Source organism: Cottoperca gobio, chromosome 11, assembly GCF_900634415.1.
Source record: "Cottoperca gobio chromosome 11, fCotGob3.1, whole genome shotgun sequence".
NCBI lineage: Eukaryota > Metazoa > Chordata > Actinopteri > Perciformes > Bovichtidae > Cottoperca > Cottoperca gobio.
The window spans coordinates 10543425-10615513 of record NC_041365.1 but is presented as its reverse complement, the minus strand read 5'-3'; the positions used below and the strand labels follow the sequence as shown (position 1 = coordinate 10615513).

General features: G+C 39.7%; 2 protein-coding genes across 2 annotated transcripts; one reads left to right on the top strand and one right to left on the bottom strand.

The window, feature by feature from the left end:
• Positions 1 to 18275: 18275 nt before the first annotated feature.
• Positions 18276 to 26011, top strand: LOC115016127 (homocysteine-responsive endoplasmic reticulum-resident ubiquitin-like domain member 2 protein). Its single transcript, XM_029443796.1, has 9 exons — positions 18276 to 18418; positions 18884 to 19227; positions 20482 to 20559; positions 21425 to 21538; positions 21707 to 21837; positions 22723 to 22836; positions 22932 to 23219; positions 23439 to 23550; positions 24827 to 26011. The coding sequence occupies exons 2-9, from the start codon at positions 19081 to 19083 to the stop codon at positions 24992 to 24994; spliced, it is 1152 nt and encodes a 383-aa protein (XP_029299656.1). The 5' UTR covers positions 18276 to 18418; positions 18884 to 19080; the 3' UTR covers positions 24995 to 26011.
• Positions 26012 to 28145: 2134 nt separating this feature from the next.
• On the bottom strand, positions 28146 to 67346 carry LOC115016103 (sodium bicarbonate cotransporter 3-like). The gene is given in 26 exon segments (XM_029443771.1): positions 28146 to 29397; positions 32044 to 32144; positions 33723 to 33861; positions 34154 to 34327; positions 34510 to 34578; positions 34803 to 35054; positions 35673 to 35834; positions 35919 to 36032; positions 36523 to 36684; positions 36953 to 37058; positions 37720 to 37965; positions 38680 to 38813; positions 39744 to 39918; positions 41611 to 41669; positions 41671 to 41718; positions 41983 to 42129; positions 42278 to 42365; positions 44422 to 44579; positions 45347 to 45462; positions 48929 to 49300; positions 50338 to 50526; positions 50691 to 50851; positions 51116 to 51254; positions 53127 to 53276; positions 54884 to 54965; positions 67172 to 67346. Coding segments are annotated over 25 exon segments (3540 nt in total). The 5' UTR covers positions 67214 to 67346; the 3' UTR covers positions 28146 to 29397; positions 32044 to 32088.
• Between the last annotated feature and the right edge of the window lie 4743 nt (positions 67347 to 72089).

The window sequence follows — 72089 nt, the reverse complement described above, 5'->3', positions numbered from 1 at the left end:
TTGACTGTGAATCACTACCTTCTTCAGTGGGTTTGCAATTATTAGCTCCGGCTTTCAAGGAGAAGCGGATTATTGTCATTATCAGTTGAATCAAGTTCAATGGCCTACTCATATTTATCCCATGAATACAAGAAATACACTTTTTCCTCTAGCCTGAATCACTTTTCCCAAACCAACTTTTTTAAACTGACGTCATAATGTGACACAGAAAGGGGACTATAGCAGACATAAATATACCCCCTAATTAAAGGACGTGGTTGAAGATATCATTGTTATTAGCTCACTAGGCCTACTCATGCAGAAGTGGTTTCACAATATCACAGGACATAATAACATACTCCATGCGTGTAATCAGTGTGATCAGTGTCCCTCGGGATAAATAAAGTATCTATCATTTAAGTCCTTTTAATCGTCATTAGGAAAAAGGCTTCCAGCTTGTGACACATTTAGTATTGCTTTAGTTATATACGTATATACGTATATACGTGACGTGCGAGTGCTTCCAGCATTGCTGCAGAGGTTGCAGAAGTGGGATGTCAGCCTGTCAGTGCCCAGACCATACGCCGCACACTGCATCAAATCGGTTTGTATGGCCGTCGCCCCAGACAGAAGCCCCTTCTGAAACCGATGCATAAGAAAGCCCGCAAACAGTTTGCTGAAGACAATGAATCCAAGAACATGAGTTACTGGAACCATGTCCTGTGGTCTGATGAGACCAAAATAAACCTGTTTGGGTCAGATGGTGTCCGGCGTGTGTGGCGGCACCCTGGTGAGGAGTACCAAGACAAATGTGTTTTGCCTACAGTCAAGCATGGTGGTGGCAGCATCATGGTCTGGGGCTGCATGAGTGCTGCCGGCACTGGGGAGCTGCATTTCATTGAGGGACACATGAATTCCAATATATACTGTGACATCCTGCAGCAGAGCATGATCCCCTCTCTTAGGAAACTGGGCCGTAGGGCAGTTTTCCAACATGATAATGACCCTATACGTATATATACGTATATACGTACACTGTGGCACAGTTTTCAAGTGACGTGCATTTGTATTTATAGATACACATTCTTAAGACCAAAAAAGTTATGATTGTAGGCGATTTCCTCCATTGTGTTTGCTTGTTGTTGAGTGTTTGTGTTTTGGACATAAAATCTTACTTCAATTGTACATCATTGAGTTTGTCAATGTATTCTACTTATTTTGTGTTTGTTGTAAATAAAGTTGCTAAAAAAGAAAACGCCGGCCATCGTTTAAGAACAGTTGGATTCTCTTAGTACCATGGTTGTCTTTTAGTAAGTCCTTATGAATTCTCCTTCACATCTTTCCTTGACCTCATGAAGTCTTCCATCGAGGTAAAGGAAAAGTGGTTAGGAAAAGACAGGATGTAATGTTTTGGACTATCAGACCACAGCCTGAGGTCCTGAGTGCTACCTGTATCAGCTCTTGACAAGACAATAGTCTCCAGGTGTGAGGCTGCCAATGAGGGAGGCAAATGGCAGAGCTTACATGGAGAGGAGAAGCTGAGATGGTGTCATTACCAGGCTAAAACTCTACCTACCACATTTGTAAAATCAAAAGAAAACTGTACAAAAGAAAAGAAAAGAAAATGACTGACTGACATAGCTATCCTTACAGCCATGATAGTCATAACCATATCATGCATGAATCATAAACTTGACACAAATATCCTTATAACTAGTCTAGCTAGAGGAAGCAGGAGAACGTAGTGGAATTGTCCATCATGGAGAGAAGTGTTTATTTTCTCTTTTTATCTAATGTATTATGAAGCATTTAGTGATCCATTACAGCTCAACTATATTTATTTATTCACTGTGAATACATATATCATCACAGCTTCTCCAGCACTGCAGGATTTTACTGATTTTGTTTCAAACTTTGTACCTGATATGTAATTTATCCATCATCTGAGTCTGATGTTGCACACAATGACAGTAATTATTATTCAGCAAATTAGTCTGTTTGATTAAAATGCACCTTTGAGGGACCGTCTAATTAAATTGGCATTAAATGAAAGTACTCTCCTGTGAACCTTTGAACCTACATGTTAAAAGCACTTCCACAACTACTGAAGTCATTATTTCAAGCCGATAAAAGCCCTTTTTAAATTTGCTTTTACTAACGTGCTCAACCCTGTTTTCATTGGACACTAATAAGACTTCAAATATATTCTATAGGGATGAGAGGTTGTATTTGTGCTCTCCGCAATACTGTGTGAACACTGGGAATTATATTTGTTTGCATTAAAGTACCTGACCGCTAATATGTAGAACTGGATGTCAGGCAGGCACTGTACCTCGATTCAAGTCAACCTTAATTAATAACTGGCAGCAACCTTCATTAAAGGAAGTCCACTGACATTTCTTGTGTTTGCGGAGTGAGTGTTAATCGACTATGGTAAACCAGATAACCCTGAAGTCAGCGGATGAGTTTCTAGGAAGACCGCAGAAATCATAACCTTACATCCTATCCAATTGCACAAGCACTCAGAGCGATTGTGAATAGTATGTAAAGATAAATTAATAATAACTTATCTATTTGAATTTTATTGAGGTTGTCTTTCTTTTTCTTTCTTCACTATGTACCTTGGTTATATATCAGAAATGGTGCCTCAAAATGTGAAAGTTAAAGTTATTAAAAAAGTAATAATAAAAGAAAGAAAGAAAGAAAAGGAAAGTAGGTTGAATGTCCCTACATGAACTTGTCCTAGCTACTTCCCCGGGTTACTGATGTCTGCACTCTTAACTCCTTACCACAAATTAATTTAGATTAACATTTCAATAGCAGTCCATTAATGCTCTTACGTATACAAATTGGTCAGTATTGTCTGATGTGCCTGTGTGTGTGTGCATTTGTGTGATTGTGTGTGTAGGTAGCTATTGTAGTGCCATGTGTCAGTGATCTAAACTGTACACAACAGATGGTTGCAACCTCACAAGTCTTCGATCTAATGATGAAGCTAATGACGCACAGGCCTTTCTCAACACGATCTCCTCCATATTCATTATGGGTGATGCATTGTCAAAGTTTTAATTACCACACGTAAGGAGATGGGGAGATTCATATTTATATGCTAATATGAAGCGATCAGGCACAATATAAAATTATTTTTCGGTTCCCCTGAGAAATTCAGGAGCAAGAATTGTTGAATGACAGCTTAGTGTTGTTGCCTTAAATGAAAATGAAATAATATCCTGCCCCATCTACAGCCAGGCTTCTCTTCCACTAACTTGCATACAGGGTTTCTTTAATTGAACAGGTAATTGTTGATGGTGCTGTTCATAATTCAAGCCAAGTATAGCCATATGAATCGTGTGCATATACAATATCATTTATTTATTTATTTCTTCTTATTTTTCAGGGCTTCTGTGTACTTGTTTCTATTTCACAGGAAGTGAGAGGGGAGGTGGCAGCTGGCGGTGACAGATATCAGTCTACTTAAACACAAATGAAAAACCCAATAAGGTTGTTGACGTCAATGCCCAAGTTCAGAAGGCACATGTTGATTGAATCAGCGAGGTTGTTGTAAAATGAACCAACATAGTATATCTGTTTGGCTCTGCACTGTTTGTTGTGATAATGACTGGCTGCAGGCTGAAACACTGACAGAGTTATTGGGATGAGAATTTGAATGAGCCAAGCTGAGTGGGGAGAATAACTGTTGGGGAGGACAACAGGTTTTTTAGGGACCTGCCGGCATTTATTACTGGCCAGTTATTTGCAAGGAAATAACAATATAATCTGTTTTTAAGCTCAACTAAATGAAAAAATGAGCTTTATTGCATCATGAATAATTTCCAAATGTCATAATATAATGACTTTATATTGGGGCATTAAGGTGTCTTAGTATTCGTCTAATTAGTTTTTCTTGACTTTCTTTCATTAGACGTTAGACAACACAGTGTGTAGCCTGACAGCAACATTTACTGGAAGTTAAACCAGCTGTTCTGTTTATTTACATTTTCGTGGTTTGAGAGTAGAATTTTAGAAAATGATAAAAGTGTCGAGGATTTCCACTTCTGCAACTATTGCTAGTTATAAAGGTTTGATGCTAACTACGACACACTATAGTTACCTGTCATGTGATTTGTACTTGATGTTTTACTATGTCCATTACTTGAGCTTGACATTCTTGACCTTGGAAACAGCAGTTACACTCCAACTTCAGTTTATTTAACGTGCACATTACACAGAGAGTCTCTGTACACTTCACAAATCAGTAAAAAAACTAAACAAAAAAAGAGAAGAAACAAAACACACAATATTACACTTGTACGACCACATTAATATTTTTGGCGACACCTGGATGCTGTTTGTGTTCGGGTAAGGGTTAAAGTTTATGTTCACATTATTATTTTTGTCATATGTATTGTCTATGTTGTAATTTGATCATGTTGTCTGTTCACATGACATCTATTGCACGTCTGTCCGTGCTGGCAGACGGATCTCTCCTCAGTCGCTCTCCCCGAGGTTTCTTCCATTTTTTCTTTTTGGGAGTTGTTCCTTGTCGGCTGCACGGGTCTTACAGAGGGACTTGTATGCTGTACAGATTGTAAAGGGCCCTTAATATGACAACAGGGTTGAGGTTAATAATTTGACAAGTTGACAAAACTTGTAAAAACAACAATGTCTCTGTGAGTCATATAAAGGCGTCGAAGAACCAGACACCTCCACCAAAAACATATAACTAAAAGCACAAGATTTCAGATTGATTAAATATTAAATCTTTACAGTGGGAGATATTTGCTCAGGGCCATACTGTCGACACAAACTGGCAGGTGAATGTCTGCAGCTTGCTTCAGTGACCCGTCAATTTTCTGAACAGACTACCTTGACCTCCTGCCACCTGCCTGTGCGTCTGATGCTGTGTTGTTGAACTACTCCTATGACTGAGCAGCTCTTTTGAGCCTCTAATGGTCACTTCCGCTGTGGAAAACCATGCATTCACGCGTTCTCACTCCTCTCCCCCCCAGATAATTAACTTGCCATCTTAAATCTATTCAAATGGGTTCCTTTAAAGGCTGAGACCTTAAGGTGAGTACATAAGGTAATAAAATATCTCATTCTGGCTTTTGTGTTTGCACTGAGGTACAGGTGTTCAGTGAAATACAGAAGAAATCGAGGAGTTTATATGCAGCTTTTATTTCCAACAGCTTTTCAGCAAATAGTTCTGAACCGGAAACAGTGAACAATAACGTTTAGATGATACATTCAACTCAACAAATAATGATGCGCTTACATACAGTTTTTGTGGTATAGTGATGTACGGTACTTTGCAGGAAAAGCCCCACTACTAGATCATGTAATCACTTTCCTTTGTTTGTATTAGTGCTGTCATAAAATAATTCAGGATAACAGAACTATCGCGATATAGTATAGGAGAAAAGAAAAACAAATAATGCTATCAGTCAAATTAATTAAAAAAGAATTCTGTGTTTTGCTCTTTTTGGAAAATTGAGTGTAAGGAGGTGGAGAAAGAGTCTGTAACCTTAACTGTACAAAAAGAAAATGTTCAATAATGGATACATGGAACATTAAATCCACAGTTATTGTCAATAGTGGTAAATGGTGACACCCCTAGTTCATAAATGATTTCCTTTCAAAACCAAAGGGAGCCCTTCTGAAGTGACATGATGACCTGACGTGTGGAAAGGTGAGCTCTATAATAAAAAATGTGTCACAGGGTGGTACAAGGGAGAATTGCAGAACGCCAGACAAGAGTTTAACAAAAGAGAGATTTATTATAACAAAAGCTACACGGGGTAGACACGGGGTAAACACGGGGTAAACACGGGGTAGACACGGGGTAGACACGGGGTAGACACGGGGTAGACACGGGGTAACATGAATGACGATCCGACAAGGCACACTGGGACAGACAGGGATATATACACAGATACTAAACGAGGGAACAAGACACAGCTGGGGGAGAAAGGCAAAGACACAAGGGCAGAGTGAATGGACACAGGAGGAACAAATTAACAATCAGAAAGGGAGGGAAAACACACAGACAGGAAGTACAACTAGACATGACACGAGGGGAGTGAACGTTACAAAATAAAACAGGAAACAGAGTATAACCAGATCGTGACAAAATGAGCAGCAGTGTTTCCAAACTCAGCAGTGAAACAGCAATATGGAGAGAGCAAATAGGTAGCAGTGGATTAACATCTCACTTACTCTTGCTAAGTTATAACTCCTAAGACGAAATCAAACCAGTGTTTTTTCAGCAATAGTCATTCAGTGTATGTATATTCAGCAATTATCTCTAGTTATATTAGTTTTCAATGTTAGTGGTGGAGTTCATCATTCCCGCTCTGGATTTAAACAAGTGATTCATCAATTTCAGCTTCACTGTTTCCTGTTCCCTCTCCTGCAGAGCAAAGAGCTGCATTAAGTTGCATTGGATATACAATATACAGATGAATTTACTAATAATAGGCATGCACAAACATGCTTATTTCAAATAGTTTAGTTTGAAATCTTATGCAACAAGTTAGGGGCTTGTTCCGGAAACAGAGAAGCTGGTGAAATGCTTTCTGTGTGTGACAAAGATGAATGTCTGCAGGGTACTATCTAGCACACAGGAAATCCTCTGTCACCAAAGGTGTTGATGTCAGGAGAAGCCTTCTGTAAATTGAAGCGAATGAAAATAATGTTTTTTTCTGAAGGTCTCATCTAAGTACTCAACACTTCCAAATGTGTTGTTTCAAGTAAGTGTTTTCTGTAGGAGTAATTTTCTATAGTTTCTGCCTCCCTTAAAATGTCATTGACGTCATTGGATAAAATGTTTTAATAAAAAAAACGGCGAGCTTTAACAATTTCTCTTAGACCCTTTTCATTCCTAGTCAGACACAAATGAACTGTGCACAAATACACAATCACACATATTTACAGCACACAGAGAGAGAAAGCAAAGCAAGTGGGCTGATTGCAGTAATTGGACACAATGAAAATGTGAATGCTGCTCTTGAACAGAAGCAGACGTCATTGAACACTGATGGTGAAAAGAGATGGAGATAGTGAAAGACAAAGAAAGTGAAATGAAAGGAAATATTTTATTTAATTCTCAAATGCAGGGGGAATTCAAACACTACAATATGAAATGTACACCGAGAGGTGAAAAAAGAGACTTAATCAATAATCTGCAGGAAGTGTGGATGAAGAGTTTTTTGTTTTTGTACACCGTTGGTCTACCTCTGTGATTTGGTTTGGTTCAATCTATAATATCCAAATTATCACAATAAGCATTCCTTTTACTATCTATGTGAACGGCTCTCTGCACAATAAATGTAACACAAACCGAAAGCTTTCTCAAGGAGTACAATACATAATATTTGAACACTTTTTTGCAAAGCCATTTCCTCTCTGAAAGGACTCCGTGCTGCTGTTTCATCTGATAATACATCCTTTATGAAATTGCACCAACTATTCTTTCATTTGTTTACTGACTGAGAGCTGAGAAAACATTCAGATAAATGATGGAGAAAGACTCCAGGGGAAAACAATTTGAATTTCAATGTTCAGGTAATGGCATGGTACTTCTGCAGAGGGCAACAACTGTGAGAATCACAAAACCTTATCATTTTTGTCAAATCATTGTCATCACTGCTATTGGCTCAGTCATAGAGTTTACGGTGGGATCCTTTTCCCACAGGAAAAGTTGAAACATTGACATTTTGAAGCTTCGATGTATTTCAGCTATCGTTTGCAATAAAACAGTAAATGGTGACCAAAAGCTGTAAAGTAAAGTTTAGTTCTAATAATATCAGAAATGGCCCTTATTTAATTTCATGAAGAAAATATGTACCTAAATGATTTAATTGGATTTAAGGCATCGGATTAAATTCACTGGACCAAATCCTTGGACTCATTTTTATTGGAGTTTCTTGATATTAGATGCAGATTATAAAAATCTTCTACAATTAAAAGGTCAGGATTTCTATTTTTAGTTTTCTATGAACTGACATTGCCCTCTCCCTAACTGCAGCCATGAGGAGGTTAGGGTCTCACTTCCTTGTTCCTTATTCACTGAGGTTTTTTAGAGAGCGTGACCTGTGTCGATAAGCTGTTATAGATAGATTGGGCTATGCACTGCTTATTTTCACCAGCTAGTCGCTACCGGGCAGATTGCACAGTGCTTTTATCAGAACCTTTTTCGCTAACAACAGCTACATGCTGCGGCAGTGAGAGTGAACCAAAACAGTAAAGTTGCAGTCCGTCAAACCAAAACAATGAGCAGAAGGATGCTAAAACTCTACGTGGAGCTGAGGGACTGTGCAGAGTCAGAGACAATTATCTGTGCCAGTTCGTACTTATTCATGTGTTGTGAGTGTCGGCTAGTGATCAGGTCAGTTGAGCTTTTTCCATGTCCTCCGAGAGAGGAAGTACTTGTGTTATTCATTGTTCTCCTCCTTATGAGTGATTGTTTATTTTGATACTTTGTTTGTTTGTATTCCTCCTTATGAGCGCTATTGTTTTGTACTTTGTTTGCTGTAAAGCATTTTATTTTGTTACTTTACATCCGTCTCGGAGTCGTGCATTTGAGTTCACCAACACTTACACCGTAGGAATGTTTGAGCAATGCAGTAAGTGGTTGTTTCTATTGGATTTGCAATGCACTGTAAGTGATTGCACAATCTAAACATGCCACACAAATGCTCCTCACAACATAAAACAATCTGGTTTTGCTTTTTGTTTTTTGCAGTTGCCTCCAGCTGTTAATGAGACTATTGTTCTCCTTCACTTTCATTACATTATCATGTCAGTCTGTGTTTTTAATTCACATTGAGTTGCATAAGCAAATTACTTCACCAGTAGAACCTGGTGACTACCCCTGATAGAGGCAAGGTTGTTACAGCAGAGAGATTTGCCTCACACAGGTCTGATGACGCACATAACCCTGAGGAAAAAAAGGTTTGCTTGGTGAGGCAGAAAAGCAGGAACATGAAATCCATGCGCTGCTGGATTAGTTTATCATGGTCTGCATGCAAAATAATGTAAGTGTAATAATTTGAACGTTTCTGCGGGAACAGATTTAGATACTGTTGTACATGGATTCTGTGCACTTAGTCAATGTGTGAAACAGCAAGTTTAGAAAGAACGGCAACAAAATAAAGCTTGTTTGTCTGTTAATCAACTCAAAAGTGCTCCAACTGCCCTTGGCCAGGTCAGGGAGAAACGCAGGCTGCATCAGATCTTCTGCGTCACTGAGTTTGCACCAACAACTCTGATATTTTAAATGACTGCCCACGCCTCTGCACTCTGCACACTGCACTCTTTCACAGGCACATGCACGTGCCTCCACACACACTCTGCATGCATGCTCTGTTTGACACAGAGCACTGCAGATTCACTTAAACAGCACATTCACAATAATGTTTTTCATACAAAACATAATGACGTTTTTGCAATTTTATAATGAGTATTCTTCTGGGAGTTCTCTGTGCTGGAACTTCACCTTCAAACATGTTGTCACGGTAACTGAGTACGACATATGGAGGAACCCTGAGCTTGTGAAAGCCCTGTTGCTGTGGTGATGTCTTTACTGAGAATACATTAAAGGATTTTGAAAAGAGTGAGCTTTGAAGGCAGCAGGGTATCCAAATAAATGACAACGTAACATATATTACAATGCACAAACACAGAATGTCACAGAAATACAGAAATAAAAGGAACTGATCATTTAGATTTTATATGATTTCATATTGCAGATGGTACAGTTGTGTCCTGCTGCACACACCATGTCAGTTTACAAACTCGCATTCAGTCCAACTCCATGGATGACTGCAATTTTGTAAACATACATTTTCATCATTTTGTATGTGAATCCTGCATTTAAAGAAATAATGGCTAAAGAGGGAAATAGAAAATAGGACTCATGTACCAATTAACTGATAGGACACAGTGAATAAATCCATAAGTAAGTCCAAATGGAAGCTGCTTTGGTTTGAGAAACTCAAACAAAGAGTACAGAGGGTCTCTGTGGTATTGTAATTACAATGGCTTGCACTGGCCATCGGTGTCTAGTGGAGCCTCAGCTTCCGGCAGCGGCTCAATTCAGAATACTAATGCTGCAATTAGTGTATCCCAGCAACAGGAAGTAGGCTGTCCTTGAGGGGAGAGGAGAGCACAGAGCTGAATACATTGCTCTGATACTGACGAGCTCTAGTGGCTGCTGTCAGGTCCCTGCTTAGACCTGTGAGGAAGCCTGGAACAGTGGGGGCACTGACTCTGACTCCAATGGCTGCGAGGAGGGGGAAGTTAAAGCGGCATGTCAAGGTCAAATGCTGCATCATTACAGGTTATCCCTGTGGCAAATCAAGAGAAAAGCCACTTCCGAATGTTCCCACATCTTTTGAAATGCTGTCCTAGCAGGTTCTGACCCAGCCTTTTCATTCAGAATGATGTAATCTAACAAGAAAAGTTTCCCAACTAGGCGGAGTAGTCTTCTTCTGCAGATGGAGGCAATGTAACTAGGGGTCAAATAAATACAGTATATAGTTTTTGTGAACAAATACTTTACTTGCAAATGCAGGACAAAATGACCGCGTCCTACCTGAATGTAATAGCGTCCCCTTTTAAGAACACATGGAGCTTATTCTTTATTTGCACTGCTGCATGTATCCAAATCTCCAAAGTAGAGATGTTTGCCCAATTAACGTAAACAATATTTTGTTTGTTGTATTTTGCCTCAGAACTAAGAGATATGTGAACAACATATTGGAATATTGAAATTGCATGCCTTCATTGTTCTTATTGGCTGGCACCTTTTCTTTCCCAAGTAGTCATATAATCAGCTGAGTCACTGAAACAATTAGAGGTGCGTGCAGCAATTCAGAGGTCTGAAACCAGGCAAGTCTCCAAGTATTACCTCCAGGTTAGTCAGTTATACAGCTTGTAGTTAACTTTCAGATAGAAAGAAGTCATGCAGTGGTCTTCTGTGGCCAAAAGAGGACTAACTATCCTGACAACAGCCTGAAGTTATTCGGATGGACGCCTGCTGCTAATTGAACTTAATGGCACCATTTGTGACTCTGCAGAGTGCATCAATTCAACTTGCCTGTCCCCTCGCTTACATCTCAAGTGGAGTAAAATTGCACATGCCCCGCATTCTGATGAGCATGTAGCTATGGAAACTTGTTCTCAAGTGGCAACTTGTTCAATATAACACACTTTGAGTATTGCACAGCACTTTCACTTAAGTGCATCTTTCCGCTTGACTCCCTTATTGCGGAAGCCTTGCACCCATTATTCTAATGTTGACATACGATAAAGACAATTGTTCTATTTTTTCCTTTCAGTGGGATGACAGTAAACACGATTATTAGCATACAAGTATTAATTGAATCAAACTTTAGGAGGAGGATAAAAGGGTTGTTATGTGATGCAGAATGTGGTTATACTGGTTAAAACTGCAGCTCATGACTTCCCTCGGACAATCTTCCTTTTTTCTTTCTTTTTTTTTAAAACATATAACTTTACATATTTAATCACCGGTTACCTGGTGTTTCACTTAAAAGTTTTAAATTGGATAATAATAAAATAAAAGGGATTTCCTTTGCTTCCTATATGGTATTTTACTGGATGATACATTATGTTGCTACTCAGTGTGCCTATCTGAGCTGCCAGGTCCACCGCTGCTGCCTGAGGAATTGTCGAAGTGTTTGCTTCCTGCTGAGGACTAATGAAGGGTCAAAAGAAAAAGCTCATTTTCTATGCCAGGGACCATGATTACAGTCGCAGACCTTGATTTGCCAAAATTGCAGCATTAGACCACTACTTCAGACAAATTAACACTCAACAAAGTCATGTTCAGAAAAATAAGTATGCATATCAAGTGATAAGGAAGTCACCTGCAAAATAAGCTGTAGCACTCATTTGCCACTGCTTTCTGTGCAAAACTAACCATATAGTCACCATATAGGTGTCCATTAAGAAGCTGAGATGTGCAGTATAGACTGATAGCATATTCAAATTGGCAGGAAAGTTATTTTAAGTTTAGTTGCTCTATGATTAGCCTGTTGATTGTGTTCTGAAGTGGGTGGTAATTGAACAAAAGTTGCCACTTATCAGTGAGAATAGAACATCTATTGTATTTTAGTGGGTTGAGCTGTGAAATCTCCGTCCAGTCAACATCCTTTAAAGTATCCTTTTAAACATCACTGACAATTCTGCCAATATCTAAAGAAATAAAACTTTCATTAAAACTCAGTAGTTACAAGCTAAATGTGTTAAAGAATAAGAACAAATGCCCTTGAGAATAAGGTCTTGAGATGAAATGTATATAATTGAACAGGGTTTGCTGAACCAGAGAGGCTGTTCCATAACCTGCGAGCCGGGACAGCAAAAGCTTGGTCACCACGAGTCTTGAACTTTAAGCGGGACACAAACTCTGGGATCTCTCGAGGATATTGTTTCATTTGTTTCATTTGGTTCTAATGTAAGCTTAAGATGGAAAACCTTTCAATGACCTCTCTTTGCATTAGATTATATAAAAAGACAGTCATCTTTGTTTTCTTTGTAGTTCTTTAATAAATTGTTTGTTTAAAAAAAGTACTATTTCCAGCTATAGTAAGTGCCATTTAAGATCACATGTGTTTATTTCCTATAAATACATACAAATGAGCCACTGATTGCGCATAACCAGTAATCAAAGAACTATATATACCCGCGTCGGGAGCCTCTGCCTGAATGGTGCACGCCCAGTTTCTTCTTAGTAGACTATTCATGGTTTGTATGGGACCATTAGGAGCTTGCCAGAAATAAAACTAATGCAACCTAACGATACAACCCAAGATGATAGAGGAGATGAATTCTATTTCTGTGTCTTCGTGGGCAATTTACCTTCCAAATTAGGGAATAAGAAAAATAATAGAGAGGGAATTCTTTAGCCAAATAGCATGCAATTTATCTTACTTAATTCATAACTTTTTCCTTCCTGCAAGCGGAGACCACTTAAGACATAAGACAGGGCTGAGTCATTCTTCTTGTTTGATGGCTCATGCTGAAGCACTAGGAAAACGTAAGGCTAATGATGTGAGCACTAACAGAAAATACCTCAGATGTGTCAGGTTTGCAGGTGAACCATAATTAATCAATCAATCACATTTTTATATAACCCAATATCACAAATGTGCGTCAGGGGGCTTTACAATATGTACAGCATACGACACCCTCTGTCCTTAAACACTTGCAGCGGACGAGGAAAAACTCCCCAAAAACAAACAACTAACAGGGGAACTTTACGATACACAGCCAGGGGAAACCAGAACACATGACATGCAGAACTCTCACTATATGTGCAGATACTACACTGTCTGCGTATAGATGGTTAGGCATGGGTGTTATAAGTCTCAAGTTTTGGGTATTGTCTCTCTCTCTCTTTCTCCCTCCCTCTCCCACTTCTCTATCAGGAAATCTCTATATGGTGCTCCTGCAGATCGGAAACCTGTTTCCATGGGGACTGCTGTCTTTTAAACTGGCTAGACGTGTGTGCGTAAGCAGATATGCAGCTCCAAAATAAATGTGTTTTCCCGGCTTTGGACAGCAGACGAATTGCTGAGGGTAATCTAAATCTCAAATCAATGGCCTATAACAGCGTAATAGCATCGCTTGAGAGTTTAAACTGCAAGGGGGATCAAAGTGTACAAGTTTAAGCCAGCTGTTACAAGACATACAGTAAATGCATTCATTCTCATGCTAAGTTAGGGTGTGTGCATGCATGTGTATATGAAAGCAATACTGCACTTTGTATACAGCTTTTCAATGTTGTTGCATCTTTGAAAGTGCAAAAGGATGAGTTGATCACATTGGAGGTTTAGGTGCAGGAAATATAGGAATGCTGCTCGCCTCTTGGCTTTAGTGTAAAAATGAATGCATACTGCCCCCCAGTGTAAGCAACAGGTTTGTGTAAAGGTGTGCGTGTATGCCTCATGAGTAGCTGTGCTTTTACACTGATACTTTTACATCATTATGAATTAGATTGCATTTTATTACATTGTTGTGATGTTGACAGTGTGCTGTTAATCACATTGCTGTATGTTTACACTATTGCGACACAAAATACATGTTAAGACAATGTAAAAGGATATTAGCCATTCAGGGGGCAGGATATTCTGTTAATGGCAAATAGTAAAGGAGGTCTTCTTATCATTATAGCATAATTAAGGGTTTGAACAAACTTGACAAGTTAAAACCAAAGTTCAGGCCTCTTCTTTCCCCGGTTCGAGACTTTTTCCACATCAGTGACTCACTAATTGCAGACAACCATCATCAATTACATCGACTGAGGGGGCAGAATCTATTCAGTACAATACAAATGGAAACACAAACTGACAGCATTGACCAACTGCTTCCTTTTATTTGTAGTGACAAATGATATTTCAAAAGGACAAATGTCAAGACAACAATAAAGCTACGACATTTGAAAAAAAACATTCCAGATGTCCTCAAAGGATTTATCGTAATGCCACCCATTCACAAAATGTACAAATACATTTAAGCTTCGATGACTAGCACTAGACATCTTGGCACATACGGTAGCATCCTTCTATAATGACATCAAAGCTCTCTGTGTGCAGCTTTTTTAATACCTACGCAGAGGTGAGCTGTATACAGGGAGCCCTGAACAGACAGACATTGGTCAAAAGTGACGAACAAGCTAGTTACCCTGAGCGTATCATTTACGAAACAGTCAATATAGATCTCTGTCATACAGTACATCATCTGTCAAAGGATGACTGAGATATTTGACTTTGCATTGAAGGTAGAAACTTTAACCAATGCTTATGCGTAAGGAAACCTTACTAAATATTGTATGACATGAGCTGACTGCGCTGGTATCATAGTGAGGTAGAATAGGCTACCTGAAGTGTAGAAAGTGGAAAGGCTTTAAAACAATTGGCAAAAAGAGGACCTCATTTTAATCAGGTTGAAGTTTTAATCACTTCCATGTGTCTTATTGTAATTTACCGTCCATATAGCCGAGAATAGGAAAGGGGCGAGAGAGGGGGCGACATGCAGTGAAGGGCCGCAGGTCGGAATCAATGGATGGATGGAATGAGTGAATTTAACACGAATCAAATCTAATTGTACTCTGACCTAAGAAACAAAACAAACAAAAAACAAGTTTTAAGTTAAAAAAATTGAAATGTGACAGGAGAGGTCAAGAAGTCACAGGCTTTTATGAAAGAGCTCCCATTTACTTAAAGACAAAAACAAACAATAAAAAAAAAGAGGCAGACAGAATGAGCAGAACAACTAACCAATCAGTCCAGCAGTCCAATAAAAATAAAGAAATACTTGGAAAACAACTTGGGAAAAAAGAAGAAGAAAAACTGATTGTTGTTGCTGCTTAATTCAAACCTCCTCCAGTCAGTGACCTTGTCACACTCATGACTCACTAATGTGGAAACTCATCAGGAGGCACAAGGGAAGGACAACCCACAAGACAACCTACAGCCCTGTTGAATAAATAACTTTTTACTTGCTTTGATTATTGAAATGTAAAAGGAAAAAATGTTACAATGTATTTTATTTTATAAGACTAATTCCTTGTATTGCACAAAGAAAAGATTATTATACTATTTATTGACACTTGTACGCCTCGTAAGTGCTTCACCAGCTGTAAAAGGCTCTTTATTTTCATATTTTCTGTTTATTTCCTGTTATTCAATTTTGCCCAGCCTGCTTGTGTAATTGTGAAAAGCTTGCATGTCTTGCATGCTCAAAATTCAGCTTTATTTTGAAAGGGAAATATATATCTCCTCTTTTCCTTTTGAAGCCTAATGCAGTCAAACATAAATGGCACCCTCAATTTTAACCTCCTGCTCAGAAGCTTTCCAGTGACTCTGACTTATTTTTCTTATATATTGCATTTTATCTCTGCAGAGGATGGAGTGACAAATGGGGTAACCATCATAAAGTGGCATCCTACTCTGGTCACAGGAAGCTCTCTGAGGGTTCTGAAAAAAGGCTGACATTTTACAGGATGAGAAAAATGGAAGAAAGCATTGTTCTGCTCAATGGATCAAGAAAATATGCAAAGACTCTCCACTCTGTTTAGTATGACAAAAGTGATGAATATCTATCATCCAAAATCAAAAGGTGGATGCTGGATGCTTTGTTAACTCAACAAAAACACTTAGGAAACTGTCACACTATAGCACACTATTCATTCGTAAGCAGATATAAGGACACAAAAATACGGAAGTGACCCATATTGCATTATCACCCGCTGCTAAATTGAAGCAGGGTGTGAACACAGTCCTTTGTGAAGGAGGGTAATGGACAGGGAAATGAAAGAAATTGGATGTCTCTACAGCACTGCCATTAAAGGAGGTACCACTGCTGTACATCACCTTGTTACCATGTTGCACTCTCAGAGGAAGGGCGATCAGCCGGAGGTGTTAACATGGTGAAATAAACATCTTGGACATCACAAGGAAATTGCTTTACTCTCCTGGAGTTTTTCTTTAATTGCAGGAAGTCTTTGTATGGTTGTGTAGCTCATGAAGAATGAGAAAACAACCATATAGTAGGATACCATTCACTGTGTTTATTTGCAGTGAGTTTTAAGAGAATGCACATCAAAGATCAAAGAAATGCTAAAAGACGTTGGAAAAAAGGTATGCCCTTATAAGGAAGAGCATTTAGGAGCAAAAGATGAGGGCTGAACCGATCACAGCGCACACTGGACGAGAGACACATATACAGATGGCTGTGAATTTTCCAATTAACCTCACCTGCACATGTTTGTATTGTGTGAGGAAACGAGAGCATGGGGAGGAAATCTGGGCCAGGAAGTGGTCTATTGATCAAATAGGTCAAATTATATAAAACCGAGCCTCAGACCAGCTAGGGAAATTCATATTGTGGATTCATTGGTGCAATTTGCTGTGGTTTGGAATTGTTGTGATTGATTTCAAAACAATTACACTCTTGTTTCCCAGAGATATGCTGTGATGTAACACACACACACACACACACACACAGACACAGACACACACACACACACACACACACACACACACACACACACACACACACACACACACACACACATACACACACACACACACACAAAGACATAGGATGAATAATGCCATGTTCTTGTCTACTCAGGAAATATTACTCCGGAAGATTTATTCGGTACAATGACCTGCAAGGCCTCTTGAGTGTTATGAATTAAGTGAAAGTAGGTTAACCAATTTTCAGTTGAACATATTTCATCTCAGTTTTTCATTGAAGGTCATAACAGGCAAACTTATTTCATGTTTTCTTCATTTCAATCTGCGTGTGGGTTATGTATCAAACACAATTACTATAATAAAATCTTAACCCATGATATTTTCGTGCATCTCTTTATAAAACGCATCTGTACAATACATTTTGATGAAACATAGAAGATTGTGCATTTAATGTGGCCGTACATTCACCATACTCATGCTATGCTAATAAAAAATGACTATTTTTTTGGAAATAGGCAAAAAAAAAGCAACAACAGAAAAATCGATACATCTGCCCAAGGACACCAAATGTTTTGTGTGTTTTATATAATCAGACATGGAACACGAGTGAGGCAGGGTGTTACGCTTTGCTACCACCAGATGGCAGTCAAATTAAATCACTTGAACTGCAATAGACCTAAACCCAACACGGCACATTCCAGCACAAATCAATCACTCATTCAAACCGTCAGCGATTCAATCTTTATTTAGTTAATTCATATATTAATTAGTCTGGAGCCTTGTGTTGAATTATTAGAATCAGAATTAAGAAAATCTTTGCCCACAACATTTTCATTCAAAATCTCTAAATCATTGGCCGAACCACTATTTCAAATAAGTACCTTACAGTATATATTGTATACTTTGCCTGTTCAACAATTATAATCATTTAAATTCTGAATAGTCATCTTCCACTGCAAAACATACACCAATTTTCATGGACGTAATGCTGAGAGTGGCTTGACTCAATAGACTGATGTAGGCTATATCTAGTTTTGTATGTAAAAATATGTACTAGAAAAAGAGAAATTATAAAATGTCATAGGATTTCATGATCATATTTGTTGGCCTTACCATCCAATATTTCATTATATCTATTAAAGGTATTTTACTTTATCAACATGTGTTTTGTTTTTTGGGTTAGCCCCTAACAGAATAGCACTTTCTTTTACATTATGTTAAAGATTAAACTCATTCACTATAGTAGTATGCACCGATTATGGCCCACACTGGATTTCATCATGTCTCTGTTGTAACTCACACGTCCACCAGTGGGTGGCGGTAATGTACCCTAAACATTGAATGCCGACAACATCCTGAAATCCAACGAAGAAGAACTGAAGCCAGCAGGTTTAGTCCAGGGCTGTATGTTTCGGTCACTGGGGGCAAACAAGGTAGGCAAACAATATGTCACTCCTCTGTTGAGACGAAAATCTTTTTAAAACAAGATCGTTTTAATTTGGCAAGCTACGTATGCTAGCTAACAACTTTTTCTGTCTAGTTGACTGACATTAGTAGCAGAAAACATACTGGGGCTAACGTTAGCTTAGCCGGTTGTTAAATACTCCTATCCAGGGCTAGCTGTTGGCATTGTTATTTTATCCCATACATACCGTTACGTCTCTATCCACATGTACGAGCTCTTTATAACAGTGTAAAAGTCTTGTTAAATGTATGTCTGAGTATTTACCGCATTTAAAACAGTAGCGGTTAATTCTTTTGTCAAATATTGTTGTAACGTTATATGCAATGCCAAATTCCTGCTTGCCTGACAGTAGCACACATTACTCGCATGTAATATGTCTTACATTTATGTTATTGGCATCACGCTAACCTCGTGTTTTTCTTTCTCTCCTCAGGTTCCAGCTGTGTGCCGTCTCTACCAATTTGCAGGAAACAGCTTGGAGCTGCAGATTAGCAACATCAGTCTTTATAATAACATTAAAGCTTCCTTCCGATGTTAGATACAACACCCTAGAAACCTATTCGGAGGACTGTAGCCAGTGTCCAGATGCATTTGTTTTTGTTTCCAACTGGAGACAAATGGTTTTGAGTCATGGATCAAGGTGTTGTAGACAGTCCTGTTGTCCTTGTCATCAAGGCACCCAACCAGAAGTACACTGACCAAACTATAAACTGTTACCAGAACTGGACTGTGGAGAAACTCAAAGCACACTTGTCAGATGTATACCCAAGCAAACCAGTGAGTACTTTTGATCCAATCCGCTTATTGCTGCTGAGATGAGAACATGTTACAATGTATTAATCCCAATGCCTATTTTGTGCTTCTCTGGTCCATCCTACTTTCCGGTGACATCAAAGTCAGCTGATCACCTTTTGTGGAATCACAAGAAAGAGTCACTTTCTGTGTGCCGTTTTATTTTTCATTGCGTGTCAAGAGGGAACGGGTGACATAAACATGTAAAAAAATAATAATACGTTCCACGAATTGTTAACTTCTGTTACTTGGTATGCAGAGTCAGCTGGGTCCCTGCGTGTGATGGTGTGAATGATGTTTGTAGAATTTGACCCCAAGAAGTGAGTTGTGTAAGATGAGATCAAACATTGTTGCACATATTGCATTAGTGCACAAACCTCTATATATGCTGCTCTAACGTAACCAACAGTGCACTGGTCACTTTATCTCAACTAAAATCTTCTTTATTGTTTGTCTTGGTATTTATTTTGCTTTAATTTTTATTTGATTTTATCCAGTGATTTGGCTGATAATGTAGTTATAACTCTATTTGAGTCCAGTACCTACAATTTTATTCAAATGATTGTTGAATCATCATCAAAGTGACACAGAACATTAACCTTGATCTATTCTCTGAATTGAAAGAAGTCAGGTTTCCAGAGTCGGAGTAGATGAACGAGCCTTGGAGTCTGTAGATTTGACTTCACAATGAAAGGAAGGCGTTTCCTGCTTTATTGTGCTTTGCTCCCTTTTCTCTCTTGTTCTGATGCCGTCATTGTAAACACACCAGGGACACATTTCTCCCTTGTAAAGTTGTGGAGCGATCTCTGTAAGGGCTTCACTTTTGTTAGTGTGATTTAGCGAACATTAACTGTGACATATTTAACAATGACGCAACATGATCCCGGAATAAAGGGTTCTCTGTTGCAACTTAGTTGGCCAGGATTTTAAATAGACAATTTAAATTCCTGAGTGGTCGTTCTGTACAGTGAACGTAGGCTTTCAGAGGACACCCTCTGACCTACACTGCAGGTTAATCCACTGTTAAAACCACTTATTCCAATTAAGGTTACTATAATCTCATCCTCATTATGCATTTGATGTCGTGGTCTACATCTCAGAGTTTGCTGTTTTCCTGCTTGTCGTTGTCGATTGTTAACTAGAATTGTTTAAGAAGAGCAAAATAAAATGAACTGTATTCTAATCTGTAATACGATTATCTCGTGTGACCTCATTATGCTTATTGTTCTGAATTTCTAGAGCTCCAAAGACCAGAGGCTGGTGTATTCTGGGAAGCTGCTTTTGAATCACTTTACCTTAAAAGATGTGCTCAGAAAGGTAGGTTCTCTCTGTGATGGATTACATGTGTATTAGAGTGATTCTAGTTTAATAATTATAAAACTAACAGCTGCCTGATTCTCTGCTGTCACCAACTGCGTATTGTTTTTGAGTGCAGCTTCGTTGAGCTGTACTTGTGTGTCTACATGCAAGTGTATGTGATGACATGATCATATGGCTTTGTTGTTCAAAGTGATATTTTTAGCTTCATTTCTAGAGCAGAAGAAGGTAATGGGGCTATTAAAAGGTATAACTTTGAGGAGTAATAATAATTAGAAGGTTATAAACTCTGAAGGGTCATAGGAGTAATAAAAACAAACCATAATGGACATTTAAATGCAGCAAAATCAATGTTGTTGCTAATCATGGACATTCCAATTGCATTGTGAAAACAAACGGGCATTTAATAAGGTTTAAAATTCTTCAATACATATTTGATGGTTATGATCAGGACTGAAGTTGGTTAAAAGCTTTAACTCATTGAAAGTATAAAATATTCATAAATAATGTTTTACGGCAGTTTAAAGTGAGGCACAAGGGTTAACAGATGCAAACATGCTATCCACTATCCGGTGTTATGGATGGTATGACAGCAATATTCTTTATGTATTGTCTCAGGTTGAATGTATGCATCTCAGCTTGTCCTGTAATTTGCTGGTGCTACATTGAGAAAATCAATCGGACATGTTGTCATACCTTTCAGTCTAGCATTGACCAATATTACGCAGACGATATGAATACAACTCTTGGTTATTTAAAGCAGATTTTTTTCATTGTTCACCCATAAAGTTCAAACGTTGATATTGTTTCCCCCTTGAAGATGCAATATTTGCAAACTGTTTAATAATGAGCTGTGCTTCTACAGCAGGATGAGTACCATATGCTCCATCTGGTGTGCGCCTCCCGAACCCCTCCCAGCTCCCCGAAGTTCCCCCGCAGCCGCAGTAACAAGCCTCAGGAGAGCTCTGCCGGTCCCACGGTGGGTCAGCCACGCGCTCCTCACACCTTTCCATTCATTTCATCATCAGTACATTTCCTTTAATCATCCAACTCACTGCTGTAATCTACATCTCTTGAGGATTTAAACAAACGCCACTTGCCTTTTAAGATGAACCATAAATGTTAAACTTATTTTTCTGGTTTACAGCCCCTTCAAAACTCTACCAGTCCTTCCACTGCTCATCAAAGCCAGTCATCTACAGGAGAGAGCAGCGATGGACTCAGACAGCGAACAGGACCCTTCCCTTATCACCAGATGTATCCACAATTTATGGACAGGTAAGCTTTTGAACTGGTGAAACTTTGTTAACTGCTGCAGTGCAAAGATAGATTGTAATTTACTAATCTGACGCACTATAAAAAGGATTTTTCAAACACAAAAATCAACCTTTGTTAAGGGTAAGATCAGGACCTATAGATAATTTAGATGCCAAATATCACCACAAGCATTGCTGCTATCGTTAAGAAAAGTCTTGTTAGGCCTGTAAGAAGCAACAAGGTACATTAACATAAAAGACGAGATGTCTTAAAAGCCTTTGAATTCATTAATCTAAAAACAAAAGAAAAGGCCTTAATTGGCATTAAAATGTCCTAAATCAGTCTTTCAATCTCTCTCTCTGTCTGTCTGTCTGTCTCTCTCCTCTCTCTGTCTGTCTGTCTCTCTCTCTCTCTGTCTGTCTGTCTGTCTCTCTCTCTGTCTGTCTGTCTCTCTCTCTGTCTGTCTGTCTGTCTCTCTCTCTGTCTGTCTGTCTGTCTGTCTGTCTGTCTGTCTGTCTGTCTCTCTCTCTGTCTGTCTGTCTGTCTCTCTCTCTGTCTGTCTGTCTCTCTGTCTGTCTCTCTGTCTGTCTGTCTGTCTGTCTCTCTCTCTGTCTGTCTGTCTGTCTGTCTCTCTCTCTGTCTGTCTGTCTGTCTGGATCCTGATAGTGGAAACATTGCGTGTAAAATTAGTTTTTAAATTGTATTCAGTGGCATCTAAAATCTAAAATTTAACTTGCCTTAAGCTGTAGGAACCCTGAAAAAGGGCTAAAGCAGCACAGAGCTGCTATTGGGTTAGAATGATTAGTTTATTTGACAGTCCAAAGTTAGATTGTATTAGATCTGTTCATCGCAGCCTTTTGACAATTGTGGTTCATGTGTTTGTAATGCAATGTCTCTTATTTCCAGCTGGAATCAATACTCACCACAGTCAACCCCTCCCACAAACATGCCTGCTTATTACAACCCCATGACACTAATGTGGTGGCAGCAGTTGTACGCCCGGCAATACTACATGCATTAGTAAGTCCCTTCATGTTTCTGAATGTTTACTGAGCCTCTATCCAGGCAAACATTAAAGTGTTACAAACCAACTCTTCTCCCGTCTCTCCCTCCAGTCAGTTACTGGCTGCCTCCTCTCAACACCTCAGGCCAGAACAGCCCTCGACTCACTCTAACCCGCCCGACCCTCTGAGCCAGCGTCCTCAGGCGGATCGCCGTGGCAACCCGGAAGTCCAGATGAACGCCCAGGGGGGGGAGATCATGAACGAGGAGGAGCTGAACCGGGATTGGCTCGACTGGGTGTACACATTTTCACGTGCTGCGATCCTCCTCAGTATAGTCTACTTCTATTCCTCCTTCAGCCGCTTTGTCATGGTGATGATGGCCATGCTGGTGCTGTATCTGTGAGTGCTCCTTAGTTAAGATGCTGTATATTGATTTGGCAGTTTGGGCTTTCATTCTATCTATCTCCCATAATGATAGGTTTGTTTTCATTTTCACACACTACAGCCTAAACAATTCACGTGTTACTCATAAGTATAAATAGTAATGGATGTATAATGCTATTTAGTGTTATTGGCAGGATGTGAAACGTTTGTAACGTCAGGTGTTTCCGTGTGCAGGCATCAGGCCGGCTGGTTTCCCTTTAACTTGGAGAATGAACTTCTGCTTCCTGGAGAGAGAAATCAGGACGATATGGAGGGAGAGCAACAAAACCACGACTTTCAGGAAATGGTAGCTGCCTCTCATCCACCTCAGCTTTACCAAGACAGTTACCCAGTGCTGATGGGATTTTTATCTGTAACTTAGATTGTGTCTTCAGTCCACGTCGTTCACTCAAGTCCAGATATTTACAGGGTTTTTTTTTTACAGAATGTTTCTAATTCTAATACATGGAAACAAGAAAAGGCCTCCCCACCTTGGTTACAAATGTCGATGCCTTGAGTTAAAGCAGTGCTGGAATATCACCAACTATTTTAATGGAGTTAGGATTATATCATTGTAAATGTAATATCTTTGTGTTTTAGATTGTCTGACCAAAAAAAGGTCATTTAAAGATGCCACCATAAATATTGGGAATGGTGATGGGATATTTTACACTATTTTCTAAAATGTTATAACCTAAACAATTAATTGATATATGAATGAACAGATTATTTATATAAATAATGAAAGTAATTGATATATTCCGCTGTAGTGACATTTTAGGCAGGATGGAAGTAATTACAAATATTGTTACTTTAAAACTATTATTCAAGTAAAAGTAGGTCAGTTAAAATGCACTCTGATTTAAGGTGACTGCCTTCATTATTTAAAAAAAAAAAAAGGGGGAAATAAAGAAACAAGAAGTGTGTGCAACAAGAAGCATCATGAAGCCACATAAAGGATATAGACACTTCTTATAGAATCATTAGAAACAAATATGAAACATAACCAAGACAGACAACTGTAACAACAATATAAACTCCGCTGGAGTATCCACCATGAGCATGTTAGACACAGCGTGCACATGTTGATGACACGAAATCATAAGTGTGTTTGATTTGGGTCACTTCGCGTGCTGGCTGGGTGGTGCGTTAAATCAGTGATTAATTACGATATAGATGCAGCTTTGTATTTACTATGCCGGGATACATTAATGATACCATAAAGACGTAATTCTTAAATTGATTGCGTTGTTGTGCATTTTTTTAACTGTCCCCTAAGTGCTAGGACCCGCCCTGAGTTTGACCCCTGTCAATTACACAAAAAACGTGCTACAGTTTTGAAAGTAAATGTGATTTATTACCCTTATCCCTGATTTTAGGTTACATGGTAACGTCATCAGGGAACAAAAAGGACTCTGAATTATGAAATCTAAATTGGTCAGACATTAAGAGTAACTTTGCATTAGGGAGCTACTGTTCAAGATTACTAATTTCACCGTCAAATATGTCTAATCTAGTGCACTAAATGTTAGTGTGAAACTGTATCTCACCTGGTTGTCTTCTTATAACGTAATCCTGTATAGGAAGGAGTGATAGACGACACCTCGGACGATGATGGCGAAAGTGGCGAGGAAGGAGCAGAAGAGCCTAACAGCGCCCCCCACACGGGCTTCCTCTCCTCCACGTGGTCGTTCATCATAACCTTCTTCATGTCACTCATCCCAGAGGGACCGCCAAACGCTGCTAACTGAACCACGAGCCGCCACAGTTCTCCACAAGGGCACACTCTTTCTTTAAAAGGAGGACGAGTATCCTACCTGCTTAGGGAAACGGTTTCTGTTGCAGTACAGTGTTATAGTTTTCCAATAGTGTACTTTACTACATATCTAAGACTTTGAGCCAAAATACATATGACTGATTTAACACGGAAAGAGAAAAATGATCACCTCTTATGGAAGTTTTTTTGTTTGTTTGTCTGCACAAAGACAAACCTTTTGAGCTGTTATATGATACGAACATTAATTTAACTGCTGTTTACAAGGATTGCTAGTGACGCCTTGTAAACATAGTCAGATGAATAATAGTATGTGGCAATGCATTGTTTCTGTAATTTATGAAACGGGGACAGCAGGCACATGTATAAAGGAAAACAATTACAGCACTGCAGCATCGTGTTTGACAACTTGCATCTCTTTATTTTCCTTTGTGGGAAGCTGCAACATTCGTTGAAATAGTTTTGTTTGAATTGTAATGATTTGTTGTAATGGTGGTTGTATCTAAATAAGACATTTAAATTTAAAAGGGCCACCTTAGTTCAAGAGCTAAACCTTAGTGAATAGTCCCGAGTCATGTAGAGCCTGTGATTATTTACATGAGAGATCTTGGCCTGAGAGTTCATAAAATGTGTCTTAACACATTGTGTATGTGTTGACGTGTATCTCAGAGCGATGTTGGCTACGGAAGTGTGATTTTTACTGAAGTGAAACAATGAACCACTAATTGAAAGAACTGAGTTAAGTAGAAGAATGGAGCTTCCAATATTAATGGAAAATCAAACAGGACGCTCGTTGTTGGGATTTAAAGTTGTGTGGCAATGAGCGAACAAGAGAAAGTTTAAAATGTCCTACTATTAAATAAAGCACTGCCCTAATTCAGAGTTCATGTAGGACAAACCTTACACCTCTTGAGTGTGTGAAAATGGCTGCTGCTGTTAATATGTTGTGTACCAATAATGATGATCATGTTTATTAAACCTTCATTCATGGTAATGTAGTCATGTGGTTTCTCCAGATTCTCCCTTAAGCAAAGAGCAACACATGACCACAACTACTGACTAAATTGTGAACAGGAAGCGTTATAAAATAGATATTTAATCTTGTTAAACGGACTACATGGGATCAGTTATCCTGTATCTCTACTGTGGAAGCATGCCGCTGAAGCCAGTGTTGCCTCTAGGTTCAAGCACTTGCTGCTAAAAAAAAGAAAGAAGAGAAGAAGAGCATCAGAAGAATTGGGTAGTATAATTACAACATAATCAACGGTGCAAGTATAATAAACAATAAACCATTTTTAGTTCAATTTTACAGTATATTTATTATATATTCTTGCATAAATACTTAAAGAAGTGAAAATAGCAAGGCCTCCCCATATCCAGACTGAAAGGTTTGCGTAGTAATTATGTGCACTAATCTAATGTCTGTAAGGTCACGTTTAACATCCACACAGGTGTTTTCACTCTGGCTGATTAGACCTTCTGCTCAGGGTTAATGTTTCCTGCACTAACAGGATTCCTATCAGCGAAGGAAATGTCAATCAAACACAATCTGCACATGTCCACACAGGCCTCAGAGTCTAATTAGTCAAATAAGTGAACACACCTGTGTGTCAATGATTGTTACACAGTAACTTAATGAGCCAGCAGTGCTGTGGTGTGTAAGACAGATCTCTGCTGCCACCTTTTGCCTTTAACATGAACATGTTACAAATGGGACATTCAAGGACTCTGCCCGATATGTGTATACACTAACCTTGAAATCTTTTACTTTTAAACTTAAAGTTTCTAAACATCTCGGACCTTTAGCATTTCTGTCTTTCATCGGACATCTGACAGATCTGCAAAAAGCTAGAAAGTAATTATAGACATGACTTCTATACTGGGGAGCTAACTATGATGGAAGTCCATGATCCATCTGAGACGAGATCACTTCTTCACCACCTAAGAACTAAACTAGCATGAGCATTTTAAGATCTCCCATAAAGCTCAGTGTGGTTTTAAAATAAAGACAGAAGAAAATCACCATGTATTCACTTTTATTGCTTTGCACCAATCGGCCATGACAGAAGAGTCATCAGTCAAGCCAACAACAGGATGTTATGGTCTGTACATGAGAATGCATTTTTACTAAGTGATCATGGAGTGTAATATGTTTGTTGTTGAACCACCTCTTTAAGCTAATACATCCATGTTCAAACTGTTGTCATGTGAAAATAGGTTATTTTCCAACAAAATGAACATGAAATTATGTGCATGATTGGTAGAAGTTCCACTGATCACATGGTCCATACATGTAGGGAAATAACTTATGAAATGCTTGTGACTGGATTTAAATTTAAGATTTTTTTAGATGGTTTGAACATTTTTTCACCATCTTCATTTTTGATGTTGATTGTACAATAATCTGACATACATTTGTCATTCACTGACCATTCAAAAAACCCCAGCACCTCAATAATCGAAGACTGAGCTTCTAAATGTGAGCACGTACTAGAGCTGTGACAGTAGAACACTCAGAAACCGTTTTAAGAGTACATGTAAATGGAAGATAAATTGAGTTACATCGTTTGAGTCGGCGGCTCAGGCTAAGACTTTCACACAGACGTGGAATAACACTATGACAGACATAAGCCTCAGCAAATGAGCCATGTACTAGTTCACTCTTGCAAAGTAATGATGGTCCGTCTTTGGCATTTTTTGTGCCATCACGTGTATACCTGTACATCTGTTCTGAACACTTAAATCATCAGCAAAAGACTTGCACATAAAGAGCTTCGACAAGGCACGTAAGCTATTGTCTGTATAGTCACTGCAGCTACACACAGACTGATGAAACGGACACAAAAATAATTTCAAAAATGATTCTTTGCCTGCATAATAACCAGGTTCATGAGTCCATACACGGCACGGTATGGATACTTATTGCTAAAACAGGACCGCACGTAGCAAAATAACAACTTCATAGAATATAAGTTTTTACATTTACTGTAGAAATATTTTTGCATAAAATAATTTGCAACACTAAACATATGAAATTATCTTTACACCACACGCACGCACACACACGCACGCACACACACTATTACCAACAATAATACAGACAGTATAAAAACTGGTGCATCTAACTGGGTCACGAATATTCTCTTTTTTTTATTTACCAACTTACTCTAATTTATGATTTACAGCATTTATTAAAATAGTTGTGATACCAGCGATGAAAGGAATACAGTGGACAGCTAATTATCACTGCCTTGTGATAAAATCAATCAAGTGACCACAGTCAGAAATCATTCAAGATTCCTGAGTTGTTTTAACAACAGATTTATAGATATGGTGGGAGGAGTCATCTTTTTTATTAACATCCATTTTAGGTAACAAACTATACTGGCAAAGTGCTTACTGAACAGTACAGACTTCATATGGCCTCTGAAATAGGTTTTCTGTAACGTTACAAATTAAAAGAACAAAGTATACATACATAATAATATTTCTATAAGATAACATACACTATGAACAGTGATGTTTACAGTGAAAACAACGGACCAACTTATGAGCAGCAATAATACTGAGTGTTCCCCTACAGACAGGAGAGACCATTCATGAAAAACACTACAAAGATGTACGTAGTAGTGTGGTGTAGTAGTAGTATCTATCTGAATGTACTTCTATTTTGGTTTGTCTCATTTACTGTGCCATACAAATGATGAAATATAAATTAGCCGACACTGACGGTACCTGCGTGGCTTTTAATCAAATGAGTTTTGAAGCTGGTGTAGTTCGGTGAAGGGTCTTAATCCGACCTAAAATACATGGAAACAAACAGTGCAGGGCAACACATGGTGTATGAACCCAAAATGAACAGTACTGTGATCAGCTAAAACAACAGTAACATTAAAATGAAAATGTAGAGTGGGTTAAAAGTCAAATTAATTTCACACAGTCCAAGATCCTCACCAGTGAGGCCCATTCCTTTGGCATCTGTGGTTTCAATGTGTGACAAATTGCTAGATGGAGACACTTCCTAGACAGTGAGCGTCGGTGGGCAGTAGCATTCCTCTGAGATGTGCTCTCTACAGTGCATTATATGGCAGCCATTTGTACATGCGCTGCACACTTCAAGACTTGAGTGGAGGAGGACTCGCAGCCCTGGGGGAGCTCGTCTGCTGCCCGAAAAAGGGAGCACTGCAGGCAGGTTGTGCTGCTCCAGTTCTATGCCCCCTTTGCCACTAAGATGGTGCTCGTCAGCGGGGTGAAGTGTTGTGTGGGAGAAGGTATCAAGAGGGGAGGAGGGCGTTCATTTGTCACAGGAAGGTCTCGGAACTGGAACCTCCTGGCGTATCTGGGCTGATGTCGACTTTAACGCAGGCCATCTTCTCCTGGCTGTTATACAGAGATGAAGAAGACAAAGACGAGATGAGCGCTTTTGACAATTTATGCTGGTGCTGAGGGTGGAAAACTGCAAATGTGACATTTTGTCAGGTAGATGAGTGATAGTGTTCAATTACCAGTGTTCTTAGAACAAAACTTTACCACCTACAGTACTCCTCGTTGATGGACTGTGTGCAGCTCATAGGTGAGACAATTCTACATTAAGTTTGTTAACTTGTGTTCAAATGTTTTATGGATTTGAATGGATGGAAGAATAAAAGTATTCCTGTCAACATCACTCAAACTAACAAGAAGAAACCCCCTTATTCAGATTTAGACTCAAGTACTTTGATGGATTTTTCTATCCTGCTTTAAATATTGAACCGATGTCCGACCTTCCAGGCAGCAATAAGCTTCAGTTTATTTCACTACAGTATCTTACAGTAACATAATCTGGGTCATAAAACTCAATAGTCCCCAACAGACAACATTGTTTTTTGGCAACATTATATTATCATATCACAGTTATTGGGAGTGGGAGTTGGGACAGTTGGGAGGGGGTCTCTGGAAAACTCCAGGAGATGGCATAGCTACCTTTCACTACGCTTCACTGGTTGGACACATGACTCTGCGCTCGAGTTCACGGCTTTCCACGCTGCAGTTTTGGTCATTTCATCAGAGATATTTACAACCAAGGGGTCAAAATCAGAACTACATGCCAAAATGCAAACGCAAACACACACACACACACACACACACAACACAAACATAAAAACAAAGAGAAGACAGGCATGTAGAAATTAAATTTGGCGGGAGAGGTTGAGTGACAGTTCAAACAAGCAGACACAGACATGCATATAAATCAGAGATTAAAACAAATGAACAAAACTGACCAGACGGGCCACATACAGTATGTTCTATGTTGACATATCAAGAAATGTGGGGCTTTTGCATTAGAGGCAAAAGTTATTTGTCATGAGTTGATTTTGAACACAATATTAGTTAAGACAAGAATAAGAGTCCCGCAGACCTGCAACTGACCGCACAGCTCAGTACAGTGAACCGACCCGTTACACGCAATTATCTGCAGGTCAAATCCAGACCCGACACTTTTATATAAAGACCCGGGATTAAACACGCAGACTTCACAACCATGAAGGTATATATAATTGAGAAAGAAAGAAATATCTTTGGAGGTATTTCCATTAAGTTTAGTCCTTTAAACATTTTAAAGGCATAACAATTTATCTTGTTGCATCATAAAAGTCCATAAGAAAATATGATCATAAAAGATGAGACCTGTTAATATAAGAGCTGTGACCCCGACCCGTGATTAAACACAGTCATTCACTTTAAAGTGCTTTTTACTCTAGTCTAGTTCTGTACAGAAACCTTTTTACATTTGAAGCTTCTTTCGAGGTTTTTGAATGAAGCTGTGAATGTCTGTCGATTTTGTGGTATTGTAGTTATATAAATGTCATTTATGGTTCTGCTAGACCGCCCAGTAAATACAGGTGCGTGCATTTGTGCGCACCAAGCTGGAGCAAAAAACGGTGTTTTGACTGCAGTGAAGTTGATGTGTTTGAGGCGAAACACCAACAAATATGGATTGAAGAATGAAGAATGAAGATTGAATTTGGGAAAGACAAAGACGCTGCTCGTGTTTGTGAGATAGAGAGACAGACACACAGAGAGAGAGAAACAGAGAGAGACATAGACAGAGAGAGAGGGGGGGGGGGGTGGACTATTGCACGCAATGTTTGTAAGTTATTAATAATACTACTAATTTGAATGAAACAGACAAAAGCTTCATTTTAAATTTCTTTCTCCAGAATAAAAAAACTGTTTTCTCTCACCCACTGCCCGCCCACATTCAGTCGTTTTTTAGTTATTTTTACCCGTGCCCGTATCTGGGAATTTACATTAAAAAAAACATTTTACCCGCAACAAATCTCTTTGGGAGGTACCCGACCGGGTGCAGGACTCTTTCATTCAGGATTATTTCAACAAGATAGACATTTGATCACGGACATTTAACCCTCAAAATAAACAAAGAAAGAAAACAACATCACACAAAGCAGAGTGTTTTAAAGCCAGTGTTTCTGGTTTTGAGGACTGACAGTTTGGGCCATGCGCTAACTGTCTGAGGATAAGTGAGGGGGGGTTAGAACACAGCCATGTGGGTCAGATGTTTTCCATCAGACACACAACCCTGCTACCTCTTCTTCCATTGGGAGGTTGTGGGTCACTAGTCCTATTCTGTACGATCTGTTCAAGATGGACATAACAACACACAGCTGACCAGTGTCACAATTACCATTACAAGTTGTACAAGACTACATGATGCATCAGAAAATGTCTTTACATCATATCAGCCATAAAGGCATTTATTATTAGGGGTGAAGAAAATCCTTTGGGAACTGTTTACACTAAGTTAAGCCCTAAAAACATTTTAAAGGCAAACAAATTTATTTTGCTGCCTCATAAAAGTCAGACCATAAGAAAAGAAAATCGAAATCATAGTCGATGAGATGGGATGTTTGGTGTGACACGGTGCTATATAATTAAATATAGAATACACTTGATGCCTCAGTAAGCATTTTAAATAAAATGCTGCTTTTCATCCCAGACCTGGGCATCAAAGTGTGCACCACTCACCTCCCTGAGAGTGCTTTCACTGGGATGTTGAGCAGGTTTGAGCCTTCAAAGTTGCCCTTCAATCCCCTCGCCTCTGCTTCGTGCAGTATGGACTCTTCTTCCTGAATCAAAACATCATTGGAAACCTAAATCACAAAATAGCCGTCACTGCAGTGAGGCAGGTAAAACAGTGGTATGAGGTTGTCATTTTCACATCTTCATAGCCAACTCTTCAGGTTGGGTTTTGTGAGATTACATTGCTTTATTTGCACACGTAGCCTTAAACTGGCTGCTGTTAGACTAATGTGGTTATGCGTTAAAATATTATTCAAAAGTACAGGTTCCCTTCTCCTTTACATAGCAATGCTTGCATGGCCATTATACCTGTAGTATCCACCTTACAGGAATCTCTGGGGTATTAAAACTCCAAATCAGTGTTTTAAGATCCAATAGCAATTTGATTAACATCCACTATTTATGCACCACTTGTATTGTAGCATTATCACACTGACCTGCAATCTGAGCAGTGGCGGGCCGTCAGGGCCAGCAAGGCCTTCTCTGCTGGCCTAAACATCATCAGAATATACATTTAATTTTGATATATTTTTTCCACAAATATGCATTAAATTATTCCCCATAGTCTATTCTCTACATTTCATAGCTTTCCTCTTGGTTGCGCTGCTTCCAGCCTCAGATCGAGATTTGGAGGGCTGGCCTTTATGTTAGAGCTTTTATCCAATCATATTTCAGCCATCATGTGTTGCCAGGGTCCAAGAAATCTGCCCTGAGGCCTTCAGAATCAACAGTGCAGGCGCCTGTCGCTTAAAGTGAACGGAACAAAACTGTGGCGTTAACCAATCAGATTTCGAGTTGGGGACACTGGGGCCAGCTAGCAGGCGTACGATAACGTCAGCACGTGCACGTCTTTTGATTGGATACGCACTATTGAGAGGCAGAGCTATGCAGAGCTCGCAAACTTTGAACGAGCTAATTTGTGTAGATTTCTACAAGCTGTTTTTTTTTCAACCCACAATGGCTGAAGGAGGACAAGAGATCGATTTGGTCGCAGATATAATTACAACGCCATTTTCAACACGAACTTTTCAAGAAAGGTGATGCAACGTCCGGTTATACTGCGTTTCCGTCTAAATGTATAGTTTCTAGAGCCATGGCGTCATAATGATGGTATTAAGAGGTGGAATAATTCAGGTAGGACTGTGTAGGACATCACTGAAGGCCTAGGTGTGAAATACACGGCCCGCCACTGAATCTGAGTGACTGTATTGAGCACCGTTATCGTGACTACTAAGAGATTTACAAGATTTGTGAAGCTTTAGCTTCTTTGTTTACTGGAACTTAGCAAGAAATGGAGGATGTTGAGTGCGTGCATGTGTTTTTTGTGTGGGGCAGCGAGTGCAAACGGTTGTACAATACTTTTGAACATATGCACACAGTACAAAACTAATCAGAGCAATATTGTTAAATTGTAGGTTTGAACATTTAGCTCTCTGATGGTTCTGTAACTAAAGACAAAAGTATTAATTCAGTTCCGATTTGTAAGTTGAAGAGGGGTAAATGCAGTGAACAGGCTGCTACAGTCTTTTGTTAAAGATTAGAAAAACTTAACTTGTCTCATCGTTCCGTCTTAATTACAGTTCGACTTCATCTCACTACAAAGAAAAACATGAAATGAGTTTTACCAGCTTTTTGTCGCGCTTTCTTCTTCTTGTCGTCCTCTTTCTTCTTCTTGCTTTCTGGAATCAAGTCGTCCAGCCAGCTCATCTCTCTCTTTGTGAAGAAAACATCCAGAAGCTTTCGGATAAAGACCAGCGCCAGAACCTGGAGACGCATAAGACAAGGAATCTATTACCCCAGGTGCAACATCATAAAATACAAAGGAAACACAATAATAACACCTATTACACTGAGGAATATGAAATATATTATATTAGACACCACAATGAACATCAATTGTGTATCGAGGTGATATTAGAAACTTTAATGAATCATTTTACAGCTGAACACACATTCTACTGTGTTGTGACAGCTGTATATCATCTGTATCTTTAACACATCACGTAGATGTGAAGTGGCAAAATGTGTGACAGGCTTCAAGGTTCGAGGTCATTACCATCATGGGAAACACAACGGCTGCAGAAGAGGCCTTGATGACCCAGAGCAGCACCAAACAGGTGAGCTGCACCAGGGTGAAGATATGGACCTTCCACAGCGGCACATAGCGCAGATAGATCAGATCAGGCTGGTGCTTGGCAGGCATGCCGAACAGCTTGATTCTGTCAAAGAACTACGGAGAAAACGAGAGGCTCAGTGAGAGAGATAACAAAAGCTTTTACGGATTCTGAATTATGATCAAAAGGTTTGGAACTACAAGGGGAACACCTATCTTAACAGACGGCTCATGAATGCTGCTCTGTTCAGAATAAAAAGGGAACATCATCTTCAAAGACCAGCAAAGTAGAGTCTTACTTGAATGCCTTTGAGGGAAGAGACACCCATGTAGAGAAAGACTCCATACAGGACTGGCATAGGAATAAACTGGAAAGAGCAGAAATATAACCACAGAACAAAATGATTCAACTTACAGTTCAGGAAAGGAACAGCTAAAGCATTTGCTTCACCAGGTCAGTTAAGAAGACAGTATATTGAGAACATATGGAACATATTTAACAATCCTCAGCACATGTTATTTACTGAGATGAACTTCTCGTTAAGGGCGATTTAAAATGTGAAATATTATTACAGTGTTTCCCATATCTCACCTTGAGCACCGATGTCATGAAAACAGAACAACCCATGAGGACAAAGATCATGAATCCAGTGACACGCTGCTCCCGGATGCCCAGAAACTTGGGCTGCTCTCCTGGAGCGGAGCATCCAGACTCCACTTTCAGGCTGTTAACGTGAGAGATGGAGAGGACGGTTGCAGCCACGAACCACGGCAAGCCCATAATGGAGCACACACCCAGCATAATCGCCACTATTAGCAAATCCAGGTGATAGCCACAGCCTTTCTGAAGGATTCACAGGGAGACAAGATAGCAAGTAAGTTTGAAGGCAGAGTGTTTGTCCCTGTGGAGCAAATGTTCTCCTCAAGCAAAAACACAATTGAACAAAACAACATTCAGGAGCATACTCTCTTAAATAATGTCATTTGCCCATCAATACGAGTTTCAAATGTTGCTTTTGAGTTTTAAAAGGTGGATTAAATTCTTTATTTTAATTGTTATATATAATAGTAGCACTGTAGATAGAATATGGAGGCATAAAAATAACTCAGAAAAAAAGATGAAAGTTTAAGCATTTCTTTGAGATGAACAAAGCAGAAGGACAATATGTTAGCGACAACCATAATTAAGGCTGACAGAGAGGGAGAGAGAGGACTGGTGAGAGATGAATGAGCTACAGAGGAATAGAGAGGTGTAGAGAGAAGGCACAGTTCAGATAGAAAGTGATCAGAAAATGTATATGAATTATATAGAACATTAACACATTTGTTTAAACATCAATTCAAAAATACGACTAATATGTTTAAAATGATTTAGAACTGTTATGACTTGTGTCTTGGATGCTGTACAGATAGTTTGCACTGCTGGATATTAAAAGTGGGATCACACACAAGCCGGTCTGACCTTGAGCTTGTGCTCCTTGCGGTTGATGATGACTGCAGTGATCTGCTGGTCCATAAAGATGAGGATGGTGCAGAGCAGGGCAGGAAGTGCTGCCACCAGCAGCGTCCACCAGGGATTTTCTCCTAACGGGTCCATCAGCCAGCCTCTGTTCTTTGAAGTTGGCTGCAGGGAAAAGGCATTTATTATATCAGGCATACAATTATTATTTGATGATGTGAACTACTGTACATTTAGACCTTTGCCTACCTCAAAGCGGTCAGGGACATTAAGTTTAGGAGAGGGGATCCCCATTAGATAGTCCACCAACACCATGATCATGATGGTTATAAACACAGCGAAGTCGCTGATCGTTGATCGCACCTACACAACACACAAGCAACACAATCTATTAGGAGTCGCAGCTGCGCACTCACACACACACACACACAGCCTTTTATTTCAGGGTCACTGTCGAGATCCATCAAAGTAATAATTACTTTCATGTCAACAGAAAAAGCATAACAATTCAAACAATACCAGCATCTGCCTACAGAGAAGAGAAAGTGGTGACAGACTAGCTGGTACTGTGTGGGAGGATACAAGAAGATCTCTCTGTACATGAGGCTGCTGCTGCATACTAATGACTGACGCTATGTAAACATGCACATGGCGCTAGAAGCTTTAAGCTAGATCGATGCATTACTGCATGCACAGAGATGTAAAAAGAACACCCTGCTCAGATGTGAATTTAAAGTTTTTATATTAACCATCAACATAAAACGTTATTGGACTTTGTTCTTCAAAGCCACGTTTGTGGTGTTATGAGTAGTAAAACCAAGATTACACATAACGAATCTAACAAACATCTCACCCTGGTGGGAAAATATCTCTCTGTCTTGAACTGCTTAAGGAAGGAGGACAGGAAGAAGGTGGTGAAGAAGAGGATGATGGACCAGAAGAGAACATCTGGGATGTAAGGCCCATGATGACCGCAGGCAGGACCCATAAACTCCCCACTGAGTGTCTTACACATCTAGAGAAAGAGTAGTATTAGGTTAGTATTTTATACAACATTTGATAAGCTGTTGACGATATAATTGGTAGCAGATTATTTCTCAGTTCTTATCGAGGCTGCAGTTGTTGCGTTGGTGTTAATGTGTTCGACTGAGTCCGTCTGAAGTAGTGAGTTAAGACAAAGCAGAATAATGGCTCATGTTGTCCGTTTCCTCAACACATCCTATACATGAGAGTGTGGATGTGATTCCTGCACATCACACTGGAGGTCACTGTGTTTCTCTCACCGAGACATTGAGGCTGCTCCATGGGATAGAGTCTGGGCTGTATCCTGTCTGGTTCCAATTCTGCATAAGCTGATCTGAGGCGTTGACTGGAGGAGAGCACTGACACCTGGGGACAGGAGAACAAATGCTGAGCAAACTACGTGAGGGAAAAAAAAAATAAGTTTGGTTCACTTTAAAGTTAATTAAAAAACACAGGCTGCAGCAAGTCTGCTGGCATCAGTTGTTTTTAAATGCATTATTCTGCAAGGGGGGGTCATTTTCCATTCAGCTGTGGGGAAGACATGTATTGGTAACAGCCACAACAATTACAGCTTTCAGCAACAAGAGCAGTGTGTTTTTAAATGGGATACTATTCATGTGCATAATACACTACTTTATGTAATCCTTTGGCGCACATGACATCCTGACCTGAAGAGTGCATTAGAAAGTAGACAATCTTGAAAGAAAAATAATTCTTGGAGTTTCTACAAGAGGAAAAATGACTTGATTTAACACATACAGCATAAAACAAACACTTTCATACAGACCATAATTTGAAACAACTGTACAAAAACATTGTAAGAATACCAGTGCATAATAATACCTGGGACTTGACAGAGGTAAACTCTGCACAACGATTTACCTTGGGATAAATAAAGTTCCATCTTATACGTACAATATTAGTGGAATAAGCGATGACAATCCTAGATACCCAACTCATAAAACAAGAGATCACCTTTAAAAAAATATGAGGAATAATATGAAGTTTAAATATGAAAGTAACTCACGAATACAGGGTCAGGTTGTCCAAGTTGTTGTGCATGTTGACAGGGAAGTGTTCTCCCAGGTGAAAGAGCTTCTCTAGCGCCTCGTAGATGAAGATGATGCAGATGAGTGCAGCGAAGGCCTCCTCTGTGAATCGAGTGATGTAGCAGACCAGGGAGCTAGCATCTGTGGCCACCAGGACCAGACACATGAAGGCTGTCCACAGACCAATGCTGGTCCGCAGCGACAGGTAGGACAGGCCGTAGTCGCTGGGAAAGATAGACAAAGGTGACATCGAGGAGAATGGATACAGGTATATGCATATAAGGGACATTTACACTATTGGAATCCATAAGAAAATCTAGGACTGTACAGAATTATATTGTTTTGTATTCAAGGCTTCGATTGAGGTTTTTAAAATGAATCTTTGAATGTCTGTCACCCTAACAAAACCATTAATTAAATTAAAGTGATTCACTGGATTAAATGAGTTAGTCTTTGTATAAAGAATATAAATTGTCATTGTGTGCCTCTATTGTGCGCAGCAAGCGGAAGAGCAAACCCTTTTTTGACTGCAGTGAAAAAGAAATCCCAAAAAAAACCAAGGTTTGAATTTTGGAAATAATTACATCCATCTTATTTTAAATAAATGTTGATTTTCAGACTTAATAGCACTCGAAATGTTTGGGTCACACAAGTCTGTAACAATCCTACGCAGCCACCACTGGAATCTAATTCTACAAATACGTTAATAATAATTATAATAATAGTGTACCCTAATCTTTATCTGTAACAGAAATACCAGGTATAAAACAGAATGAATATGCAAAAAAAGTAAAAAAATAATTTTTACTATTCGGTACAGCCCTAATAAAATCTATTAACTTTAAAACTAAATGCTGCATACTATGCAGAGTATTTAGTCTTATCTGTGTTGTGATTAGGTATCATATCGTAGCCAAAGCAGACTTGCTTGAACGTACTTGCAGAACTTGAAGAGGATCTTCTCGAACACTAAAACAGGGCCCGTGCTGCCAAGAATAGTGAGGGGCTGGCCTGAGAAGAGGGAGTATGCCACTCCTGTAAGAGACGCCCCAAACAGAGACTCTATGGCACTCTGTGGACACAGAGGAGAGGGAGGGAGGGACGGAGTGAGAAAGGGAGGATGTGGGAGGTGAAACCACCCAAAGGAGGATAGCGAAGGAAAGACTGAAGGAGAAAAGAGAGAGGTGAAGAAGAGACCCCCGACAACACAGAGAGTTTGAATTAAACAGACATTCTGGGCTGCGTCTGAGAGGCTAGATAAACTGTTCAATTGTTTCCACCCTGCTGACTTGTCCGATGTCATATCCGTGTGTAGCCCTTGCCTGCTGAGTTTACTCAGACGCATCACACACACCAGCACACAGACTGTGCCTATGCCAACAGTCCCTGTCCTAGTAAGGACCTCTGGTTAAAAAGGAGAGAGAGTCAGACAGAGAGAGAGACTATATAGCTTGCAGTGTAATAACAGATTAGTGCATGGGAAGCTGAATAATCATCATATCCTATGTTGGCCAGTGAATAAAGACCTCACAGTGAGACATCCACCACAATGAGAATATAATAGCATGGTGAAGTGGGCGCAAGATAATGCGGACACATAAATAAATGTGTTTCAGTCGCCCATGTAAGTGTGACTGGGATGGACTGTATGCCCCCTATTTAACCCTTATATCATGTACTGTATGCATGTACATAAACATGGGTAAGAAATCCTTTGTGTTGCACCGTGGTTGAAGGAAACATCTATAGACTATTTTAGATCTGATGACTTCTTTGCTTTAACTTAAGGTTTTACTGTCAATCAGTCACAAATCCATAACAACATCCATTTTAAGTGCCAGCACAAGACTCACATCATTTAATGCTAGACTCACATGTGATATCTCATTTCTCATATCTCAATAGGCACAACATGACACTTCCGACAACCCCGGGTTAGAGGTTTGATTCCCACTGGGTTCATGAAAAGTATTGACTTTTAGTGCCAAGCTTTCAGACTCACTATGTTGCCTTTTGTTGCCTCCCCAAGCAGACCTCCAAATGTGATGACCGGGGACATGCAGGCGCAGTAGAGGAACAGGACGGAGGCTAGACACTGCAGACTGAAGGAGTCTCTGATGTCGCTCCAGTAGAACGGTAACTTCCGCTTGACGTCCAGGAACAGCCCTCCAAATATCCTGGAAGAGTTTTCAATGTTTGAATTTTCAAGTAGGCTCGCACAATAATATTATAAAAACAACATCAAATGTATGTGAGGGGAACGGGGAGATTCAAGTGACACATAAACTCCATTCATTAATATGAAGCGGTTATCCAGCCATCAATTCCACTGAGATTATTTCAGAAAGTCAAAAGGCAACTGTGCTTTACTGGTTTTGAAGTGTATGATTAAAAAGTATAAATGTTTGAAGCCATTTAACAACAAGTGGTTCTGCTGATCTCTTAACACTAACAAATTGCTACTTATTATATATTTATTAACACAACCTTCCAGTTGTTCTTTTTGTAGTTGGAATCATTTACATGCAGCCTTTCTTAATATAAAAAGGTGACCAATAGCAATAATGATTATTCACTTGATGTTACGTCCGTTTTTACACAGTTAATTGGTGAGGTGCGTTTGCTTTAACACTAATTAAAAACACAGCCAGTGTTAATGCTGACGCAGTGCTTTGCTTGAGAGTGAATCTTTATAATATTAAACCCCAATCCTCTCTGTGTGTGTGTGTGCCTCCCTTTTCCTCTGACACCTGTGCAATTACTCTGCTGTGAGGCCTTCTTTCATTTTCTCCCCCCCCCACACCTCTGGAATAACTAATATTGCCTGCTTCCACATCCCCTGCTGTGTCTTCTATAAAGCCCCAGTTTCTGATAGCTTCCTTTACACTAGCCTCTTACACTTCCTTACCCTCCTCTGCCCTCCAGAAGTTCCCTCATAGCATGAGCCTTTTATAGTAGCGGTGAACAGCGGAGTGAATCTGTAAATAATACAGTGCTTCGCAACGGATGTGTGTGTGAGGTTTCAAATAAACACACTCTCTCTCTCGCTGTGTGACTTGAGCTCCAGAGACCCAGCATGAGTCATCCGTAAATGTCAGCATCTGAGTTCCCAGAGTACAGTAGATACGTGTCGGCTAAAACACATAGCGGTGTAATTGAGATTTTAAAATGTTACACTTCCAAATTCTTGCCCTTTAATGACGTGAGGAAACCTCATTAACCTGATTAAGGAAGCTTTTACTGAACATTTAATTACAGATCGAGCTCTATTGCCGTCTGCTGTTAAAGGAAGAACAAATAGTGTAAAAATACTTTTGATTATGTCTTGTAATTCATTTCATCTTCATTTAAGAGCGTTTGCAGCAAGGACTTTCTAACTATTAACCACTAATATGTGTCTGTAACTAAAGAGGATACAATGGGGTCCTTAGTCTCTTCAATGAGTTTTCTCCTGCAGCTCGTGTTAACACGAAGCACTTGTCCCACCATAATCAACATGATGTATTCAATATGCCTACTGGCGCTAATGAATTCAACTATCAAATATTTCTCAATCAACATATTTGCTAACACAAGTGATATTACTGTGAAATTACTGGAGCGAGTAAGTTCCAATGATCATTTGAAGTCAATGGTGTGGCGAGAAAAATAATGGCTTAGATCAACTATGGACCATTATAAATAAGAGACATTTCATTTAAGAAGGGTTCTGACTGTTATGAGATATAAAGTCAGTACAATGCATAGAAACCTTAACCCTTATAAGTTAAACAAGCCAAGAAAGATTGAAAGATAGATCTCCAAAGCAAGTTTATTATATTTATATATTTTTGTCTGTAGTCTATGGGGTCTCTTTTGGTGCCACTCACCTCCCGGTCCTCTGCAGCTCAGGCCCTGTGTTATGGTCCTCTTCCTTGTCCATCTCTCCAGCAGGAGACGAGGATGCCGTTGGGTTGGGGTGGTCTCTTCCTCTTCATCTGCAGGTCAAAGGACATTTAAATATGATATCGTCGCATCATTTTCAATTCCTTTGCGGTCATGATGCTTTAAATCCATTAGGGGGCACTCTCACTGTGATTATAGTGGTATGAAGTGTGATGTACAGAAACACACAAAAAAATAATAATTCTAAGTTACATCCTGTGAGACGATCAGACTTAAATACAGTGTGCGACATCTAGTAAGTGTGTACTGTGTTAGTATGCTGGCTATAACAATCTTTGACAGACAGAATCACTAACCTGAGATGGGACATTCTTGGGAGGCTCAATCCGGATTGTGGGGTCCCATTCTCCAGGAGGCAGGACAGTCACTTGATCAAGGAACTCATCTATCCCCGACAGCAGGTCTGTGCGGTCTTTTGCCTTGTATGCCACATCGTGGAAAATCTACATAATGAATATTATTAGGAGTTATTAAATGTAATACACTATGAACATAATGAATTACATTTATTTTATCATTTATGAAATGTTTTTAATACAGGTTTTAAGATGTGTCCAACTGAAGTTACAAAAGGATCTTTCTTTCTCTCACCTCATCTGTCATTAGTGTGGCCATGGATCTGCCAATCTCATGGTACTGGGGCCCTTTGCCATGAGGACCCAAAAGCAGGAAAAGAAACCTTTGAATAAAATAAATAATCATGAATGAAATGCCCCATGAATAACTCTGACCTCAATACTCGTCACAACAGCACATACCATATTCACTTTAAGCTACCCTGCACAATTTTCTTGCCAACAGTTAAATAAATGAAATCAACATCCCTGCCTTTGCTGACACCTTGGAACATAGAGGGACATGCAAAACCATCTAAAGCTTACGCAAGTTTTATGCTTTTACTTTTCATGTCATCCAATCACACTTCTGGTTGTTCTTGTTTTAGTTTAATAATTTGCCTTACATTTCAATTGTTTTATTTATTATTAAGTTTCTTATTCGTGTTTCTTGTTGCGTAGGATTTCTTGTTGTTTTTTTCATTTTGTAAGCAAAAAAGAGGTTTCTACCTCAATGTATTTCCAAATCAAAATAAAGGTTGAATGAACATGAGCTTTGTTTCTTGGCATGTTACCACCATTGTTGATTAGTGTGTTCATGCTGAGGCAAAATCTTAACATTTTCGCCTCAATATATGCAAAACAATAGTATTTGTAAGTATAAAACAAAAACAAAGTTGTCCCTCTATTTTAAAAAGCCACTATTGTGTGTCTTGTGTGTAATGAGCATTAGAGTTTACCAGGACTTGTGTGACTACTCTTAGGCTTGTTACTGTGGAGATTACAGACATGGGAAACAGGGTTGTGGACACAGATTTGCTGTAGTCAGAACCACCGTTAATCTCCAGGTTATGTTGGTCCTACGGGGATAGAGGTTATATTAGTCCTACGTGGATAGAGGTTATATTAGTCCTACGTAGATAGAGGTTATATTAGTCCTATGTAGATAGAGGTTATATTAGTCCTATGTAGATAGAGGTTATATTAGTCCTACAGGAATAGAGGTTATATTAGTCCTACAGGAATAGAGGTTATATTAGTACTACAGGAATAGAGGTTATATTAGTCCTACAGGAATAGAGGTTATATTAGTCCTACGTAGATAGAGGTTATATTAGTCCTACAGGAATAGAGGTTATATTAGTCCTACAGGAATAGAGGTTATATTAGTCCTACAGGAATAGAGGTTATATGAGTCCTACAGGAATAGAGGTTATATTAGTCCTACGTGGATAGAGGTTATATTAGTTCTACAGGAATAGAGGTTATATTAGTCCTACGTAGATAGAGGTTATATTAGTTCTACAGGAATAGAGGTTATATTAGTCCTACAGGAATAGAGGTTATATTAGTCCTACATGGATAGAGGTTATATTAGTCCTACGTGGATAGAGGTTATATTAGTCTTACAGGAATAGAGGTTATATTAATCCTACGTGGATAGAGGTTATATTAGTCCTACGTGGATAGAGGTTATATTAGTCCTACGTGGATAGAGGTTATATTAGTCCTACGTGGATAGAGGTTACATTAGTCCTACAGGAATAGAGGTTATGTTGGTCCTACGTGGATAGATGTTATATTAGTCCTACGGGATAGAGGTTATGTTGGTCCTACGTGGGTAGAGGTTATATTTGTCCTACGTGGGTAGAGGTTATGTTGGTCCTACATGGGTAGAGGTTATATTTGTCCTACGTGGGTAGAGGTTATGTTGGTCCTACGGGAATAGAGGTGATGTTAGTCCTACGTGAATAGAGGTGATGTTAGTCCTACGTGGGTAGAGGTGATGTTAGTCCTACGTGGGTAGAGGTGATGTTAGTCCTACGTGAATAGAGGTGATGTTAGTCCTACGTGAATAGAGGTGATGTTAGTGCTACGTGGGTAGAGGTGATGTTAGTCCTACGTGAATAGAGGTGATGTTAGTTCTACGTGGGTAGAGGTTATATTAGTCCTACGTGGGTAGAGGTGATGTTAGTCCTACGTGAATAGAGGTGATGTTAGTCCTATGTGAATAGAGGTGATGTTAGTGCTACGTGGGTAGAGGTGATGTTAGTCCTACGTGAATAGAGGTGATGTTAGTTCTACGTGGGTAGAGATTATATTAGTCCTACGTGGGTAGAGGTTACGTTAGTTCTACATGAATAGAGGTTATATTATATTCATATATTCAATTCCTCGTACCTCGTGGGCACAGGCACCTCTGTGAGGCCTGTGATGAGGACCGCAGGGGACAGTCGTACAAAGGCAATTATGGGCTTCTCCAGGAAGTCCACTTCTCCCACCAGTACGTTGGAAGCTTCAGCACCCGGAGGAATCTTTTTCATGAAATTCATGTCCACCTGAAACCAATGGAAATGCTCGTAAAAAGTCAGATATAAAAGACCAATACTAATAATAAACAGAAAAAGAATGAGGGAGTAGTTTACAAGGACACACATGCAAACAGTGATGAATAAGTAAGAATGTAAAAGGATGGCAGCAGGTCGTTTGGATACTATGATAACAAATGAAAGATAAGGCAAGTTAGTAGCTACATAATCTACTACATAGTACTGAGCAGAGATGGTCCGTTGCCGATTTACGTTCCTGAATAAATATATCTTATGGGCAATGCTAAATACAGATCTGAGCATGGCAACAATTTATTTATCCCTGTGTAGAAAATACTGTGCCTTCCTCCCTCTTTTGAAACCTGACTCATACAAAAACTGCACCTTATTTTTTGGCAGTCATAATGGATGGTTTTGTAATGATAACTACGTATGGCGACCAGCCATATTATTGCATGGATGACGTACCAAATGTTAGGATGATTGGAGGCCATGCGAGGGAGGAATTTTTCAAACTAAACACAGCTACATAACTAAGACTTTTATTTAGTTCATTCTTAGTCCATTGCAGGTGAAGCAATGATTGAAGATGCCTCTTACTGAGCCCACAAGAAAAGGGCTGATGGGTATGTGATGGTGGCTCTCATACAGGCCATTTTCAACAGACGATTTAAATGTCTGTGGAAGTCCATAAACTGAAGAAAGACACTGATGAACTCATGGACCTCTCCCACCATACTGGACTGTTTCTGTGCTCAGTACTGTGGTTAGGTTACCTTGCTGAAGTCGACACTGCTGCCTTCTCTACTGACCCCTACTTTGGACGGTCTCCTCTCCACAGCCTTGTTGCCATCCAGGTTGTTTGGGACAGAGTTCAGAGACACCAGTGGTCCTAGGAGGGACAAGGGGAGAGGAAGTGAGACATGGTAATAGACACTGGAAGTACTTGGAAAGCAAAGGTCGAGAATAGCACTGTGGTTTACCATGAAAGGCCATTTCTGATTTCATTATTAAATGTTATATATTATTACACACCATTTGTCTCTATATTTTCTCTCTACTCAGACTTTGAAGAACTGGAAAAAAAAATGTTCACGGTCTTTTTGTCTGTGCTAGTCTACCACTTTATGGCATGGGCTCATCAAAATCACAGGTGAGCTGCGTTAGATAACTGGTCTATCCTAGTGGCTACTTAGTGTTAGTGCCAGATTGTCACAATTTAATTTCTCAATTTCCTAAATTAGTAAAATCAGCTCTAAGATATTCAATTAAATTAGAAACTTTCTCGCATATTTATTTACATTTTAATGGGATAAAAACAAAAAAACTATGGTAAAAGGTAGTACATTGAATTCTTGTTGCACTCAAGGTCTACATCATCACCTATTAGGTGACTAAAATTAAACCCATAGTACGTGAGCTCAAGCCGATAATACACTAACTAGCTAAAGATGTTTAACAAAGGCAAACAATTGTATTTGGATTGGCTGTTTAACATTTCACATCAACATTTTGGCTGCAAGTGAAAGGACTTCTTCCACTACAACCATCACCAGATGAGATGACTTGGTACAGCGCTGCAGCACTGTGATGTCTCTCCACAGGGAAGACGATATATTTCACAAAGCACTGTTCCTACTTGCTCACCATCTGTTGAGCTCATTAGTCTGGTGCTTAAGTCAGTCTTGCATAGCTTGAAATCATGTCAGCTTTGAGCTAAAGTTGAGGGGAAGTGTTTGATATGCCTAACAGTTCACCTTCCTCAGACTTCAGCACCTTCAAGTGTTGAAGCTCTGGTATTTCTGTACATAATTGGCTGCATACTTCAACATTGCTTATGTGATTTGAGTCTTACCAGATACAGGAAACGCTAGCACTTGAGGTGACATGAGAGTGGGAAATGAAATGAGGGCGTAATGTCTTTGAATCAAAAAGGGGATAGCATCTGCATACTATCCTATGAAATTGTGAAGTAACACTTCTTTTACCTGGTTTTCCTTCTTTTTCAATTTTTCACTTCTACATCAACACATTTCTCATTTCCCCATCAGGAAGTAATCAAGCCAACGTGGAACAAAATATATTTTTAAAGGCTTAAGCAATATGGCCAGTGATCCATACCCTTGAACTGTACCCGGGAGTAACCCCAGTGGATGCTGGGTAGCTGTGACTGCTGAACAGGAGCATGATTGCTCACATACCCGACAAAGCCTCTTGGAATAAGAGGGGGATTAGTTTAGGTTGCGTTCGCCACCACACTTCATTCAGGAAGGCTAAGCCCCGGAATGCTCCCCATACTAGCCTTTTAAACAGTGGCGTCATAGCATTCACATGCAAAACAGTATCAAAAATAACTGAATTTATACAGATTTTCTGACTCTTATGTCGAGCTGGATGCTGTAAGACCTTTCTGATAAAAAAAAAAAGGTAAAAAGTAGTAGTATTAAAGGTAATAGTAGTTGTACGGATGGATGCATGTGTTGCGCCAAGTCTGCTGTTGGTAAACTAGTTCTTTACATTATACTGTGCAAAGACTTAGTCGTAAACATACTGGGATTATGTAATGATACTAGGTTACCATGAGTTTAGAAGAGCTCATTTGTCAATGGTAGCCCAGTTGCCACTAAAGGGCAAAGAGAAACACTAAGATCTCAAATAGGGCCTCGAACAACATGTGGAGAGTTTACCAGTGATTCCCTTCATGCCCTGTGTACAGGTATTTCAACCATGACTCCATACTCAATGGGTCCATGGCATACATATGTATAAGTAGCTTGCAGTCAACTCAATAGCATTACATAACGTTTTTGGTTTTTTTAAAGAGGCAAAAACATGATAATCATTGCATCTTTGACCAGCATCATATTGTTGCTGGTTATTAACCTGTAAACCAGGTTATTACTCATCCAAATCACTCTAAATGAAACACTAAGGGCATTTCACTGTCCAACACTAGAGGGTTTAGCTTTTTAAGTCAATGTTGTTCAACAGAGCAGTTAACAACCTACAGTGTTATTAAACTGTGATGATTAAGGCTTGAAACCTCCTCTGGAAAATAACCCACACACTGATCTCAGGACACTTGCTTCTTGGGAAATATCTGTATATTTTCCTAGAAGGGGGTATAATTACAGAAGCTCTTCAGCTATAATAAGACCACCCCAACCTTTCAGATTCAGCTCTCACCAAGTGATCGCTTGTTGTAGTGACCCACACTTTGAAATAGAGCCATTCCCAGAGGGAGACGCACGCACTGAAATGCAAACACAGTCTAAAAATAGACCGAAACGGCTTGGTTTGGGAAGAAAAGTCACTGTGCCAATATGATAGTAGATACAGTACCAATACACCCAGGCTCTCTCTCAGGCTTATATTTAGCCGTGCTGCTGGCACCCGTTACCCTCACTACTCTTAATCGGGTAAAAGAATGTTTATTCTTAGGAGTTGATGAGGAGGAAGAGCATGGGTGCCAACAGTTGCAATGGGAAAAGCACAAGTTGCATGACGTCAGTATGAGCACAAAATGGGCCGGTCATCCGGGGATAAAACGCACATTATGTCAGTTTCTGCGTCATACAGAATGTTTTCACAAAGACATAAGGATTTAAGAGCTAGGGATGTCCTGAGTCAATCTGTATCTGAGACCAAGGCAATTAACGCTGGTTGGTATCAGCGATTAAAAACTCAATCCATCATTTATTATGATAAATTGTACTATGAATATGAAACCTACCAAAAAGGCCCAGAGTTTTTAATAGTATGAGCAGATACCCAAGATTTAATGACTCAGGCTGTGATAAGTAGCAAAAGCATGATCGGGACATCCCTTCAAACAGGTATTAGATGAAACACCTTGACTGAGAAGAAAGATGTGGGAAGATGGCTAAACATGGCAATAAAACCTCACAAGACACATGATGCAGTATTAGCGAAAGACAGACCAAAACATTTTGGAAGGCGGCCATGCAACCACAATGAAGGAGGTGTGAATGAGGACAGGGCCAAGCAAGGCATAGATGCTGAGAAGTGTCTTGAAAAAGCGTTGATAGGGGGAGAAGTTTGAATAGCAAAAAGAAGAATAGTGAGTTTAGAAAGCAGCAAGAGCGAGAGATAAGTGGAAAAGAACAGGTTAGTGGAATAGATGAAAAGAGAGAAGCAAGAATCATGAGGCGGAGAGCAGTGTCAAAACTTAGTGGATAAATACAGTGGGAAGAGTGTATTAGCAAGTGAGGCTTGCTGTGGGTTATTGATGAGATGGCCACAGATTTGGAAGTTAACAGGGAGCAGAGCTTTCATGCTAGTGCTAGTGTTCTCTGTTCAAGCCGTGACTCACACTAGCAGGCTACACAGATATTTGCCTTCTAAGGGCAGCAGCTCGAAGCCCTGGGATGCCGAGGACGCTCGACGGCTGAGCTCTGGTGATGAGGCATCTTCTCCTGCAGAGTGCGGTGGGCCGTCATCCTCGGGAGGCGACACCACAACTTCAGGGATGCCTTGAGGGCCGAGGCCTGCGCCGTGGGTTTGGGAGGAGTGCTGGAAGGCAGCAGGGGTATTTTGAGTGGTGGCGAGGAGCGGGGACCCTGGGGCGTGCCCAGTGTTGGAGTTAGAAGAGGGTAGGAGATGGTTGAGCAGGATGGAGACCCTGGACTCTCGTCTCTGGGAGAGGTTGGAGACAGAGGAGGTTGCCCCTGGCTTGTGGAGAGAGAGACGTGAAGAGGACAGGCCCTCTCCTAACAGAGGAGACAATGGAAAACGGGGAGAGGAGGAGGGAGAGACAAAAGGAGGAAAAGGAATAAGGAATGGAGCAGAGAGGAAAAAAACATATGAAGTAGGAGTACATCACAGAGGTGGTATCTTGAGGAGACACAGCCAGAAGGGGTGGGGGCAGCAAGAGCGTGGCAGAGGTGTAGTTAGAGAGAACCGTGCTTGCGTAAACATGAGCGAAAAGCATGGTTGTGTGCAGAAGACACTAAGAATGATTAAGTGAGACATGTAGGAGGGTCTGCAAGGGCCAAAAAACTTGTCTCATTCAATTCCAAACAAACCAAAGCGTACAACATGTCGGGTGTAACCCTAACCTCAAGAGAGTTCAGATGCATGCAGGAGAGGACGAGTTAGCACGACGTCAGTGCACTGTAAGCAAACATGTGCTCTACCAAACAAGACAACAGACAAGTCATAAATCCTACACACTACATACTCATTTGGCACAAGACATACATCTTACACACTTCAATTATTACCATCACCATCAATGTGACATAGAATATCTTTGACCTTTCACATTTGCGTTTTAGGTTTAATGATATGAAAATGCAAGCTCCAACAAGAACCACAGGCACAGAAGTGGAGAATGTGATATTTCTTTCATTCTTTAAACCTCAGGCTGGCACCAAAGATCTTAAAATGCACACCACACAATAACACCACTGCAGCCATGCCAAGTCAAAAAACACACAATGCTGACTCCGGTTGCAGGTAAAGCAATATTTCCTGGGTGTCACCCTACGGAGTGAAAACAATCATTAATTCAATACCCCAAGCCAGGCCAGCCATACAGGTTAGCGCAGTCAGTAGCACCCAGATTTCTCTTTCACTATTGGGGCCGACTGCTTCAATGCAGATCATTGTCTTGATTTTACTCACTTTTACAATCCACCTTCTACGATGGCATTGAGGGATTTGAACAGTGGATGTTTTAGGAACAGTTCCCCAGTTGTGGAAAATATGGAGGAAAAAGAAATGCGAGTGCGCTGCAGGATCTCACCGTTTCTTTCAAGCAAGAGTGGGTCAGAATGTTTCTTGCCTATGTCAGCAATGGAGCGCACCAGAGGGATGCGATTGCTGAGTTTTCTCTCATTCTGGTGGTGGTGTTTCTTCAGCATGGCTTCCCGCACCTTCTCGCGCAAATCCTCCTTCAGCTGGCCTGATGCCACCATGCTGTCTATCAGCATGTCTAAATAGTAGAAAGGCAGGGACGTAAACACACAGTAAGAAAACAATTATGTATGGACCATTAAAAATCATATTACTGGAGTGATGCATACTTATTTGCTTTATTCGTCTCTGTGAATAGGTCATGCATCTTAAAAAAAGTGATTTCAACATTGAACAATTTACCTGCAATTTCCTCGATACTGTTGGCCCTCATATCTAGCATGACTGTGCCGTTGAGTATGCAGCTACGCAGCTCAAATAAGCTGTGTAGTGACAACGTAGCTACATAGGGTTTACTCCACCTCTCCCCGCCATCTTCCACATCCTCTTCAAACTTCAACCATCTGTAGATAAACACCAAGAGCACAAACTTTTACAGATGTAAAGTTTACTTACTTGTATGCGTAAGGGAACAATCATGGTTTCCAGTTAACTGATGGTATTCTACGATTACTGTATGCTACAAAGCTATTTACACATATTTACACTATTACACAGATGCATCGAAAATCCTAATAACTAACGAACTAATATTCGTACAAAAAGCCAACAGATCTATGGAGTTCTGCTTTCACTCAAGCCGTTTGCCCCCTAAGCTGCTTTCTGACCTGGCAGTTTCCTTCCATTCAGTGGCACTGCCATGTCTGAAGGAGAGTTCGTCCAGCTCAGTGAAGAGGTCATGGGGGACGTGCTCGAGGTCATCATCCTCTGTACCCAGGATGAACTGGACCCGCTGGGATGGTGTGTCTGCAAAAAGAGTGGACAAAGGCCAAAGGTCATATTTACAATATTAACAATATCAACAGTACATTCATCCAGGCATTAGGCATCATTAAGTACCCTACGCCGTTTCTGACCTCTAATAGCTCTATGGAGCAGTTTTTTTTATGAGTGGGTTCCCGTTTTGTTTGTTCACAAATGCACACGAGTGACATGATGATACAGCCCTGCAAACAATCTTTCGCTTTTCCACCGATCTACAGGTGGCTGTACATTTAAATTGCTGCATTTCTTGGCAAAGGTTGGGATGAAGAAGAACAAGCTGGTAAACATGTTTCAAATGTTCTGCTTTGAAAAATTGTTTTATGAGACCTCAAGGAGAGACACAATGCGTTTTGCCGTGTAGTGCTGAATGTAAACATAACGTTTGTCCGTTTACAATAAAGATCCACAGGGCACCTTAAGTGGATGTTTTAGTCGTAAAAGTAGATTAAATGTGAGCATAATAAAAGGAGATGGTAGTATGATGAAACAGAATTCTTTGGGATCCGTTTGAGAAAGTATGCGTGTGGTTGGCCAGTATAACTGCACTAATGCCTTCTGAAGCTGGGGAGATTACTCTGAGGTAGGGTACAGAAAGACCCTTACATCACTGTAACTTCATTATACTACATAAGGAGGAATACATCTGCAGGCTTGATGCTGAGAAAGTATACAAAAGAGCATATTTAAAACCTGAATGCAGTCCAGCTCATTTCTTTCAATGACTGATTGAATTAGAGGGCAAATATCAAGACATCTGGAAGCAAAGAGAAAACGGAAATAGATATGGCACATTATAAGACTGAACGCCACAGCGAGGCAGAAATAGAATGAATGGAGGGGAAAAAAGGAGTTATTTTCTGTTCACACATGGGGACACTGTGTGGTGGTCTGGTGTGGGAGTACACTTCATATTGATGATGCTGCTGTCCACACCTATGCATGATCCTAAAGATGGGATTGACAATTTTCTTTTCTTTTCCAATAGACATTATAGATGGTACATTTAGCTGTGTTTGTTGTGAGCGGGTGCGTCTTTGCTCAAGCGGTATACGTGATGAAGTTTTAGGTAAAATACCGTTTCAGAATATCCGTCTTATAAATTGTGATGTTGTATGCCCTCAGTGAGTTGTGTTTGGTGTTGTCATGAAGTAGAAAACCCCTCATAGTTCAAAGCTTTGTTTTGGTGCTTATGAGTCTTGCAGTTGAGGTGACGCAGCAATTTCAAACACAAACGCAGGCACACATCACTGAAAATGTCAGAGCCTTCAAATCAGTGTCAGAGGCGTGTTCCCAGTGGCCTTTAATGCCTTTTAGAGGTGAATGTTTTATTCAGAGCCGTTTGGATGGACAGACACAGAAAGCTTTAGCAGAGTGTTGATATAACCTGGCAATCTGTACATTTCTGTACAGGTCTCCCTCAACTCTCCTCAGCGTTGTCAAGCAAGATTTAAAGTGAATGCAATGGGAAACAGCTGAAGTTTCTCTCAATGTCATTTTCCAAAGTCCATGAACATAGCCATCAGAGACCGGCAAATCACATGACAAGCTTTATAGCCATTTTGGGAAAAAAATTGTATCGGTTTGAAGTACTGTGAAATAAATGCACCAGTCAAATCTAACCAATAAATAGAAAGGTACACCAAGTCTAAGCTAGGTCTCTCCATTGTGGATTGCAAGGGTTTCTGTTGAATGTCTGAGGCCAGCCCTTTGGGTGTATGAATAAACACAGTTGAAGTAGTAGTCATAGTAGTAGACATATACAACAATACTTTGTAATAGGAAATCAGAAGAGAGAGGGATTTAGCGATAAAGTTGTGGGGGGGCATTAAGACATTTAAGAGGAGTGTTTTCAACCATAAGTGGGGGATTCCCTGCCATCTTCCTTCCCCTCCTCAGAGTCTCTCTCCTTCTTCTTTCGGTGGTGTTTGTGCCCTCGGTGGCGATGCCTCCGTTTGCTCTCCCTTCCAAGAGGAACATGGACGCCTACGTACACAGCTCTGTGGCCTGGGGAAAAGAAAAGTGCAACACCAATTCAGACGCATTTTCCTCTTTTCCTCTTAATAAATTAGGCAAACGATGGAATACAGTTCACAATTTCAGTTACATCTTCAGTATTATGAAACAAACAAACTACTAATTAGTTGGTAAAGAGAGAAAAATATTTCATCTTAATTGAAATAAAGTACAACCATGTTGTTTTCACATTGTATGTTTAAATCAGATAAAAATAAATATATAAGTTATATACATCTCCAACACATACCATCTACAGTATACAGTAAAGCCTGATGGGTTCAGTCAGACATTTACAACTGAAGTAAAAGACAGACACCCTAATATTTGACACAGACGACAGAACTTCTCTGCATTTAGTTTCGAGTGCTCTAGGTAATCTACTTGAAGGAAACCAGAGTACAACGTTTAACCTTTCTTCAACCCTCTGCTTTCTCCTAAATGTTTTTATCTACTTCTCGTGATTTTCACTGCCACACAGGAACTGTGTTCTCAAATGCAAACGTCCTATTTTCGCCCTATATTCTCTGCCAATACTCAATTTTCTACAGATGAGTCATCTTTCTTTGATTTGAAAGGGAACCCAGGGGGAATGAAACCAAGATGCAGCCCTCACATGAAGGCATAAGTGACACACACATGAGCTGAACAGATGGAGAGAAACAGAGACGGCAAAGGAAGGAAAGAGGAAGAGACAGAAAAGACACCAGGAGATGAAGGAGGATGGAAAATAAACAGCTACGCTCAGAGAGCAGAGGGCTCCATGCGTGTGACAAAAAGGAGAGAATGGGATAAATGGAGATACTATTTAATAGAGGAGGGAGGATATGAAGTGCTGTAGACCCACATAAAGAAAAAGCAGTGTGCTAAAGGAGAGGACAGAGGGAGATAACATGGTGGTAATAACACTTTTAGTGCTGCTTCATTGACACTTCATTAGATGTTACAGTCCATCCAACAGGGCTGTGTACTGGCAAGAATCTGCCGATACGATACGCATCATGATACAGGGGTTACGGTTCAATATATTGTGATACTGTAAGTAAGGGGATATATTGAGATTTGTAAAATCTAATTTTAGGAAAACTAAAAAACTGTCAGTATAAAGAAAATGCCACTAAATGCATAAAATATGTTAAAAAGGTTTACTTCTTTACACAATCAGAGCATTTGCATTTATCACAGTCCATGAAACATTCGACATCACCGCACTACTTTGTAAGGGCACATAACATTGCTAATGATTTTTTGTAATGTAAACTTTGAATTAAATATTGATAGGTTTTTTGAGAGCTGAGAGTATCACAAAAAATAATGAAGCGATATTCAATATTTTTTTCAATACACCTTCTGATCTTTTCAATTATTTTTAGTATATTAATCGTTTCATCCAATGAAAGTCTACAAACATATTTAAATATTTTTATAATGAATGGAATTAAATAAAGCATTTGTTTAACAGAAATGGAAAAGGCAAAACAATCTGTCTAACTAACAAGCATTTCTACTTAATGTGTGCTGGCTTAGGAACCTTCCCTTTCCATCAATTAAAAAAAGCATATGAAAAATATTTTATGTCTGTGTGGCTTCAAACTTACTATCCAAATCTTCCTTTTCATAGTTTGTGTGAGTGGTGAAGCTGCTCTTCCCATGGTCAACTAGTGCCTCCTCATCGAGACCCTGAGAACAGGAGAGAGGAAAAGAGATGTTGAGAGAAGAAATATATTTAAATACATGAGTATCATATGAAAATTGATGTTTGAATTACAAATTCCCCCTTGATTGTTTTACCAGTGTATGTAGTTTTGTATACAATTGAAAAACAAAAAGGTGGGTAATTGAAGCGGAGACATATTAATAGAGCTCACTGGACACTAAAAGTGCCTCCCCTTGAAGTGTTAGGGAGATACCAGTGGACGACAAAGATCAGGAAAGACAACACATTGAAAGCATTTCTGACTTGCATTTGAGAATAATAACAGAAACAACAGACATTCAATAAGACGTCTCACTACTATCATGGAGCACAAAGTTAGAAACAAGACAGACTGAGAATATATTTAAATTCAGCTTTAGTTCCACTTTTAAGAACTCCAAAAGACAAAGGAATATATATCAAAGTTGGTACGTTTGCTGTGTGGGTTGATGAACAGGAATGGCAGATATAAGATCTCTTAATGTGGCAGTAAGAAGTAGAAGAAGAACATTGGGAACTAACAGGGCAAGTTAAGGACCCTGACTTCATCAGACTAAAGATTTTCCAATAGCCTCTGATGGTGTTCTTTAACAGCTTATAATACTGTATGATGCAGCAAGGTATCTTTGGAGCTTTATGAGGGGTTATAAATGTGCTATTTATCACAAACTAATTAGTGTATTGGAAAATATATTCATTGTTATGGTCCACGCCATAAAAGGTCGAGTTTCATAGCAACGTCAAGAGGCTGGCTCCACTCCTTAAAAAAAAAGAAGATATGACCTTAGTGAAAATAATTAGCCTGATATCAACATCATGGAAACATCAACAGATAGGAAGATCCAATTAGAGACAGAAAAGGTGCATATAACTAATATTAGTTATCAAATCACTCACTCACTCACTCACTCACTCACTCACTCACTCACTCGAAGCAGCCACAGAGACACAATCTCAAATTACTGTTGCATGTGTGGCCAAAACAGAACTAAATGTGCTTGGAGAAGTCCCTGTGGGTCCACCACCAGAATACAGCAACTGATACCAATACTGTTACCAGGTTGTCAGTCCCATCTTTGTTAAAAATTTGAATTTCACACCTCTCATAAGGTTAATACTTCCAGCTGTTTTTCAAGACCACCACAAGAGACCACACAGTGCGAATCAATTGAAAGTCAGGCCAGCTTGGCCCCGTGATCAGCAAGCATGATGTATTGGGACCAGGAAGGAAACGCTTATTTTAGACACACATTTGTAAAGGGACTATAAACACCACAGGGTGACATTTAGCTAAAGGTGGATTTGAAAGCCATGCCGATCGGCCTGAATAAGGGGTATTTTGCAGATTATTTTAGACATTATTTGGACAGCTTATGTTTCTAGAACATGTTGCCTAATACTGTTCATGAAACTAAAAATATATTTATTCTAAGAATTCTTTAATATCTAACATTCAGTCTTTTACATAGGTCATATAACATTTTTTCAGACACCACATGGCAACAACTACAAATGCTGTTTTCCTGTCTTGTGTACAAACCCTTTCATGCAACACAATTGCATGATTGGATGATCATTTATGTCCCTTCAACCAATCACAGACAGGCACTGCTGCCAAGCAGGAGGGTGTGGAAACAAAAGTGACGATGACAGTCACATGAAAGGATACGTGATACGCGGATGACATGCCCGTCACCTCTACCGCACTGAAGGTTCATTCTGATAGAAAGCATGTACTCTACGTCTTTCTCCTGCTTTCCCTGTTTCATTACTGCCTTACTACTATGAATATGCCTTCAATGACATTTAGATTTCCACACATATATTACCATAATCATTTTCCTGTTAGAACCGCACCTACAGTGAATGATACCATCTGTGATTGTGCCTGTGTTTCTCAATTGCTAGTGGATTTGCATGATAATGAGCCGTGTTACTCTCTGACAGGAATTCAGCTGCAGGGAGAAGAGCAGCAAGACATTAATCTATCTCTAGTAACTGGAGTTCCTCCCCCCACGGTGAGTAAAACTGACCACGGGTGACTAAAACTGGACTGGTTCCTCATGGTCATTTGTGAAGGACGGGTACTGGGTGTTAAGTTGCAATCTTCAGCACAGGAAGCTAACATTTTGATCCATCAGCCAATTCGCTAATACATTAGAGATTACCAAAGTACAAACATTTGTACTTAAATTTGATGCACAAAACAAAGATTTAAAAAGATGAACAGTCTTGTAACACATTTTAAATCAATATATAAAGACAGTTTTTTTTTAACCAGTTTTGCCACTGGCCACAGTTCTAATTTCCCATATCACATGAACCAATGTTTACAAGTTGGGCGCACAAAGGTGGTTTGAAACTATTTCTTCTTCATGAGTATCGTCTTATTCTTAAGCTTCTTAAAATACCACTTACACAAATCTGTTCATTTTACTGTATAAACACCAGTTCACGCACCATATCATGTATTCTATATGCATGTTGTTGTCGTGCCTGTTTAGTGAAGTATATGCACATGTTAAAGTCTGTTGTGCCCTCGACCCCACATTGCTTGGTACAATTTAAGAACACATGATGCAACCACATAGTCGCATAGCTTTGTCCAAAATAAACCCCCGTCCATCACCCGCAGTCCCCAGGCCAGGGAGGAAATTGGCTATTATGCCTACAAAGCACAGCTGTGGTTGGACTACAGGAGCAGTGCCAGTGGGAAGCTGGGTTTGGAGGTTTGGAGGGCAGACAAATTGCCTGCAGACTAAGTAAAGCTACTAAATAGTGACATCAATAGATGACGTTGAGAGAAGGCAGATCTGACTCTCTGGCTACATCTACACAGTAAAGAAAGCCAGACTTTCCTTTGTGGATCCAGAGAGATAATTTGTGTAATTAATGTAAATTGTGTAAGTAATGACTATTACGATCCTTTAATGTTTGTTCTTAATATGTCACCAAACCTGTCTGATACTAGTGAGGGATAAGCAAAGCTGAAGGTGAAATTAGAAGATCTGGATTAATACAACAGAAATTGGACTGCACAATAAATGCCAGATAGTGATCAAGATACAAACATAGATGGCAACATTGACTTAAAATGTAGATGTGATATAAGCTTAATATAAAAACTATGTGGTAATAAATGTAAGCACAGCGTTTCCTGGCCTGACGGTGTCCACTGAGACATGTGCTGCCACATGACAGGAACAGTACTCATGGGATGCACCACATTCTGCGCCACCTACAACTGACAAACATATGTCTAGCACGGTGGGGAATTTGGATCAGAAGTCCATCCAAGTTACGAGGGAACATAATGTCACCTCTAGTCTAGAAGAACTGAAAAACAAATGCATGAAGTATGGTGCGGGATAAGCCTGGCTTTGCTCAAGCAAAACATTTCAGAGGGGACAAATGTGGACAAGTAGAGAGTGGGTTCCAAATAACAATCAAAGAGAGGTAGGCAACATGAGCAAGCAACCTGCCAAGTGCCAACACAATCCAACCATAAAGTGTCATTTCTCATCTTTCTGTTCTCTAATGCTGCCCCCTCGGCCTTTATTCTTTCTTACATGGGTGTCTTGTGGGAATGTGGTTTCCTTTTAGTTTATCACGTTATGTAATTTTTACAATAACTCTAACGTATCTGCTCCCAACCAGATCCAGTCAGCAAACAACAATATGAAGTGCAATAAGATTCCAAGTGGTTCAAAATAACCCCAGTTGTTCCTAGTTTTATGCCAAAATAAAGTATTTTGGTCATAAAACATTGACTGCGTACAGACTTGAAATGTCGCTGTAAAGGTTTAGAGTTAGCTTTTTCTACAGAGAGCACTTTACCACCAAAACATACCAATGACAAACTGCAAAAATAAACTGTAAAGGTGATAACAATACTGGTGTTATTTGTTAAATTGTGTTGTTTTGAGCAGACACAGAGTACTAAAGGGGAAACCAATGAAGTGATGGCGTCCTATAAGTTTGATCTGTTGCAGTTTTAAAACAGTCAGCAATCTGAATTTAAAATTCCATTCAACAGTCTAGTGCGGATGATAAAATGAAAGACAAAAACAAATTTGTACTGTGTTGTTTATCCTGTATTGCACGTCTGTCCGTCCTGGGAGAGGGATCCCTCCTCAGTTGCTCTCCCTGAGGTTTCTTCCATTTCTCCCCCTTTAATTATGGAGTTTCTTTTAGGAAGCTTTTCCTTGTGCGATGCGAGGGTCTAAGGACAGAGGGTGTCGTAACCTGTACAGTCTGTAAAGCACACTGAGACAAATGTATCATTTGCGATATTGGGCTATACAAATAAATTTGATTTGAAACCTATTGTGTGGTAAATACTAAAATAAAAATATATTAATTAAAAAAAAAATACAAATCTTCCACCATCTAATGTGGTTTCTATGTTGTATACATGAAGGATAAGTGGCTGGTAAAATCCTTACTTTAAGTGTCTGTATATGAGAATTTTTGTCTGGCTTTTACAGCAGCTTAGGTGGTAGAATCAGGTATTATGCAGGGGTGGGGATTTATGATTTACATGAACCTTTAACAGTAAACACAAAGCTTACCATGTGTCCATACAATAGCAAGGGGAAAAACTCTGAACTCAACATTGAACTTTATACAAGGATTTCTCAAGTACAGCATGAAGGTTGTGATATGATCCATGTTAAGTAGGCATGTTGAAGTGCAAGATCGGCTTGTTCTGTTTATGTATCCATACATCAAGATTATCTTTATATCTGATTGGAACATATGAACGCATCTCTTTGATGGGGCTAGAGTTTATCGTATTAAATAATTGTACAATTTATCGTATTAAATAATTGCCAGGTTAGGCTAGGTTTATAACGTTCAATCTTTTTGTCCATAAGTGTCACAAAAAAAAAGTGAAAAATTAAACAACTTGAAAGTGGCACGTTTAAATGCTGCTTTTGTACAACTAACTGTTTAAAACATTAGTTTTGATATCACATAAGATAAATAAAAACATGTCCTCACAATTGAATAGTCCATTTTTGACTCAAATGATTAATTGATAAATAAAAAGCAAAAGATTTTCTTTTTTACTTTAAAGTCATTTTCTTTTTCATTACCAACATGTACGCTAACTTCACTTCTGTTAGTATGTTTGTGTACCAGTGATTTTAACCACACAGCAGCAGACACCTCTTCAGCCAACCAGATTACTGAACATCTCAGTCTCACACTGCCAAAAATGCACAATTGCTAACTGCAGATGAGAATATTGACCAGCATTTACTGCCAATTTATGTTCAATTGTGTAACCAATTAAATGTCTGAAAACAGAAAGATAATAGATACAGAGATTTGAGAGATTATCGATGGGTCCTAACCAAATTATGTACATTGTAATATATGAAGATGTATTGCATAATTTGCCAAACATCTTTTCAGGAAGGCACGAACATCCATGGTGCTTAGCATGTTCTGAGTAAGAGATAATAATTAGGGCTGCTGATATGAGGAAAATATGCAATAATGTTGTTGAATATCACAATAAAGATATTACCTGCAATACATAAACATATGTACATAAGTTTACTTAGTTCTGCGTGTTTTTCCGTTTTCGGTATGATAAAACACATCTTTTGTTGAATGAAAAAATAATAATAATAAATGTATTGAACGAATAAAACATTGAACTGAACACAAAAGGCACTAGTAACTACCTGCAATATAGCATTTTTGCGATGATAAAATAAACTATATATTATGCGGTCCTAAATAATGATATAATCTGATTAGGCAGCTATATTTTGCTGACTAGTCATTAAATGATTTACCTCTCTGGAGCCACACCACATTTGAACAGAGCAAAACTAAGAAGGCGGAGGTGGTCAGAAGCTTGTGACCTGTATCTAATGTCTCCTGAGTGAAGATGTAGTTTAATCTTGTAGTTTAAACAGCTGGGAAAATATCTCATTTGGCAGAAACATTGGAAAACAAATAGATACTAATCATAGTCTCTGTTGGATGTAATCAATACTCCCAAACATGCACAGACTTTGCAGACAAAAATACACACAAACACAAAGATGGAAACCATCCCCTCTCTCTGCCTCACAAATATTTTCCTTCTTGATTCCAACAGTCCCTTCTTGTGCGTTGCTGCCGCTCTCGGCATAGTCATTTTTGCACTTTGTAATTTTAGCTCGACTGAATGGAAACAAGCATTCCATTTCATTTCACTTCAGGTCAATAAACATCATCTCCATAGACAGCATGCACCTTGTTTGTATTCAGACACCTTGGCAGACCCATTTTCCCCCCTCCTCTCCCTAACACCACTCGTCTTTCTCCTCTCTTCCTTCCTGTTCTCCTTGTCCCGCTCCTTTAAGCAGCCATAACTGTCTGTCGGTTTCCTCTCCTTCCTGTTCTTTGAGGCGATTAAAGAGTAGAAAGGAAACGTTTCCATTTCAAGAGGCACGTCTCCGATGAGGCAACAGCTTCTCTGTACTGACCACCTGCCACATTCATTAGCACTGACTACTCCACTCCACCGTATAGAAACACAAGAGGACAAACCAATACAAACATACCAATAATGCTACACACAGAGCCACTGGATCCTGTTCAAGTGTAGAACAGACAAACACACACGCACACACACACACACACACACAGGACCAGACGTACCGTAAGCACATGCTCCCCTTCGCTCTGATCATCCATTTAGACTAAAACATCCGCAAAGCAAAAGGCAGCAGGGACGTCAGCCAGTTCCTCCTTTACGATGGCTATCTCAGTTGTAGAAGGTGTGTGTGAGCTAAGCGCTAACAGAGACACCGTCGCACTTGTCTGTTGTCCCTTCCTTTGCTCATCTCTTTATACAGAGAGAGGAGAGAGAGGGAGCAAGCTGCTTCTGAACACACAGTGCCCTGCTCTACCCTGTCAGCCCGCTCTTGGCTCAGGAGCCAATCCCACCATGAATATTTTATTCGACCAGCCAAGAGCTTAAAAATGCATGCATTCACAAAACCACAAGGAGGACACACACACACACACACTTGGAGGACATTCAAATGCTCACCCACTGAGGTATTCAGGTCACAAATGAAGACCCACCCCCAACAAAGATAAATAGAAACAAGCACACGTGTGAGCTAGACATTCCTCAGAGGGTGCTATGAATTGAAAAAGGACAGATAGCGGTATATTCATTACATTTAAAATGCCTCCGTACCTTTGACATTCACAATCATTTTCATAGCCTGAAGGTTGGACATGTCTTTCAACAACCTGTAATTTTACAAAGAACTATGGCTCATTTGTTTCATGTCCACAACAAAATTGTTACACGAGTAGGGCAAAAAGACCCTATTCCTGAAACCTAAGCAGCAGATATTTGTTTATTGAACATTGTGGATCTTATTCCAGTCCATAGACACTCTTAGCTTTAATGATGCATCTGTTAACCGCGCCAGTCAGTTCCAAGTACACTAAACACAAAACAATAAAAGGCAAAGGTGACCAAACCTAAAGATACCCCCTGGCAATGAATACAAAGTATAAATGAAAGTAAATAGAAAGAGTGCCATCTAAAGGCTGAACCGTCGCTGAGCTGATCTTAGGACTGAACAAAAAGTAAGACCATATGCACTAGAATCATGCAGCAAAACATTTATTTTCAAGTAAAATGTTTAAGAAAACTGACTGAAAATAAGAATGTAGAGCTTTAACTTCATAAAATTATTTTTATTGTTGATTTACCGGACAGATTTCTTTTCTTTCAGAATGTATTGTTTAGTCGATAAAGCGCTAGAAGAAAAGGCCAAGTCAAGTTCTAAGAGCCGGGGTGATGTCTTCAAATTGCTTGTTTGCCAAACCAGCAGTCCAAAACCCCAAATGATACAGTTTATTGTAATGTAAGACAAGGAAAAACAGCAAATCCACATTGAAAAATGTGGAACCATCTAACGTTTGGTATTTTTTCTTAATAAATGACAGTATTGTATTCCGACAAACGGATAATTAAAAAAATATCAATAACTTATAACTCTTATTCCTAGCATTAAACACATTTAGACACAGACCTGACCAGTACAACCAACGTGAAACTACAGCTGCTCTCTGAATAGCTTTGCATGAGCTGTTAGTTAGGGTCAGGATTAAATCTCAATTAGAGTCACAATAAGAGGCAGCAGTGTAATGATGTGCAACGTTAGTATGCTGGTGGTACAAAGCTGTACTGTACGTTACATCCTGTGCACAGGCATGCCACCGACGACCACATGCATCCAGATGAGAAGAGAAAAACAGAGCCATATTTGTAGTTTTGTTACTGGAAAACTGAATGTAGTCTGTGGAAAATTGTAATTAAAATTCAGGTTTCTGGGCAAACATTGTATCTTTCTGTTCATGGCTCTATATGGTCAGTTACATTAGGCTTACATTAAAATCAAGCAATTTCAATATATGTTGAGTAGTTCTGCATTATGAAAATACAGCCTGCAGCACAGTTTTCTCTAACATTTGGTATTGTGACGGATAGTATGTGTAGAGAATGTCATGTGGATTTGTAGTGGCGGGAAGCTGTGGACGGGATTTTAACAGCCTTTCTTCATCTCCAGTATGAACAAAATACTGAAGTTAAAATGCAGTTTTCAAGAACATTCCTATCCAAGTCAAAGGGGCATTCAAATTACGAGGGGTCAACTTTTTCAGACAGCCGCTCCTGCAAGTCTTTTATAATGTTGCACCGTGTTGTTCACATGAAAAGTGAAGAAATATTTGTGTATAAAGAATGAAAAAAGGAGGGCTAGAGAAAGAGTAGGGGTGCTTTCACACCTAACCTGTTTGGTTCGGATAAAACAAACTCAGGTTTGTTTGCCCGGTTAGTGTGATTCGTTTGGCTCAATCGAAAACCTGGTGCGGACCTAACAACCGAACGGAGACCGCTTGAAGAGGCGGGACTCTGTGCGGTTTGTTTGTGGTGTGAATACTAATAAATCCACCTGCTAATGTTGACATATGTTCAGGAAGCGATCTTATAATTGATCTGTATAAAGGCGATGGTGATCAGCAGAATATTCAGGTCACCATCATAGAAGAAAGAAAAAACTGCAAATCCGCACATTTTAGAAGCTTCTCGTAAGTTATTACGGAAAGATGTTTGTGGCACAGGGTTGCATGTGCACCTCCCAGTATTTACACACAAGAAAGAGGCTTCGGGTACAAAGATTAACTGCTCAATGTTTCAGATCCATTATCCATCCCAGGTTAAACCTATATCCCCACCTAACAGAATACCAAGCTCTCATTAGGCCTATATGCTACCATCAAGACTCAGACCACACTTAGCAGCATGTTGGGGTTGTGAAGTTTTGCTTAATTGTATGAATCAAATCCTCTCTGTACACATGGTAGACAAAGGCATACTGCCATGTTGATTAGTACAATTTTAAGGCCATTGGTCTGCTTTTACATTCTTTCTTTGACTTTTACATTAAAACATTTTTTTTTACATTTAGTGTATTGTTCTGTTACTCCTAGTTAATCTAGAGGCTAGACAAGTAGAAATGTGGTTGGCTGAAGGTAATGAAGGACACTTTCCCTACCTCCACAGCTTCTTGGAAGTATAAATGCATTGAAATGTGTCACGGTGAGGCACAGAGAACTGAGAAAAGCTTACCAACTATGTTTCCTTTGTGTGGCAAGCAAAAATTAAATACTACTTTTACAGAGTCCAAAACAAACTACAGGACAATGATACACATAACTGTCAATTTCTAATTTATGTAGTGAACTTCATTAATCGTTGCCCCCAAAAAGTGTTTAAAAACGTGTGGCCTGTTTTACTGCTTGATTGCATCCTACTTTCTGAAAGTAGACTACATTTCATTCTCACAGAAAGTAGATTGGGTGCTATATATTATCAAACAGGGTCTCTGTTGTGTACACCAATTATCCTGGGTACAGTAGGAATTCATTTTTGTTTGCGTATTATCTTAATAGTATAGCTGAACAGAACACAGCACCACCAGACTGGCAAAGAGGCTCATTCTGTGTAATTACCCATTAAGCAATGTCATACAGTTAGTAAGCTTCATAAAACACTCACTAACCCTGGCAGTAAGTGCTGAGCCAATAATAGTCCAGCTCATGGAGCCTGGACTAAAACCTTCTTTCACTAGGGGGAACAGCAGACGCACAAATCCCTCTTCTCCTGGCAAGTTGGCAAACACGTAAAGTAAAATTCAACGAACGCTCACACTGTAGAACGAAATTAGTTAAGTCAATTAACAGAGTTCAGGGTGTCAGTGACAGAAAGTGTGCGCGTAATAAACAAGACATGACACCGAGCAAACGCAAAGAAAAGGGATGCTTTAAGGGAAACCTGGTGGTCCGAACTATAAAACTGCTATTACAATCCTTTGGTTTTCTTTCAGTTTCTTTAGATCTTCAGTGTCTCCACAGCCAACCTAGAATACTTTTGAAACCAGCAAGTCCATTTGACTGTGTACAGGCCTAATCTTTGGCCACTAAGTACTCATAGTAAAGGCTAAACATGCAAAACACGCCAGGTGTAGAAGGAAGTTCATCTCTAACACTGAGGTCAAAACCAAAGCTCTTTAAGTAGCCTTCTATAAATGCCACAAACAAAGCCTAAGATGGTAATTGGTGGCATAAAGGCAACAGAAAAACAACCACTCATTGTATGGTATGAGTTTATTCTTGGTACGACTCTAAACAGAAGTTGGGACAAAACTAAACAATGGCTAAGCATTTATTGTAGTTTAGATGAGGTTCTCACTGTTCAAGTCCATTTCTAAAGGCCAATGACGGCAATGTTTCACTTTCAAAATGACTCCTAACAATAACATTGGTCAACCAGCAAGCTGGTAAATAACAAGAATTTCTTGTTGAAACCAGATTCATGGGTTTTTAGAATGCACACACACACACACACACACACACACACACACACTAGCTGAATGCCTAACTCAAAGTTTAACAAAAAGATATGTTCTTTGGGATGTGCGTTTTGTTGGGTGAACAGTTAATGTGCCAAGAGACTTCATTAGGCGTCAAGCAGTTGAAGGTTTGCCTTAAAAGTCCTGTGTCAGTGAATCAAGTCAAGTTTCCTCAGACACATGCACATGCACATGTTCACACACACACACACACACACACACACACACTAGTGGACAACCCTACACCAGCATTGATGTCAGACAGTCAGCATGCATTTAGAACTTAGCTTTGAAACTAGTTTATTTTTTGGGCTTGTCAACACTCCTGTGTGTTTGATGCTCATCATCGCACCAGTGACTGTACAATTACACCCAACAGACAGGATGTGGGTCTCTACCATCACCCACAACTTCGTTAAAATATCACATTGAAGACAGTTTGGTAGATGTAAGCTCTACTGTAACTCACATGTCTGATATTGTGCAAAACAATTCCAGTTTCATGTCTGTTTCGTGGCACAGACTTCCACAGTAGAATTAACAACATTTCCTGACTTGTAATGAAATGTCACAGAGGTAGGCTGATCTATTTTGGGCGCATTTGATATGCAAATGAGCCTTTTATGTCTGTAAATGTACCAGCAGATCTTACACACTAAATAACTAGGGCACATATATTCAAGTAACGGACGGGTAGACCTGTTGAACGTGAGGGGAAATGCTAGAAAGCTGGTACAAAGCCATGGACCACTAAATGCTTATGAGTGCTAGTTATGTGTACGTTTTAGTTCAAGTGCGTAGACAAACACTGTTGTCCAGACTTGGCAGCAAACGGGGCATATATTCATTCAACTACCGTTAATAACGTCACTGAACAGGCTTGACTTTGCTCGTGCCCGGCTGTTTCATTAACGTTAGCAAGTACTATATGAAAACAAATGAATAGATAAACTTAAACAAAATTATAAACTGGTCAGAGAAACACATTACTATAAAAGAAAATATGTTTGAATAAACACTTTCGCCGACTTTGACATGAGACCCGAACACAACTTATACCCATGCCACGTGTCAGAAGTAGAAAGCCGGCTAACAATAGCAGCCGCCGGATGGTGCCTCTGAATCTGACTCCCAAGCATCACTAGCAGGCTACTTCTGCGGCTGCTTGGCAAACAAGGGGCAAACACGGACAAAGAGCCACACAAAAATAATGGTGGGCTAACGGTTAACTGTGCTGTGCGGGTACTTACTGTTCTTAAAAGGGGCCTCATTTGTTCGGACGGTTCATCCATTTCACCTGCAGCCCGTCGTCTGCCCACCGTTAGCTTTTATTTTTAACAGTTGATGTAAGGAAGAGACCGGGCCGGGTGACACTTGTATGAACTGCGAGAGCTGTCTGTGCTTTCCCTAACCAAACGGTAAGGACACGCCTCTACCATGATTGACAGTGATCGATTGCCAATTCACGTTCAATCCCCTGCGTTCTCAACCAATCAAATCCCACTACGTCACGGTGAGGGCGGGTGCTACTTTCCGTATCGTCTCAAAGTTCCAAGCGGGTTTACAAACTAACCGTATATGAAAATAATGTTGAATTGAAGGTTTGGGCACAGTACAGCATGAATGAAGACAAAGAACAAGCAGATACAGGATAGGATATCTTTTTTTATTTTAACTTAGCAAAGCATGGGATGGAAATGTTAACCAAAGCAGTAATTTAAGTGGGACTACCATAATTTAAAAACAATGGACAGGATCTGCTACTGTTCCTAAACTGACTGACAGGCTAATACAACAAGCTCTTTTGATGATGTTTGAGAGTAAGTAAAATAATACCGTAATTCTCATTTGTGACTAAAACACAACATTTAATGGAGGCCTGCCTGTAATTTTTGTTAGGCGAAGAGAGTAATGTTGTATTACATTTGATAATGGCTTTTACACACTGTATATTTTTTTATCTACGTAGACTTACTTTATGTAGGCTTACTAAAATTAATGGTTTACTGTAGATGTGCTAGTTTATTGCGACAAATAATAGCATGGCTTGAGATTCTCAGCTATCGCTATTTAGATATCAAATAAAAATAAACCTTTGTGTTAAAGTTGGTGGTCAACAATCATCCTCTATTTCTTCATCTCTGAGGATTATGTTGGTTCAGATGCCTAATTATGAGTAGGCTATTACAAATTTGAATGAGTATTACAAATTTGTGTGACAGGCTTAAAATCCATCTTCCGTAAAACTACCTTTGCTTATCATGTATTCAAATGTTACACTGTGTAATAATTCATTTTCACCAGCAGATGGCAATGCTGTATCAATAATTTCTCTCATGTGAGGGAGCAGTTGGTTGCGAGATATTATTAATATTCTCTTTTTAGAGGAACAATGTTCAGTTGTCTTTTATTATATTTTATAATTGGTAAAGTGAAATCCCCTGCAATAACCGAGACACCTACCCTACTTTTTAAACCATCATAAAAATGCTTGATGGATCACAAACAAAGCTTAAGATTTAAGAATGCATTTTGAGACTTGGTGTAAAATATGGCAGATCAAGTTGGTGTGGATACATACTTGGTCTTATCAAGTATCTTTGATAACCTAGTACATGAAGCAACTCTAGGACAACCTTTCTGCAAGAAACATGGGATTTAACACAGACTTAAAAAAAGAAAGTTAACTTCTGACATCATTTTATTGAACACCCCCTTCAGCATTGTTACACAATTAATTTGTAATCATTTCATACATTGTATTGCATTGGAGTACAATACAATTAGAATAGAAATCTGACAACTGCAGAAGCAGTTTGTTCTTTCAGAATAATTCATGGACGTCTTTCTTTAAATAGAGCCTGTTCCTCACCCACCCATCAACCTCCTGCATAATTACGAGGCAACTCAGAAATAGAACTGCGAGGTGGGAGATCAAACTATCACCTCTTAATTGTACCCTGAGTCTTAAAGATGCTGAGAGCCCATTAACGCACAAAGACAAGTGCTGTGTACTGCCCCTGAAACATGCATCCGCATAATGCAGCTGGGAGATGAGTCAGAAGTTAGACAAGTGGAGGAAGCACCACACTGACATTCACCTGTGCTGGGACTCACATAAAGAGATGCAGACTGCAAGGTGTGGTGATGATGTGAAAGAAAGTTTTCTCTTTCAAAAAGCAGATGGAAGAGTATAGTTGTACAGAATGTATTAGAATAATTAAAACCCTTGTTTCTCTAATGTAATATCCAGAAGTAATGGCTGCAAAACTTATAGAATCAGGACAAAGGTCACACATTTTTCATTTAGCTTTGAGCAACAAGAAGCAACAGATTGGAGAGAGCAACATGTTAGGTGCAATCCACCAAATGAGTATTGACTTGGTCATGTTTTGTCCCAGAAGTTGTAGAAATGAAGAGTCCCTCTTTCCCAGATGGTTTAGTGGATGATGTTTTTTTTCTCCAGTGGTGAAGCCTACTGATGGTGCCAGGAGAGAAAGAAGAGAATGTGAAATTCCCAAATCTGTTGGAGCGCTCCATCAAAGTGCCAATGCATTGATTTTGACCACAGATCTTTTCCACACGGCTGCCTCTGCATGCCCTACCCAAAACATTGCTCTCAAGATCAGGGTCTTGCGGGAGCTTTAGTGCCCCTGAATCCTGTTCAACTCCTCCGGGACACTCAGAGGAGGGGGGAGTAGAGGCCAGTGACCAGCATGGTGTACCCAAATCGACTCAGGGATGGGTAGATGGTGGGAGGGGTAGGTTGTGGAGATGGTAAATGGTGGTGGTGGTCAGAAGGGGAAGGTGGGAAAGGGGTAAAGAAGTGGGGGGGGGGGGGTCCAGCCTGTTGAGGTGCGTCCCACTGCCCTCCAGAGGGAACACTGGGGTTTGAAATCAATGTGCTGTTAAGTGCAGCTTAGCCGCGGGATACTCTCTCCAACATTATACATGCACTAGTGAGTTAGGGCCTTGCCTGCGCGCTGCAGACGCTGTCTGAGGGCACCGACACAAGGCCCTTCCGCGTCTCCGGTTCCTCTCACCTCCGTGCTCTCTGCCAACACTCAACGCCCTTCTCCAAACAGTTGTGGCCCTGCTAACTTGAGACTCATCTCACACCACGGTCTCACTCCGGCAGACCTGTGAGCATTACACACATACCGTAGTCGGCCCACCCACCCCCCATTTACTGGCTACTCATTAACCAGGTCCAAAGCAGGCAGGGAGACGAAATAAAGCATTGTAATGTGTACATAGACACCTGGCGAGGGTTAAAAGGAGAGCCTTTATCAGCATCATTAGGACTGTCAATGCCCATGACCTCTACTTAATAATACATAAAACATATGCTTGTTATACATTTAAACAGAATATTGCATTGCATGCCAGAAGATATCTACTGTACATGTATTTTGTGTTGGGCTCAATAGTTATACAATATAATATAGTGCACTAGACCTGGTTCGTGGCTTTGGCGTGGGCCTGTGTTCGCATGCAATGTCCATCGTTTCATACAATTAAAAAGACTGGATCTGACTCATGTCGACTAATGACATTAACCTCAAGATGTTTAAAAAAGTCTTTGTAAAATAAAGGCGATTAACTAGATCATGAGTGAATACATCACAAAACAAGAGTAGCCACATGAGACTCTTCCCTGAGGAACAATTCTGCAGTAATTCTAACTGGCTTGATAAGCATTTAACAGAAGTGACATTTATCAACACATCAAAAGGGGAAATATCGTGTGAAGAGGAAACATAATCGCCACCGTCTCACTCTTGCTTGTCTGTAGGTTACTTTTTAAAAGGGGCGTCTAAAAAATCTTGACCCAGACACACATCTGCCTGTGGCTGCGTTTAGTCAGTGAGAGCAGTAATAGTGTGTGACTGAAGGTGAGGAAACAGCCTCAGGCCTTCTGCTGTGTTTAGATGTCAGCCCTCCTTGGGTACAATGTCTCTGTATCCTCCTTGGCCTTTCTTACATGAACTCTCAACATGGTCACCATCGGATGGCCTGAGGGAAGGGCACAGACACGTGACTGTTCACACGTGAAACAAGAAGAAGTTTTACTAATAATACGTTATAAATTCTACAAACCACCGGTTGATCCTCCTAGACCTTGTATTACTAACGCTCAGTCAATTACTGAGATTGTAGCGAGCAATGTTAACATCAGTTTACAGTAGTCAATTCTTCAGGTCTTATCCCAATGCGCATAGCAAGTCAACATGGTCTGAATTTGTGGTAGCATGCTGTAGAGGTGTCTATTGATTACTGTACTTCTTGCATGAATGGTTGAGAAAGACACAAGCTATCGACTTGTTGCTTGTTTTTTATTGGAGTTGACGGGAGCTCCCATCAATCACTTTGGAATGTCCATCAAATAAATATTAAGAGGATGTGACTGTGAATAGTATTTGTAGCTTAGATACAAGATGGATGTCCCCGTTACAGTGTATTTAAACCATCCTGTCGTCTGTTTCTGTGAACAAGATTTTTTTCCAGTGGGTCCAATATTAATGCCAACATGCGTTTAAGCAGGATGATGCACTGTTAGTGATAGTGATTGCACCCTTGAAGCATATATATTTGCTTGCATTTGTTTGTGTGTGTGCTGAAGACACATTCCAGCAATCATATGTTTATTGGAAGTTAAACTGCAATATTTCCAATAATTATAATGTACAATAGGTATTGCAGTTGCCCCTGCACATTCTTAGATCAGTTCAAAACACCCAAATTGTGTTAATATAAGATATTTTGAGTATCATTTATGCCATTTCCACAAAATTAGTTTTGGGTTATAAGTTAAGGGTGTGTAGAATACAATTCCCCCCCTCCGATTGTAAATGCATCAATTACTACAACATCTCTGCAAACCCTCTGTTCTGGTTCCTATGGTTGGTGTAGTTCTCCATTCATAATGTTGATCGCTATACCTCACAACAACAGATGAGCTGAGGTCAAGACAACATGAAAAGGAGAAGAATAACATCATCAGATGCTCTGAAATACAATTCGCTGACAAGTGCAAACATTTATGTTCTCCAGACTTCTCACCCCCCCCCCCAAGAGCCTTTTTTCTTACAGCTTTCCTGAGAGGCAGGGCAATCAAGCACTCTACCTTGTTAGGAGGTGTTAATTGGAGTTAGTCAGACTCCTCAC

Bases quoted from the DNA above. Each gene is read 5' to 3' on its own strand.
- LOC115016127 (XM_029443796.1), top strand. From the start codon at position 19,081: ATGGATCAAGGTGTTGTAGACAGTCCTGTTGTCCTTGTCATCAAGGCA. The intron at 21,539-21,706 runs GTGGGTCAGCCA...TCTGGTTTACAG, and splicing joins AGAGCTCTGCCGGTCCCACG to CCCCTTCAAAACTCTACCAG. The intron at 22,837-22,931 runs GTAAGTCCCTTC...CTCTCCCTCCAG, and splicing joins CGGCAATACTACATGCATTA to TCAGTTACTGGCTGCCTCCT.